The sequence below is a fragment of the Lutjanus erythropterus genome, chromosome 7 (genome assembly GCF_056507025.1).
Source record: "Lutjanus erythropterus isolate fLutEry1 chromosome 7, fLutEry1.hap2, whole genome shotgun sequence".
NCBI lineage: Eukaryota > Metazoa > Chordata > Actinopteri > Lutjaniformes > Lutjanidae > Lutjanus > Lutjanus erythropterus.
In genome coordinates this window covers 12,658,449-12,730,537 of record NC_139323.1, presented here as the reverse complement: position 1 = coordinate 12,730,537, position 72,089 = coordinate 12,658,449, and the positions used below count along the sequence as shown (strand labels likewise).

Here is a 72,089-nt window from a genome sequence, read left to right as displayed (position 1 = left end):
TCTCAGTTATTTTTTAATTGTGCGCTTTCAGCAGTTAACCGATGTGCTGGGGTGAAAAAGAAAGGCCTCTATGCCACATATGGGGTACTTTTCAGGTCACCACCACTTCCCATATTTGCTCAAGCTGCTCAGGAAACATGCACCCCTGTGTGCACCCTGACAAAGCTGAAGAGGGGTGCTGCTGTCGCCTGCCAGCCAGAAGTGGCGAGATACACAGACCGCAGAGGGAGCTGGCAGAGATGGTTAGGTGAGGATCAGTGTGTGTGTGTGTGTGTGTGTGTGTGTGTGTGTGTGTGTGTGTGTGTGTGTGTGTGTGTGTGTGTGTGTGTGTGCGGGCAGAAGGTGGGTAAAGGATGTGCATGTAGGGGGGGTGTTGAGGGGCAACATTTTATCTAAGGTACACTGCACTTCCTCATGTGTTAAGAGTGAACCTTCTGTTCCCCGCAGCTCTGGGTATCAGGTCAGTAACAGGCTAGATTCAGACTCAGGACCCCAGCAGATGGCTGCCATAACCCTGTTGTAAATATAAAAAACACTGAGGAAAATTTCATACTTTGACATGTAACATTTTATAGTATTTTCTCATGACATGTTTATGCTTATTTTATTTAAGAGAGACATCGTGTAATTGTGTGATTTAGCTATACAGGCTAATTTGTTGTCTCTGGCAGGTTGATGGCATTAAAGAATACATACAACAGCACATGAGCACAGACAAAAGAACAATAATTAAAACAATGACATAACCATATATTTTACAATCCCCCCTGGTAGTTGCTCTGGTAAATGAGTTTTGATTCGGTTTGATGAATTCATTGATGTAAAAATAACATTTATCTTGTTTGGGTCTATAGAATTTTAAATAAATCGTTGAACATTTCTTCGATCTTCTTCAGTTTCTTCTTTCTTTTGCTTTTGTGCTAAGAGATGAGAAAATCAATATCACTCTCATTTCTGCAGGATGAATGTAAAGCGATTTAAACAAACAAAAAAAAAAAACTGGCGTACTCAGTTCAAATGTCTTGAGTATGTAATCTGTGCCGACCCAAAAATAATAGCAAAAAAAAAATTTAAATCTAATAGTTTCAATGTTGCAAGCAGCGAGAAACTCGGGTGTTTCAACCGTAGGGTTTCCTTAAGTGTGTTGTGAGTGTGACCCTTATTAAACAAAAACCAGGAACCTGATTAACAAGCAGCTGATGCACATCACCCAGACAACAACACCAAACACCAAATATTATGCCATACTACACCAAATGCTGTGTAGGATTTGAACAGCTGTTCAACAAGCTAGAACGAAACAGTGAATCAGAGACATAAAAACATTATGTGATTGTTTCATGGCAATTATTGTGTGAAAGTTGTGTAGCTCAGCCTAAGTCAAACAGACACACAGACCTGCAGCTCTTTATATATCAATTAAACAGACAGAGAGCAGAGGAGAGAGACAGAGACAGCGATGTGACCTGGTCGCTGTGAGTACCAACATCACTACCTGTGCACTGAGTTACTGGCTGGAGTCACACACCTCTGCCCAGAAATGTCCCGAAACACGGCAAAATAAGAAAACACAGGCAGAGAGCAGAGTGTCTGCATACAGACACCACCACACACTAATAGTGGATCGTAAGTGATGATTGAGGGGGATTATTTTTATTCCAGTCCAGACACTGTTGTATAGAAAAATCCTGCATAGTTTGCCTTTAACATTACAGTTTATTCATTTTATCACTACAGCAAACCAGTCAACCACAGTATTATATTTTGCATTACATTATGTTTTATTTTATTCTATTTTAGATATATAATTTATTCCTATGTTTAAACATCTGCCCCATTTTTTTGTCTTACGCCTTAGATTCTCATTATGAACTTTATTACTTACATGTTTATATTGTATTGGCCTTGTTAGAGGAACAAGAATTTAATTTTGAATGACTGCTCCATTGTAACTGCTGTGCATATGACAAATAAAGAACTTGAAACTTGAAAGCCAGTTGATTTCATCCTCTGGGCACCATGGCCGACTGTACAAAATTTCATGGCAATCCGATATTTTTGTCTGGATGGAAGCCAGACATCGCTTTTAATAGAGCCATGCCCAAAGCATAGCCACAAATATATGACAAGTAAAAGATATGAACATTTATATATAAGAGGCATTCATCTCTGTTCTAAGCTCTTTTGAAACATCGTACCCGTTTTATGAGGAATGAAAGCTGCACGACCCTTGCACATTTAAAAGAATGCGGGAGAGATATGTCAGTGTGTGTACTTCCTCTAAAACAGATTGTAGATGTCAACATCCTCATGCAGTAAAGGTGATCATTAAGCTGACCCAACAGGCTTGATGCCACATTATTTGTGTGAGCACACAACAGGGCACTGTGACAACCTTGCTGCTCTTTTTAACTGCCTCATATTTCTGGATTTGAGCCAATCATTTGAGAGATGGATTAAAGTATAACTTGGAGCAGCTGTCATTTCACTCCCTAATTTAACATCATGATTGTTTCTGACGGTTCTCACGCCCAAGGTGAGTCACAGAGTGAGCTGATTCAGCCTCCAGACCCCATACTGTCATCCCATTTGAAAGAGCTATATGTATGTTTAATTGATTCATTTAATTCCATTAAGAAGCTTTACGATATTACTTTGTAAAAAGTAAGTTTAGAATGAAACAGAATCAGTGATCCTCTCTGGTTTTACACTTTAAAGTAAACTATGTGTTTTAACTTATGTCACCCATGTAGGTTTTCATTAGTGTAGAAATTGTGTTTTTGTTACCTTAGAACGGGCCATTTATGTCTCTCATGGGCCACTGTGTTCCACCACAATCACTGTAATAATCAACTTTGTTTTAACCTATAAAAAGTTGGTTTTAAGGCCTGCCTTAAACTGAATTTGAAAAGAGAAGTTGAGGTAATTTTGCAATAATTCAAAACAAACTTTTCTAGTCAAATAAACTTGATATTAATTCAGTTGTACTTGAGAAAACATGTTCAGTAGGTTAAAATATTTACCTCTTCAGTCTCACTGGCAACATTTGAAACTTGATAATATGAACATTTGATAACAGTTATATCACTCACATTTTGTATAAATTATAAACTATTAATTAATTAATCAATAGAAACCTTCATCACGGTTTGCAGTGTTTTCATTATTGTGAAAACAAGCAACCATGACTGTGTATTAAAGACACACAGCAAGTGTCCAACTTTTTTTCTTCAAAATATATTAAAAAAGAAGCCTCTTAGAAGAGTTTTAACTCTCAAAACAATACATGCTTGGAAGTCTGCTAATATGCCAATCATGCTTCTTTAGGAATTTAATTCAATGAGCTGAGTGCACATTCATTCAACTGTATATAACACTTGTCTATTTACATTAACAAGTTCATGAGAAAAGGTTGGTTGATTCCACTAAATTCCTACAGTGTGGTATTCAACCAACTCCCTCCACAAAACTTTTAGCCGGTCAATAAGACGGATTCCTCCTATGAATCATTTTTCCGAGCCTTTCTGTGTGCCGGAACATTCCACTGGGCAGGAGGATATCGCCTGTCTGATCATCAAATATTTAACTGCTGCTGCAAGGCTGACAAAAGCAAGGTATTGAGTTCATTTTAATCTCCAGTTTCCTTGGATCTGCCGCATAGATCATGACGTTTACCCAGAGTTCACTCCGCCAAACATGCCATTCATTCCATTTCAAACTATTGTTCACTCCTCGGTTAATGTCTGATCTTGACTGTGGAGACATTGTGTATCCTCATGCTGCAATTAAACCCACATTGTGCTTCATCACCAATGATACATCTTATACACTTAATTGCTCTCTGTATCGGAAAGCTGGATAACCTTCCTTATTACAAGAGGCGATACATTTCATGATATGTATCTGTAAAGCTTGACTGTCACGTCTCTCAAACTATCTCACCTCTCCTCTCTCAGTTTAATCTTACAATTATGCTATACGATCCCATGATTACTTAACCTTTGATATCCTTTATTAGCATACTGATCCTGCAGGACTGGATATGTACTGTGCACATTCAAAAAGCAATGAACAGAAAACAACTCTGAGCCTCGACTCTTCACCTCCCTTTGATATTTTAAAGCTTTATTACCAAAGCTTAAAACCTTTATGACACTCCCACCTCTGTTTACACTTGTTATTTTAAGAGAGTCAATTGTCTGGCTTTAAATCAGTTTAACTTTTTCCTTCATGCAGGGTGTCTGGAACATATTTAAGGACTGTAAAAGTTTTCTTCTTTCCAAGATCTTTCTTTAAAGACATCTTGATCTTGGTAAGAGCAGCTGGTTAAATAATGGACCTACTCCTTGACAATTTCTTAAAAATGTTTTATTTCCGAGTGTTGTTCAACATGTGTATGCATACATACGGCAATATACATATGCCGTATGACACAGTAGCTCAGGTGATGAGGTGATGCAGTGGATTGTGGAATTCCAAGCAAGCTGTTTCTCATAGTCCCTAAACCCCCTCACATATGGTGTAAATGAGAGAGGAAATCTGGGAGAACATGCATGACTAGAGGCAGGAAATCAGAGACTGAAGGTCATGAGCAGCTCCCTGCTTCAAACCCAAACTTCATAATAAACTGAACTGCATAATAAACTGAAATTACTTTGTGAAATCATCATTATTTCTTCTCTTGCAAAGATCTTCAGTTGTGCACTAAAGAGTTGGATTCCGAGAGTTTCTTCAAAAAACCCTTTCACACAGGACACACACTGCAGCTTTGCAATTATCCCGGAAGGAGCTGTATGTGTGAACACAAATGTCCACATCTTTTGTCCAGGACTTCACCCTGCCAGCTTCCTAGTCCTGAATCTGGGTGAGCCACATGTGTGAAGAGAGCAGCCCAGCGTCTGGAGTAAACGAGTGGGTGTGTTGATGACACCGTGTGCAGCTGCTCGCTTCTATCGTTGCATTTTCACACAGACTATCTGCTGATCAATATCAGCCTATACGAGTCTGATATTTTTTTTTCCACATTTTAATGTCTTTCTTCTTCATCTGTGATGTAAAAACATCAGCTTACAGTCAGAGAAACTAAAAGTGCATGTCCTGTAAGCAGCGCATCACAAGTGCCTCTCGTGCAGGCGGGCACACTGGAGTCAGCTGATTTCCACATCTATCACTCTTCTCCTCTGTTATTGCAGTATGATCATTTTGAGACTCAGTTTGTATTGATATCAACACAAAATCATCACGGATAATTCCTCCTCATCCTGCCGCACATTCTGCAGCCGCCACCTCTCCTGAACCATGCGAATGACTTCCAACATATGAGAACACATCTGACGCAGACAATCTCCAAATGTGAGCTGTATGTGTGAAAGGGCATATTCGGATGATATCCCGACCTGATTCTCAGGGTGTAGGTTGAAGTGCATATGTGAAAATGGCTAAAAGAAGCTGCAGAACAACAGTGAGAATGAATGAAGACAAGCAAGTACAGCCATACTGGCAGCTCTGTGAGGCCGTACTGAGTCCCAGTGGTGCTTTGACTCAACTAATCTTGTCTTTTCCCCAGTCTGAAACCCAGGTGGCAGCATGAAATCTCTGCATGTTTGGCTGACATCTCTCAGTGGATCTCTGTACACCACCTGACACTCAGCCTTGACAAGACCAAGCTGCTCTTCCTTCCAGGGAAATCATCTCCTGTTCATGACCCCTCCTGTTACATTGTGGCCTCTGTTTTGCCTCTGTATTGGACTACAAGGAACCTAGGTGTGAAACTGGACAACCAGCTGTCCTTCACTGCCAACATCACTGCAACAACCAACTCGTACATATTCATGCTCAACAACATCAGGAGGATACACCCATTACTTACCCAGGAGGGACAACAGGATCTGGTCCAGGCTATTCTCATCTCACACCAAGACTACTGCAGCTCTCTCTCATTGGTCTGCCTGCATATCCCATCAGATATTTACAGCTCATCCAGAATGCAGCACTGGTGTGTCGAAGAGGGAAAACTAGACTAAACAGAGAAACTGTAGGAAGGTAGGTTAGCTTACTGATTAGCAGGCTAGCAGGTCTTGCTCCAGGCCTTGCCAGTGAGCGGCAAGCTCCATCTGGTTTCTTCAGTTCAGTTTAGGTTTGTTTTGGATGCATCTAAAAGTAAAAGATCAGGTTTTCAAGCTAAAGTCTTTGGGCCCTGTCTTATACCCGGTGTCCGGTGGCGCAGGTGACTTTAACACAATGTTATATCTGAGTACAAGACCAGTCTGACCTGGGGAGAAAAAGGTGTATGTGCTTTTGTCAGAGCCTGATGCTGGTTGGATATACCTGTGCATTGTGCATCCCACTAGGTCGGTTCACCTCCCCTCAGCTACACCGTCTCTCTCCCCCACTCCTCAGCCATCGGAGCAGCATAATAATAATGATGATGATAATGAATTATAAAATACAACAAAATTTCAAGGTGCTTCAGTGTAAAACATAACCAGTTACATAACTGCATGACTTTTATGGTTCATACATTGTATTACTTTTTGTAGGCGTTAATGAAAAATAAACTATTTATATATGAAGCTGCTTTGCAGGCGTCCTGCTGTCTATATATTGTGCACTTTCACACTTTCACTTCTTTAACCAGGAGATCTGTCTCCTAGCTTGAAAATCTTTTGTTCCCTCTGGGTAACTCCGCTGTCATGCTGCCACCGCTTGTGCTCCTGGCGGACCTGCTTCTTAAAGGTGATAAAAGCTGATTTGCTGATTGGTTTATTGCATTGTCAGCCTAAACTTACCCATGAATCAATCTTGGCACCGGGGCACAACTGATGGGTGTATTCCGCTGTTCAACCCTGGTGCAAGATGGAAAAGGTGGATTTAGGCGCACCTTCAATAAATTAAGTCTATTGTTCTTTCAACTTGCGCTCTAGATCAGTGTAAGATAGGGCCCTTTGAGTTGTAAGGTGGTGCAGCTGTAGAATATCTTCAGCAGAGTTTTACAAAACCTGGCGTCTCTTTTGGCATCGCAGTGCTGCACACGCCACACACACCTAAATTCATCCCATAATTAGCTGCTTCAGTGGCACATGCACCTCACAGTGATGTTATTTCAACAACCCACAGCTCAACCACACCTCATTATCATTTCTCCATGAAAAACAAATGAAAGGGTTTGGCAGAAAGATAAAGAAAAACAAAAACTGTAACACCGCATCACTCTTAACACTAGCATGTCTAGCATCACCTCAACTACACACTATGCATCTATAAAGTGTGGTGTATTGTATGTGGCATTTCTGCTGGACAAAACTTTTTGTTTCACTGTGGGAGTTTTCGAGGGCACTCAATGGAGCATAAATTACACACTCAGAATTAGGACACTGAAATGTAATGGCTGTGGGTAAATATAGTGCACTACAGAGTAAATAGGGAAGGATTTTGAACACAGCCTGTATTTTGCCAAAAAATACAGAGTTCTGATTGCAATTAGTACATTTCCTCATTATAGCAACATATTCATCGTGATAGCAAGGTACTTTCCTCATAATAACATACTGTAAATGTGAGAAAAAAATTCTCTAATGATTACAGCTGTGTGCTGCTTGAGAAAAAGGTGAGCTGCAGTTCAAAATAAGAGTTCTCTAACACCTGTTCAAGAAGACAGCATGCTTTTGTCGCTCTGTAATGTTCCACACGCAAATGGTTGATTGACACTTGGCACACACACTGACAGCTGGTTTGTGTCATGGCACTGAAGGAACAGCATGGTGCAGCTACACGGGTGAGACTAAGTCCTTCAAGCTGCATAGTTTATGACAACTGCAATTACATGTACCTGTCTGGTATGTGATGTCACATACCAGACATTTATGTAAAGGCCTCTGAGGGGATTCTTCTTGTTTTGTGCTGAGAGCGTCTGTTTATACTGACGCCCTTGTAGCTGAAGCAGACTGCAGCCGTTTGCTAAGGTTTCAAACAAGACCTTAGGCTGTTCCCTTTGTTCCAATGCTGTTTCATAAGTGGATGTTAACAGACACTGACAGATTTTTGTTATCACAGGTTCTTTACCTAACCTCTCGGCACTTAACCACAAACAATACAAACAATGCAAACAATAAGGTCAGCCCTCTCAACATGTTATATGTATAACATCTGCAACACTTTTGGCAGTTGTGGGGCTTTTTCTCGACTGGCTCATCGTGAGGTGAGTTCTGCAGATCTTAGCAACTATTCAGAGGACTTTATGTTCTCCCTAACAAGCAAGTGCACACATGCCTGGTAAGAAATATTGAGCTTTGTTGCTAGTCTGCAAGCTAATTTGAAATACTGGCTTCTCCAACAACAGCGCTATAGTGTTCTCCTATGAAATTTCCGGTCTGTTTTTGTTCGCCCCTGTGTTTTAGCTTTGACCAGCAGCTCTGTAGGTCAACAGGATCAGTCAATCCACAAAAATTTCCCACCCTTTGACACTCACAGTGTATGCCCCAGGGGGCTGAAATTTGGCATACAGGTCAAGTGTGTGTGCTAAGTGGCTAAAAGGGGGCATGGCAATGGGAGTGGCCTAAAAAAAGGTGCATAACTTCCAAACAGGAAGGTTGGTCATGAGCCAAGGGATAGCTGATTAATGGTCCATGTTAACTGGCGAAAGGAGGTGTAGCAGTGGCACTGACCTATAAAAAAATGGATAACGTAAGGTCAAACTAATGAACTGTTTGTCATAGACACTTGTGGGAGGCATCACTGGGCTCGGCAGTTTCTTTTTCCTTACTGATGGTGAGCCTATACTTTAGCCACACCCCCTTAACCCGTTAACTGTTGGTTTTAAACACTTGTGGGAGTCGTTGTTGGACTCAGCCAACACTCTTCAACCACTGATTGTATATTAAATAGGAATTCAACCCATTGAATATACTGTCTAACTCACTATTTTGACTACAACCCTCATTTTTGAATGCTAGGGTCGTACATATTTCTCCCAGTTCTTGAACATGAAAAGAAACTGATTTCACCATGTTTTTTTCATGATTAAATAAAATTAATTTCAAAAACCTCCTTAAGTGGCCTATATCCGATACTCATTATTTCCACCAGGATATTGTACCTTTTGTTTGTGTGTATGTTTTTGAGGGTTACAGCCCCGATCATTAAAATGGGATTTAGGATCAGCTTCATATTTAAAGTCAGTGCCCAGTTTAGGAAATGATTAACAGTGAGATATGATGGTGGACTGGAGTTTGAGGGTCTTTAATTTGCTGGTTTCTGTCATAATTCCAGGAAGACGTCTTGGTTCCTGGAAATTCTGTCTCCAGCATATGATTTAGAGGCTGTTGGTGAATGTTTTCTGTTCATCTGTGGTGTTATTATAAGCGAGTTGTTGGTATTATGAGGTTAAACATCCCTGAAGGCCGACTGCCCTGAGGACACTCTGTTATTTTAGGAATTCATGGTTATATCCGTCTGAAACTCTGCAGGATGTGGTTTTAAATCAGACTCTGTTTGCTTGACTTACTGTTTAATTTAATAAAGTCTGATTTTGAAAAATGCTAAATAATAATAACTGTCATTTTCAAGTATGCACATACTTTTGTGAAAAGGAGATAGGGCTCAATCGAGTTATTGTTGGAGGGAGATGAATCAGGATTTAACCCAAACATTTCTGTTGTTTTCAGTATAAATCCACTTGTTACAAAAACAGCAATTTATTCTCAAGAGGCTGACCTTATTTTAGCGCTCTAATTCTTTGATAATAAAATAAGCCTGAATTTTTTTTTTTTTTTTTGGATAAATGGAATTGTTTTATTCATCTTAATATAACATTTCAAAACTGAAATTGACACTGAAGAACTTGAGACGATGGAAGTCTTTTGCAGCTTTCCCACTGACCACACTGCTGTACACAATGCTGTTATCTCCTTACCTTGTACAGTACGCACCAAACATCCTGTTTCTGCATTCATTATTTTGAGAGTAAGGATATCAGTCTTCCTTCCCTTTCAATCTGAGCTGTTTACAGCTAAATAAACATCCATACGCGCACATTCTCCCTGAGTCTCCCTAACCCTAACCCTGATCATTCAGATAGCTGTGTACCAGACTAACCCTCGGCTGCTCAGTAAACCATCCGCCTTTGCACACTTAACATTGAATTAAAGCAAATAAGTGTATTTCCTAATATTCCTTTAAAATGTGATTACTTGGCAGGAATAAATATAAATATAAACATAATACATATATATGTAGATATAGATATAGATATATATAGGTATATATATAAATAAAATAAAGGAAAACAGTACACATTGGGGCTGTGTGATAAATGACTCCCTGTCTGTGAATGTAGTCTCCCCTTTTGATAAAAATAATTAATATTAAAGCCAATAGAAAGCCCTGTTTGTGTGAAAACTTTCTGTGCAGAGTTTGAATGTCCTCTTTGTGTTCATGTGGGTTCTCGTCGGGTACTCCGGCTTCTTCCCCCAGTCCAAAGACATGCATGCTCATTCTAAATTGTCCATAGGCGTGAATGTGAGTGTGAATAGTTGTCTGTCTCTATGTGTCAGCCCTGCGATGAACTGGCGACTCGTCCAGGGTGTACCCCGCCTCTCGCCCAATGTCAGCTGGGACAGGCTCCAGCCCCTTCAAGGAGGATAAGCGTTTACGGACAATGAATGAATGAAAAAGCCAATAGAAAGCCCTGTTTGTGTGATGACTTTATTATGCGTCTTCCTGTATGACAGCTTACAACAGGTCTTTTGGACTTGCCTGTCATAGCCTGAAAGCAAAGGTGTAACTAATATCATTAATGATGATCGCTCTACAGGTGCCCTAATTAGCCGTGACAGTTAGCTAGCAGGCATAATATATTAAATATATTATTACTGATTACTAATTGCACCTGTGCCTTTCCTGATATGACATGTCTACCAAACTACAGTAATTAAATTATTAGTGATCAGGGCTTCCTGTATGTACACATGCCTGGAGACAGTCCGATTGAGGGTAGGTTCTGGCTTAAAAATGTGGCTGGAAACAATGGAGGTAACAATGGGAATTTGTTGCCACCACTTTTCTGATTTCCTAAAATTGTCCCAAATATAATTTCCATCAGCTTTACAAAGAGTTAACTGCCTTGCGTTTTTTTCACTGGATGAGAAATCAAGTTTTCTTTTGGTGTTTGTTGTCTTTGTCCCGCCTCCTTGACATGAAGCAATGTGACTGCCAGAATGCATCATGGATGAATCAGAACGTTCTCTAATGCAAAGTTCAGTGATATGAAAGATGCAGCTGGCTAGCTCACTGGCTATGGTTAGTACTGTACAAGGGATGCATGATAACATTTGCACGTCATCTGTATCTGCCAGCAATAGATTTAAAATGAAATATCAGTATTAACCCCAAATGAACTGCTGTTAATATCACAGACCAATAGGACACTTTTAGTATGTGAACACAGGTCTGTGGTGTGGAGGTTTTTCAAAGTGTCCAAAACGCATAGTAATATTGCTATTTGAAATGATTTGTCAGCGTTGGCTATATTAGGGGGAGCCAAATTGCATTCCTTCAGTACTGGAAATTGAATTGCCTATTGTCAGACGCCATCCTGATCATTACAATGAATGTGTGAGAAACAGAGAGAAACAGGCACTAGCAAATAAACCTTAGTAAGTCAGAAGACGTTAGAAGTTTGTTTTCTTATTTTTCCCAGTAAGTGTGTACATTTTGAAAAGCATTGTATTTCATGTTTGCATCTGCCAGCTACAGGAGAGAGTTGATGTTCCCACCCCCCTTTCCTCTCATAAACATTTATTTACTTATTTTTATCTCCTTTTTTGTAACATATTTCAATCAGGAGAGACTAAGAGTAAAAGAAAATGGTTTGTTGGCACGTGCATGATATATGAAACATGAACAGTCTTTGGCGGTTAGACCCCGTTGAGTTGAAACAATATGCATGTATATAAATGGGGGTGATGAAGCGGTAGTGAAGAGAACCCCCCGGGGTCTAGACACTGGTGGTGGTGGTGATGAGGTGCAAAGCAGAGACTGGTGAGGTGAAGTGGCTCCGGACTCCTGCTACCTGGACCTGAAGACTAGAGGAGAGGGTGTCAGGGAGGATCGAGGTGAACATCTTCTGCTACCTGGGTCCAATGACTGGTGGAGAGAGGGGTGGAGGAGGGTCGCGCGACTGACTGAATGACAACTGATGGAGCAAAGACAGAGGTGATTTAAAGTTTGGCAGCAGCAAATTCACTGGCTATCGCGACCGTGGCAAAATCTGATTGGATAGTAAAGACGAAGGTGAACGCCCACAAACAGCTGATTAGAGGGAATAGGAAGAGAGAGACAGAGTAAAGGAAAGTTGTGAATGAAGGCAGCGTAATAGAAGGTCTTCCTGAGCTTCATTTGTGGTTAGTCACTATAAAGTCTCACTCACCCCTCCTCTTTTGTTATCCGGGCTTTTTTTGTTGTTGTTGTTGTTCATGATTTTTTTTTTTTTGTGTGTGTGTGTGTGGTTTTTTTTTGGGGGGGGGGGTTGTTTTTTTGGTGTGTGTGAGGGGGTTTACATGTTTGAAAATTCACCCATTTGTGAAACAGGAAATCATAATGAGAACATCAGTCAGATAATCAGAACATGGAACAGTTCTTTATGACCACAATCAAGCTTCTAGTCTGCACTACTTTACACAGGTGTGAGTAGTAGGTCACACACACACACACACACACACACACACACACACACACACACACACACACACATTCATGCCCATGGTGCAGGAAAGTTCTCATGAGAATATTGCCCCCCTCCCCCATGCCATGTATCAACTCAAAATTATGTTAGGATGTTAGGTCACACATGCGTCACACACAGCTAAAACAGTTTGGGGTCAAATTGACCCCACAGGAACACCAATGTGTGCAATATGTGTTCAGCACATTGAAAAAATATCATCATGACTATTTTATGCTTAATCAATTGTACCCATCAAATTATGAAAAGTCATGAATATGAAGCCAAAAAAAAAGTCAACTATTATTTTTTGAATGATAAACATTGAATGGGATCAAATTGACCACAAGGATAATAGGAGGGTTCAGAGTTAACTAAATATTATGACAGGGTGTGCTGTGCTGGACACAAAAGCTGGTGCAATTCATGCTTCTGTCAACACCAGTTAAATTATGAGTGGTTTAAAATTTAAAATCCTCTGGCTATGGATAATTTATCACCGTTTGTGTTCAAGAAAGTGATATATAAACTACGCCGTTGCTGGAATACTTTGAGTCATAAACAGTGTGAAAAGTCAAAACCAGTCCAATGCCTTAATGTGCAGGCAGTAAAAAGGCCTTTTTCGAGGCAGCCATATCGATATGAAATAGTAAAGTAAACACAGGTGTTGCCAGCATGCTTTAGGGGCCTACAGTGTAGCAGCAGTAGTCTATATGCACATACATTCTTTAGCCTGCAGCATAGCTAATATGTACCTCCACCTCCTCAAATGTAACTAGCATGAGGGGCCTCTAACTGCTAACAAAATTAGATTACTGTAACAGTAGCGAGCACAATGATTTCACCATGACAGTCTTGATAAAATACACTTTGGGGGAAAACATGTTGTTACAAACATGAGCAGAAAAGTTATGAGAAGCAGGACTCAACTTAAATCCCCATAAATATGATTTGTCTTGAGTAGAAAGTGAGTAATGAGCTACTGACAAACTGCTGCTCACAGTTGCAAGGACACAGCTGCAGTAAATCTTTTAAAGCAATGACTTTACTGTAACAAATGTCTAAAAGTCTCACTGGTGAGCCGGTTCTTCGTTCGTACTGTCAGTTCTCCTGCAGACGTTTAAGGCACAAAGAGTTGAGTGAGTTACATGAGGGTGTGCTGGAGTCATGTGTGCTTTTTCTGTCAGCATCAGAAACAGAGATTAATTCCAATTCCAGACCCCCGCTGTCACCTGCTGCTCTGCAAGCTTGTGCAACACGTAACCTATAATTACCTTACAAATGATAGGTTAGCGACATCAACAACAGCATTACGTTACTGTATATAGCCAAGTACAGCACACTACAGGGAGCAATTTGCTTTTGGGATTGGAGCTCGGCTGCTATTTACTGTCACAAACATTACATCAAAGCTACTTCAAGGATAAAATCTTGTTTGACAGCAGTCATAAATTAAAGCAGGCTGCTTGCTTTTTGTTTTAGTTTGTTTTATTAGCATATTTTTAGCCTTGAAGGCGAGGGCCACTTAATAAAGCCCTGCACACATATACAGGTGTTTTCAATTGTCCTAACTACACTTGTGCTGAGGTTGAAGTTTGGCAGCCTATGTGACGATGCTAAACAATGGAGAAGGAAAGTGCAACATAAAGCCTGAGCTCCCCTCCTGCCAGTAAAGGAGTCCACATCAGAGCAAAACCAGTGCGATTCTGGTGTTTCTTCCTCCAGAACCTCCAGTCTGTTCCCAGGCTCTCTCATTGATTTCATACCAGTGATGTGATCAGATAATGCATAAAACATAATGATTCTATTTAAACTTACTAACCAGTTGGCACATAGTGAATTAGACTGATGGACGTTGTAACAATACTATACCCACTAAACCCTAAACTGATTTAGAATATAACAGTATGACATTTGACTAAATACAGACTTGCCCATTGGCCAATTCAGCTCCTGTAGTGGGGGGGCCCTGTGTAATAATGGAATAATAATGTGCGCTGGTCACACCCATGCTTTTGCGTCCTTACAGACCAGACCTAGCTTGCGTGATGTGTGAAAACTAAGCTAACTGATGAAGAGCAGATATATGCAGACAACAATGTGAATAATAACTCTACAATACTAACACAACTCCTTTTTAAAAAACACCCCTGGATTTTCATTTTTACTCATTTTCTGCTAAACAGCAGAAGGCTCCATTCCCTGCAGAGTGAATTCGATTATCTATTGCTTCAATTATGAAGCAATAGAAAGCGTGTTTGTCACAACTGTAACTTTACATTTAAGGCAACTCTTCCCTAGGCCCAGAAATATCATATATACAGTTAATAACAACACAACTTTTAGAAAGCACAACCCTGATATATATATATATATATATATATATATATATATATATATATATATGTTTGTCTGTTTAGTCTGCTTGCCTTAGAATCACTTCAAATTTGTTTGATGAATTGTCTTTGACTTCTCTTTTTTTTATATTTAATTGTACTGTTACTTGTTATTACTTGTGCCTCAAGTTGACTGTACTTACTTATTGTATGTCTGTATTGTATTTCTATGCTCAGGACCCCAGGAAGACCAGAGACACTTCTTCTAATAGGGATAAGTATAAACATCATCAAATCATTAACGATTTAGTTAAACCACATCTGCCAGACAGAGTGATAGAGATTTAATAAAGTGGAGTCTTGAAAACTAATAAGGCAGAATAAATGAAAATGTGTGTGTGGGTGTGTGTGAGAGCTTTTAAAAGGCTAAGGCCAGTAAATGGAAATTAGCCAAATGAAACAATATTTTAATAGAGAAGCCACACATTACCATTATTAATAATAATAAAGTCTTGCCTTCCTTTCCTCAAACATTAGGACTTCTGTCTCTAGAGCAGCTCTCATGATGTGTTTACACATAAACGTAACTACTTTGAACAGGGCGTACTGGCTAAATTGAATGTTTGTTTCCTTTTAAAAACCTTGAACAAATAATAGCTGCAGGATCCATCCATTTTCTGTAACCGCTTATTCCTGAAGGGTCGTGGGGGGCTGGAGCCTATCCCAGCTGACATTGGGCGAGAGGCGGGTTTCACCCTAGACAAGTCACCAGTTCATCGCAGGGCTGACACATAGAGACAGACAACCACTCATGCTCACATTCACACCTACGGGCAATGTAGAATCACCAATTAACCTAGCATGCATGTCTTTGGACTGTGGGAGGAAGCCAGAGAACCCGGAGAGAACCCATGCCGACACGGGGAGAACATGCAGACTCCGCACAGAAAGGCCCTGCCCCAACCAGCTGGGGGATCGAACTCAGGACCGTGCTGCCCTACCTGCAGGATCACTCTATTAAAGGGCTATTAAACCAATTTCAAGCTGGCTTCAGGTAATTCACCGCAGAGAAACGGTAAATAACACCCAAATGGTAAGATTCCTCTTCCTCAGTTTTAGTTCCTCTTGATTCACGTCCTCCAGCAGAACTGATCAAAGATCAAGTTTGGATTCAGTATTTTCCATTAAAAAAAGTCGTCCCTTGATGCTCTGAGGTCACCTTGACATACCTGAAGGTTCACTTATGGGCCTGAGGCCTTCGTCTATTTGTCCTCTTGCCAGTTTTATGTTATTATGATGTCATTGTTCACTGTGAAGTACCAATTTACCAAGTACCACAGGCCTCATGACAGGTCCCAATTTGCAGCAATAAAGGTCTACTAATGGATTTCATTCACTGGCAATAAAGGCTGTAATCATAAAAGTAGTAAATTGGCCCAAAGACACGTTTTTTTTTATGTTGTTTTCATGTTAAAGAGTTTCGTAAATAAACTTGTATTAGGACTGACATGCAAGAATGGGCATTGTATGTTAAAAGACATTAAGAAAACTCACCAACAGCATGTTGTCCTTGGAAATTTCAATTCCAGTCCAGAACATCTGTTTTTGTTTGCCCGTTTTACATTAATTAAAGTTAAAATTAATGGCAAATGTTTGGCAAATGGCAGAGCGTCTGTTTATGAAACCATAAATAATCTTTTAAAAGGAGTTGATGTTTATAACGGTTAAACTGGGCAAAATGTTAATAGAGTCTCTCAGACAGTCACTGAACTGAGACTCCAGAGTGTGTATTTTCAGAGCAGTGGGCTTTTGTTTTTGGATAACAGGCTTAGTGTTACATTGACACACAACTTATAAACACTGACTGCCTTTACATAAGCTTTTTTTTTTTTTTTTTTTTAATCTTTGAACTGTTTCTGTTTCACCAGTCTGGATTTTTGGATCCGACATCTTGTTTTATTTTGACATACTGTGATATGTTGTGTTCATGCAACAACCTGCGTAACCGTTTCAAGATTGTGTATTGAAAAGGCATCCAATCTGTTATACCATCTTTGGCTCCAACTTGCTATTTGGACTGTTGTACTCATTTTTGGACACAAGGGTCTTACATATTGCACTCTTAAGTGCATAACTCAATTTATTTGGGTACGACTTTCTCTCGATTTCAGTTTCAGCCCTGTTTTGAGGAATTCTGTTACGGCACTGGACTTTTCCCTCCGTCACCACAGTGCTTTTCCTGCCATGTTTTCCCTGTGCAGGCAGAGAAAACACACATCTGCAGTGTGTCTGGGGAATGACGTGAGTGTCCGGTGAGTGCAGCGATAACCTGAGAGGGTCTCCTTCCTGTACAGCTGTGCTTGACCGGCACAACAACACTTGTGAATGAATTATTCACCAAAGACACGTGTGCGCACACACTCACACACAGTACCGGTGACACAGATACTTGTCTTTTCCTTGATATGGAGTGTAGTCACTGAAGTTGGATATTCCTTTTTTTGGGGGGAAGGAAGGAACCAGCAGTGTTATCATGACAGAGGAAAAACATCCTGAGGGTTAATACTTTCTTGCCCCCCCACCAGCAGCACCTCAGCCACCCCGCTGGCTTTTAATATCCAACAGCTGAGTGACCTCATGAGAAATTTCTGAATGGACAGTCCGGCCGGTACTCTTATCAGGCTCTGCAGATTTCAGCCCCTTGTAGGACTATGAGACACAATAACAGTGAGGCAGCACATCCTGTTTCGCTCAATACATAATGGATAATTGTGCAATCAGTTGTTGTGAGTTTACGGAGAAGAAGTTGCGTAGGAATCATTCAGTTCATGCCCTGATACCAGCTGCAGATAGCTAGCAGTGTTTGGCTGGAGCTGTGCCATTTTATTCATGTCCTCTTACAACACACTAACTAACCTAACAAAGTGGTGCCGATATAAAGTACCATGTGAAATCTGAGGCTCTGTGTTATTAAATTAACTTGTATTCAAATAAGCTCCTGACACTGTTTGCTCATAGTCGATCTATGATAATTCACTTAGAAACGTCTGTTTATCATTATCTCTGAAATGTTATTGAGTCAAGTCATTAATACTAATAACATAATTCCATTACATTCATGTTTTTCATTCCTAAAGTAAACACACTTTCTTATAAACTCAAATTATTGTATCCAATTTATGAGCAATATCTCTGTCATACCAGTCTCTGAAAAGCTCCGTGATGTAATTTATTACACATTTTCATGTTCAGTCTATGCTGATATTCATCTGATATTCATTTATGATATTATGCCCCATATAATGGCTTTATTCTTTTTTTTATTGAAAGATTGGATAGTCAGGGAATATACATGAAGTGTGAACATGTAAGAAAGATTCAATATGTAAAGTGCACAAATCAATCAAACAGATTAAAAAAAAGTTGGCCTAAGGAAGCTAAATTAAATGTGTAACATCTAAACATAAAATACACAATATCAGTGGAGTCAGCAGATAACTTTTCAAAATATGTCAGTGTGTGTTCACTTTTTTTGCTTGTCATGTGAGACATGGTATCCTTGTGGGAACCAAATTCTACCCCTAAAAATTCAAGTTTGGGAGGGATTTCAAGAATTTGGCTTTGAATGTGAAATCACCAATTACAAATGTCCAGTCTTGTTGTAAAAAAAACTTTCTCCATGTCACTCGAAAATACAGGTGAGGAGGAGCAGTGACAAAACAAGCATGACTGCTTATAGCTCAGCTCATTTAGCATCTATGCGAACAGATTTGTAAATGATTATGTTAGTAAACGTTATACAAGATCTTAAAAATGAATTTCTCAGATCTTTTTTGAAATATAGAAGTGGAAGGGGACAGAATCATGCTTTATGCCAGTTAAAATTATCAAAATGAGCCTTCACTAAGCCACGCCTCCATACAACAAATGTCCAATCACAGGTTAGCAGATGTAACCAGGCCTGTCAAGCTTTGCGTTTCTCTACATGTTGAAGTCGGGGTTCATGAGGCTCTAAGGCTGAAGATATACTTGCTGTTTGACCACGCATTTGCGTAGACCAGTGGTCCACAACCTTTTTTGCACCACAGACCAGTTTTATGCACGACAATTTTTCCACGGACCAGCAGCAGGGGTAAATGTGTGAGGGAAGGTCATGCGCATAACAAAACACAATAAAGTGCATTATATATGATTTAATTATGACATTTATAATGTAAATTTAATTATTATTTTATATTACGCACTTTCATTTCTATTATTATTACACTGTAATTTATAAAATATAATACAACTCACCATAACGCAGACTCAGTGGGAGCCCTGAGCTTGTTTCCCTGCAACTAGACGGTCCTATCTGGGGGTGATAGGAGACAGTAAAACCTGAAGCGTGTCCCTTATGTCTAGTCTACTCCATAATCTTGTTTTGGTTGCTGTCACTGCAAAATGTCGCAAAGCAGTTTTGAAGGTTTCATGGCTTCGTTAGATAGCCGGTCGCAACATATTACACAGAGCGGGCTTGGAGCATGTGAATCATCTGTTGCGATGAACCTATAGTTTAAGTAAGACTCTTGGTATTTTCTTTTAAATGCAGCTTTTTTTTGGTGGCAGTTTTGGAGCCTTCTTTCAAAGAAGCTACGTTTGTTTTTTACTAATTTTTGCTTATTTTTGAGGGCTTACCAGTGCATGAAAAAAAAACTGCGACTGAGTCAAGTGCTGGAAAGTGCTGGACGGGACGTGATCATTTTTCAAAATAAAATACCATGCAGACTACATAAATTTAAAAAAAATAAAATAAAAATAAAACTTATTATTCTGTCTGTGTGGCCCGTTACCAAATGATCCACGGCCCAGTACTGGTCCCCAGCCCGGTGGTTGGGGACCCCTGGCATAGACAACTGGCTGCGTAATGAATGACACGGCAGCTTGTCTACGTGTGTTACTGCAAAACACCACTAGAGGGCACAACAGAGAACTCAGACCATGAACTGCCCATAAAAACAAAAGAAAGACGAGTTCTGTTTTTCCATCATCTTCCACTGTGCATCTACATAGTGGTCTTGAGCCTGTTTCCATTTATTTTGACATTTTTCGACGTCAACTTCCAAAACTGAACTTATCTTTCGCCAGCTGTTGTGGCAGGCATGTTTGTTGCTGTGTAGCAACAACGATACTTCGTAAAGATGAGGGTAGTTGCGGACTTATTCTGTTTTGCATTGCTGAGGGAGCAAAGGTGTAAGTGTCTTCTGCTGGAGCAAATAAATGCTGAAAAACAGTCCGCTGAGTCATACTCATTCATGCCCTATCCACACAGCTGTTACATAGGCAAAAAATAACTAATATTTAATCTTTATTTACTTCTCTGCTTTTCTGATTAGTCAAGCTGGCTGTGTTACAGCTAACCCAGTGTTACAACACTCCCTGGTCTCCCCCAACCCTGGAACCTTTTCCTCTCTTTTTCAAAAAATATAGAGCATCTTGATATACTCCACCTCCTGTTGTTAGGTTGTGTGTTTCCTGCAAACAATGGAAGAAGACTAAACTTCATGAGGGTTTTAATATAGGGATACAACACAGCAATGAACTGGCACTGAAAATAATCACAGTGTGTTTTTTTCAGAGTTTACACAGCTGCTTATGTAAATAAAATCTGTGTTCACAAAATATATATGAACAATATAGCAATATTTCAAGTTGTTTGTTTTTCTAATGACTGGTGTGTGTGTGTATCTGACAGTTACAGGTTAAATAATGACATTAATTGAACAACGTGTTGGCAGATGCTACCATAAGGTGTGTGTGTGCGTGTGTGTGTGTGCGTGTGTGTGTGTGTGTGTGTGTGTGTGTGTGTGTGTGTGTGTGTGTGTGTGTTATTACACACCTGCACTTACAGTAAATCTGTCATCTGATTGTTTTTTTTTTTCAGAGAGGAAACTTGTTGGTTAGGAATTATAAGCATGTTTTTAACGGTTCCTTTTCGCCCTTCGAGAGGAGAGGAGAGGCGTGTTCACGGCGTGTTCACGGCTCCCCTCACCCTGAGACGGACGGCTGATGTTAACAGCATCTGTCAACCACCTGAAACACACAAAACAGTGATGGTACGTTTTCTGCCACAGACACCAAGATGGATCACTGATTTGTTTTGTATCTTACTACGTACTGAAGGTTTATTGGCCAGTTTGTGAGAGAGCCTTCTTGGTTACAAATGCAGAACAACTGATTCATATTGTAGGCTGACAATAGTTGTAAAAGTTGTAAAATTACAGACTCAAAAAAATACTCATAAAAGTACCTTAATTACAGTCATATGAGTAGTTCTACTTATTATTTCCACCCCTGCTGCTGATATAATAACTACAGGGAAATATCTGCATAGTTTTGATATAAGCAGTTTCATAACATTTCAGATTTTCCATGTGATGTCTGTGAGAGTACATCAGATGGAGATGATGTTGTATCTGCTTGTGTATTTAACAGTCACGAGTTGAGGTGTGCAACTCTTCCTGAGGGAAAAGTGAATGAGGTGGGCTCAAGTGTTGTGTCCAGTGCAATTCACTGTCACATCCTGTTGTCACACTCAGTGTGCAATTAGCCTTAAGCCTAAACACACATCATGCACTTTGGAGTGTTTACTGTTAAAACAGAATAATGCAATGAGCCCCAAGCAGGGAATTATTGCATTATGTTGTTTAGACAGTAAACTTTTAATTGTAGCCCAGAGGATAGCTTTGCAGTTGTTTGGACTTGTGCGGAAAGATTGTGCTATGCCTCAACTAATTAGAAAAAACAGAAAATAAAATTTGAATAGAAAAACATATCCACAGATTGAGTCGCCTGAAACACCAGCTGAGAGTGCATAAAAAGTAAACAAGTAAATAAAAAAGTTGAAACTGTTATGGATAAACAGAATCAGAGATGGGAAGTAACTAAGTACAAATACTTTGTTACCATCCTCAAGTAAAGTTTTCAGGTATCTGTACTTTGAGTATTTATTGTTCAGACAACCTTTTACTTTTACTCCCTACATTTGAACACAGATTTTCAAAACAGACTCTTTACTTTAGTTTTAATGTATTTGAGGGTGTTTATTGTTTATATTAATTTTGCTTAATTGCACACTGCCTTCAAAACATAAAGACTGTTTTCGACCTAAATGGACGGAACACATGACATACAAGATGTAACAAGACTAAAACAATGTAACAGAATATAACAATACGAAAATGATGTAACAAGACATAACAAAACAAAACTAATGTAAAAGACGAAACAACAGAAAAGACTTGACAAGAAAAAAAAACATTGTTAAAGACGTAACAAGATGAAAACGACATAACAAGACTAAGGGGATTGACTTGCTTTTGGAGCCAACCTCAAATGGCCATTTAAGGAACCGCAGTTGTTGGCACTTCTATGCTGATTGATGATGATCATGATTACAACATTGAATGAACAGATAAACGTGTTTTTTTTTTGTTTTTTTTTTTTGGTTTTTCTTTTACACAACACTGTATGAGAGTTGATTAAAAAAAAGAAAAAATCTGCCTTAGAATTCCTCACCTATTCATCGAATGATAATTAACTACATCAGGCCTCGCTAGTTGCAGATGAATAAAAGATGTTGGTTGGCGGACCTGTGAAAGCGACATACAGTCATATTATAAGTTAGCTAATGTTAGTAAAAAGCTCGCTAGCTAGGTAGTTAACAGTTGATGTAGATTAGTTTGCTAGTTTGCTCACATTTTGCTACCATTAGTTATCAGATGTAACAAGCTAGTTAAAAATTGATGGAACTTAGATTAGCTAGCTAGTTATTTCGTGTTTTAGTAAAACTTAAGACAGGCCAGCTCGCTTTTATAGCTCCCACAACAACATCATTTAACCATCTTCAAAATGATCTTCTTTTCAGACAGGCCTATCACCTTGTGTACCTAATTACAGGAGAAGGAATGGAGACAGTTGGCAGAGGTTCAAGAAAGGGGTGAGACTTCAGGAAGGTCAATTTGTCAAATTCACAAGCCGCAGGTATAATTAAAGATCCCCCAATGCAAGAGCACACACGCATGAACACCTGCATCAAAACAACTTCACTGCCAGGTTACGAGCTGTTGTGTTGGACAAAGAGCTTCCCTGTGACCCAGCAGCATATTTTGCAGGCGACTGGCAGGTCAGACTGACAGGCTGATAGTCACATTGCGTACATTCAGTGCCCAGAGGCTCCAGCAGAACTCCCTATCACCTCCTCCTGCCAGACCTCAGCTCCCCGAACAGACACTACCGACAGCGAAACATAATGAAACACACAGTCAGCCCCAGGCCTCAGGCAACTGCATTAAATCATTCAATATATTCTGCTCTTACTGTATCATTATCATAATTGTTTGTGCTTTAGTTAATACTTTAATTATGTTGTTCTAATGACATAAAATCACCCCAGCTTCTTTTTCTGTTTCACTGCTTTTGTCTGAGAAAATTCAGAAGCTCTTTCGGTTTGAGGCTATCTCTTCCCTCCCTGTCTGTGAACACCAAATGCCACAGGAGTTGATTTGCCACTAAATTGTTGTTGTGTATCACAGAAGTCAATCTTAACTGCCAGCAAGTGAGTGACAGGCTTGTATAAGCAGCCTTTAAAAGCTCAGGGCATATGACAAGAATATAAGATAAGGCTGCTGTTGGTGAAACAAGCATATCTATTTAATCAATGTTTGTGTGTGTGTGTGTGTGAGTGAGATGATGGATTAAAAAATGCAACTAAGCCCCTGTGTTCAATTGTATTTTTTTTCTAGCCAGGTAAGGTATTTGTGAACTGACAGAACGTGGTTATAGGAAATCACAATTTGTTATCTGTGAGTGACACACTGATTTAATCTGACAGTTTAACAAGCCAATCTATCAACTCCAACCTGCAATGATGTGTGCATGTGCATATCTGCGTTCATGAACGTGTCTTAGATTTCAGCTAATCTTTCCTGATGTGATTAACGGTGAGTGGAAAGAGCAAGGCAGATTTTGTCTACACATGATCCCACATCCCATTACCTTGTCTCTTTTCTGCTCACATACCAAATGTTACATACCATCAGGTCTTGGGGTGTAAAAATGCGCCATGGGGTCAGGGTGTGCACATCAAGTGGCGAGATCCTGCTCAGTGCTCTGCCTCGTTCTGATCTCAGACCTCAGCATAGTGTGTGGATACGGATGTTAGAGCTTTACTACCACTCAGTGGTGGGAGTTATAGCTTAAAATGAAACAGGTCAAATGATCTTTCTGTCTCATCCCTGTATGAGGTCATGTGGAGATATTTAGGGTGGAGTTATGCGTTGTTATGCTCCAAAAATGTGTTCATTTTAATACATTTTCAACCGGATGATATTCAACAATATCAACTATATGAAAGTGGATATTGTCACAATATTTGTAAGAACTGAGCTGTCAGTGTTTAGTGGGAATAACATCTCAACCATTCATCCAGTTTTAGCTAGCCAGGCCTATTTCAACCATTTATCCATTGCTTTAAGCTAACTACTTCGACTGTTTTTCAAACTCTTTATCTCCTTACTTTTTGCTATCCTCCATCAACTTACCCATAATTTTAGCCAACAATGTCAACTGTTTATCAGTTACTTTTAGCTGACCTATCAAGTTCAAGAATTCAATCCATCATGGTTTATCCTTTACATTTAGTTATTTCAACTATTTGTTGTTTACTTTCAGCTCTTTTAGCTTCTTTGCTTTGTTTGCTAACTTTTTCCTGCATTCATGGTCAGAGTTGCGAGGTCTGTGTTACAAACCCAGCCCAACAGCCAATAAAACTGGTGCCAGCAGGCAGAGAGCATTGGCAAGACGTATTTGTGTGTGTTTATGTGGGTGTGTGTGTGGTGTGTGCCAGGTCTGTGTTTGTATGTGTATTGTATATTAACAGGTATCGTTAAGTCAATTTGCATGCTAAACAGCTTCACCAAACCAACACTTATAACACGAGTATAGCCCTGTTCTGTGGGAAAAAACTTGGACCTGGCAACCCTGTTAATAATATGGTGTTCAGGAGTTTCAGCTGACTCAAGTTTGTGGATATTTATTTTAATAATGATGTAAAATAACATCCAGTTTGTATTAAAACTAATTAATTTTTCAATTAAACTGGGCTAACTCACAATCTCACAAGCTACCCCTCTGACACCTGGAATTAGTTCAGGAGTAGCGCATGTATGCTCATACTTTGGACATTTCAAATTGTCCACAACATACACTGTGTATTATTTATTTACAGTCCATTGTCCACACTGGCCCTTTAACCTAACCCTCCACCATAACAGCTGTTAACAATCATGCACCAGGTCTTCATGTGGGGAGGGTCTGTCTGTCTGCAGTTATTATGCCTGTTTTTCTGTCTTGTCTGTCTCCATTTGGTGCAGAGCTGGCAGCCTGTTTGGCTGAGTGCTCTGATATATTGAGATGGTTTGTGAATGCCAAGGTATTTCCTGCCAGTGCAGAGCTCTGCCTCCAGCCTGTCTGTCCATTCCTGAGGAAATTAGTGAGTTCCTGCTGTAGAAGATGTGTCTTTCCTTCTTTCCAGTAAATGATAGGGTTTTTTTTATTATATGTGGCATCTTCACACAGTAGATATGTTGTCTGACCTGCTGAATTAAGGGAAAACAGGTGGGGGGCAATAACATGTAATTACACCTTTAATGCAGTAGAGGGCACTGTTGGTCAGCTATCACTAAATAAAAATGATACTGACATCTTTTGAATAATAAGAGTCATCTCTTTATTTTCAGAAATATTCATCCACAGATTTTAAAGCTTCTGTTTCCATCTATTCAAGAGTTACTCAAGCATAGTTCCTCATTTCTGCCATTTATCTCAGTAAAACAATGCTTTGGAAATGTTTAAAAATCCTCCGTCACTGCCTTGAACACACCTACAGACACATAAAACTGTCGTCCTGGCCTCCTCCAGCAGTAATGGGTAAGATTTTCTAAATTTACCCCTCAGCATTACGTGTGGAAATGTGGAAACAACTCCTCAGAGGCTGCGAGTCGTTTCCTCCTGTATGCTATAATTAGCTGGGTTTGTTGCCCTTGATTGCAGACACAATACGCTGTGTTCTCATGCACCATCACCCGCTCACACTGACCAGAACCTTCAAGTTTTAGGCAGAGAGAGTAAACTATGGTTTCAACAAAAGTCATCAACATTAAGTTTAGAAAGATAAACTCCATAAGCATTTACTGTTTCACAACAAAACTGTTGAAGACATCTTTCAAATTGTTTGTGTGAGCATCATGCATGATAAGTCACGGTAATGTGGGGAAAATATCCAGGGGCTGTATTAAGAAGAGTCTACTTTGGAATTACAGAGGCAAACCCTAACTAACCTTACAAATCCTACCTATCTTCATTAATCCTATCTTATTTCATGTTAGAAAATCCTAAATTCTCTGTCTTTCACCAAGCTAATCAACTTTGTAACCTCTGGTTTTTCTCACTGAAACATACTTAAACATATATTAAAACAAAAATGGAGCAAAAACAATGACAGGCACTTAACTTTAAGACAGGGTTCATGTGTCGAGGATGTCAACGATATTTTGGGGAAATTTACAACAACTTGGGAGACAAAATAAAGAGAGTGGGCTAAGATAGCAGACACAGTATCTGCTGTATCTGGTCATTATGTAAAAGCAATAAAAGAGCAGCCATACAGATTAAATGACACCGTTAGCGAACACTACTGTTTGTGACTCTTAGGAAAAGTTAAAGTTAGTCTAATGGTTATCCAAATGTTAGGAGAGTTTATTTCAGATTTTGAGAAGTTAATATCCTTGTGTAATACACTTTTCCTATATTAAGTAGCGACATTGACTTCATCAAAAGTATTTTTTCTATATCAGGTCCTGTCTCTAATTACCATGGTTACCAAACAGTTCAGACAGGATATGCAAGTCAGAAAATAAATTATAAACATTATTAGAATTACTGTTATTGGAAATATATAATAATGCAAGTTGGAAAGTCTGTCATATGGCCACAGTGGATGTGTGGATCTTTTTTTTTTTTTTTAACTCTCAAACCAGCTTTTTTAAATGTGCCCTTTACTTTGTTTGTTGTCACAGTGTTTCAACACTGGCCTTGGCAGAGCTATTGTGGGCACTGTGAGATGAATACAGCAAAGAAAATACCCAAGGTTGGAAAAACATTGTTCCTATAGGATACACACACACACACACACAAAATGACCAAGGCTGGGAAAGTATTGTTTTCTTTGCGTAAGACACAGAGAAAGGAAATGAGAGGTGTACAACACAAAGACACAGACAAACACCCACGTGGATGAGCATGTTTGGGATGAACAAAAACTGACAAGTATGGGACATTTTCTCTGTAAAATGCAGCAACACAGAACAGCTGTCTTAATCTGTGAGTATTTTTATTTTATAAAACTAGTTACATTTATTGCAGATTACGTAATACACTTTCAATAAAATACTGTAAGTTATATGCATAAAGGAACTGTACAAATGTGACTCTAAAAACATTGTTCTTATTCATCTATGAGAACTACCTCCTTACCAGGCATTTAGGGTGCCAACAAAAAAAATTAACAAAAGACAGAAAGAAAAGACAAAGACAAAAAAAAAAACATTTGCTGATTCAATTACCTAAAAATTCCAGTTGCCATTTCCTGCAATACAGGAAGTGGGTAGATTGCGCCTGAGGAAGTAGGCGTGTCCTCGTGTCTCTGCTCCCCAGACCATTTTACTTGCTGTGTAAACATGATAGCATTCCTCCGGCTGTCCAAAGAGAGCTGTGCTTACAAACTTATCATACAACCTTCATATTTCCCAGCTGACTTATTAAGTTATCTCCTGACAAAATATCTCAGCGCCACAGCGGTGACCCGAGCTGCTCTATTGCAAGTGTTGCCATTGTTCCTACGGTGTGAAGCCTGCGGAGGGAAAACAAATAACTGTACAGTGAAAGACTCAGGGTTAAGTTGTTGGGGGAATACGCGGGGTCAGACAGGTGGCGTGCTATAGCGGATCTCTGCGTTGAATTTGTCGGGCGTCTTGGGCAGCGGAGGCTTCTTCAGCAGGTTGTGCTTCATGATCACCTCCTCGTTTGCATATATCGGGGTGTCTGTGTCGTCAGAGTGGTACCCTGACTGGTATCCGCTCGTCTGATTGGATGACTCAGAGGCCAGGGATTCTTTACTCTTACAGCGCAGCAGCTGGCTGAAGACAGGAAACAGGAAGGGGACATACAGTATATTTAGAATTTGATTAGCAGCTAAAACGAATCAAACGCATGCTTATTATAGAAGTAATAATGGGTAAAACAGGTGATATACTGATCAGTGGTGGAGGAAGCATTCAGATCCTTTACTTAAGTAAAAGTACTAAAAGTACCATGCTGTGAAACATCCTGCATTCAAAGCCTTACATAAGTAAAAGTATTATCAGAAAAATGTATGAAAGATGTAAAAAAAAAAAAAAAAAATTGTTCATATCAGTATTTTACTATATCTGATGTTTTTAGATTCATATTACTGCTGCATTGATGTGTATGTTGCATTTTAACACCTTAGATGTTTAATAGATCATGCCATCATATATTTGTAGTGTGGCTGTCCTGTGAGAACCACATATCTCTAAAAAGACAACTTTTCATGAGCTTTCATGAGAAAAACAGCAATGTTTTCAGCTTTATGGTGCATTTTCCAGCTAATCCGAGAGGGTTTTTAAATTCTTTATTTAACTTGTGAAGTGGGAGAACCCATAAAACCCGTAAAAGACCCTTCAGTTTTTTTATTTAAATGCACCAAATTTGGAGATAAATGATTTTAATTGGATAGGAAACGTATGAAATTCTGTAATCTGAAAAAGTAACTAGTAACTAAAGCTGTCAGACAAGTGCAGTGAAGTAAAAAGAACAATATTTACAATACTCAAGTAAAATACAAGTTTCTAAAACCTGTTCCTGTACTTGAGTCAGTGTACTTAGTTACTTTCCACCACTGATGCTGATGAGTAGTGCACACCTGAAGTTGGGCGTAGTTGACAGGTGTCGATTCAAACCCTTCACCTCGTCTGGTGAGAAACACAGACCACTGTCTGTGTGACCCTCCTGTAGAAGTGACAAAAAGTCAAACCGGTGGTTGGTGCCACAGAGAGAAATACATGGACTCATTCATAATCTTACATTTCCTCTTTAGTTTGAAAAGTAGGACTGAAATTATTATTTTCATTATCAGTTAATCTGCTGATTATTTCTTTTACTATTATTGATTTATTCATTTTGTCTTTAATATGTCAGGAAAGAGTGAAAATACCCCTCACAATTTTCAATATCCAAGGATGTTGCTGTTTGTTCACCAGCAGACAAAAACCCACAGACATTTAGTTTACAATCACATAAGAAAAAGCATTTTTGCTGAAAGCGTAAATCGTCAACCAACTAACTGTCTCAGTTTACAAAGATGGACTCATAATTGATTAATTGATTCTAAAAAAATATTCAGTGATTGATCATTTCAGTTCTATTGCTAAGACGGACTTGTTTTACACCAGGTGTCGTCTAATATCAAGCAGGTCTATGTCTTATTTCAGTCTGGATGTCATTTCCACTGAGCTACATGACTAATTAGTAACTCTATAATATTTTTGTTTTCACAAAAAATGTTGTGCTTTATTTAATGAGTTAAAAAAAATCCAAAAGAAAAGACAAAATATGTGTATACAGATGAGAATATTACTATACAGTAAACAGTAGCCAGTTTAATAGGCCTGTCTGTGCAATCAACAAGTTGTAATCCAATCCAGACAAACAGCTTTTAATTATACTCATTTTTATTTTACATTTTGTCAGCGAGGGCTGCAGCTCTGTAGTAATTTCTTTACTTTGTGGTGGTGTTGTATTGAACCACACTCAAGGTGTTTTTTAATATTTCTTAATATTTAATGTACATGTAGAGGGACATTTCAGAACAAAGAAAACATTGCTCATTCTCACAACAGTGAAATCTGTGACTATGTCTGCTTTGTGAATGTGTGTTGATTGTGAAGAGACACTCACCATGACACTGCTGTGCGCCACAGGGATGTCCTCGAACGTCTTCACACTGAGGGGCCGACTGCACCTCTCACTCTGCTGGGGCGCTCTGCACAGAGGACACCACAGATAAGACACTCAGCAAGATTCATTTTAACTTTTAGAAGAGACAGTGAGGAGAGAGGTCGCCATGCTGACCCGAGAGACGGCGGGTTGTCATAGTGGAGCTGAGCCTCCAGGATTTCCCCGGTCTGGGGCCTGCTGTAGGGGCTCCTGGGGTCAGGGCTCACTAGAGATCCTTCTGCCTCACTGCCTGCTGTCAGAGGGATGTAGTCCTTCCCATCCTGAAGAATTAATGAAAGGATCAACTTATACACACTAATTAAGTTAATTAATTCAACACAAATGAGTAGAGAAGAACGAAGAAGAATGAGCTTACAGTGAAAAAAAAACAATGTTGAAAATGATCAAGTAGATATGAAGTGGTAGAGGAGGATCTTTGACTTAACATGTAAAAAATAAGTTCTACAAAAAAAGTATTAGCATTAAAATATACTTTAAGTACCAAAAGAAAAAGAATAAATTTCTCAAACTAATGTATATTGGGTTATAATTATTGATGCATTAATGTGTACATCACTTTAATATTACAGCTGATCAATACTGTAATTTAAAAAAGTCTCAATACCATATCAGACTGTGACAGTATATATCATGATGTTACATTGTTAATTATTTTATTTTATCATACTTTTATTTTATTGTATTTTATTTTATAAAAGGACTTCTACTGACTGCTGTATTGTTTCTGTTTTGCAGCTGGACATACATAATTCAAACATTCATTGTCAAAGACAATTCATGCTATTTTATTTATTTATTTATTTTTTTGCACATGCTTAGGTCATGGCTGGTTACTTTTATTTCATTATATTAAAGTTAAAGTATGAACAAAAAATGCTGTACCCGTCAGATATATTATTTAATTAATAACATTTTTTTTCAAGATGTCATTTTTCTTTGTTTTTTAATATCATGATGAATATCATATTGTGGACTTGTTATTGTGGTATTTTTGTACTGTGAGTTTTGGTAGTGTTAGATCCCTAATAAACAGTATATTTCATAGACTGTATATTACTGCTGGGTGGCTTGTGAGCATCTCTCTTGGGTTCAATAAAGTCTTGTTATAGTAATATCATAATTATTTATTGATTATATTTTGTTATTAATGATTCCAGAAAGTAATAAATATGGTGGAGTCAAAAGTACAATATTTGTCTATGAATTTTAGTTGAATATAAAGTAGCAGAAAATAAATGGAAATACTTAAGTACAAGTACCTACAAATTGGACTAAAGTACAGTACTTGAATGAATAATATAAAATGTATTCCAGTCATTACTTGTCTTTGTGCTGTAATCAGATTTTTTTTTGAAACTTGTTTGTGTCAGACTGTTTTTTTTACAGCTCAGCTTCAGGTTATGACTTCCTAAATTTCCCGAAATGACTTGGCATCACTCAGCGAATGGGTGTGAGCCTGTTACAATGAGTAGTGTGTTATTCTGTTGTACAGAAAACACTGACAGCCATAAAAATAGCTCAGGCGAGCAGGGACTGAAATTATGATATTGCCAAGGAACTAGTACATCTGCCTCCTGTGTGACTGATTTCTTCATGACTGTTGAATGTTGAAGGAAACTTATGTTTTTTTACGTGACCAACAGCTGTCAATATTTTAGAGAGCTTAAATATTTTCTGCTATTGAACCAACTGTGATTAAAATACCTGTAGACCTGAATAATTTATGGATGCAGTAGAGGTTTGTTTTAACCCAAGCTGACCTGTTGAGCGCTGGCCTGTAGCAGGTTGCCCAAATGTTCCACCAGCTCTGTGAATGTCGGCCTGTCTGTGGGACGATCCAGCCAGCAGTCCAACATGGTCTGATATCTATGAACAAGTTAACGGGATCACAGTCAGACACTGGGATAAGTTTCTTTTCTGCGACATGTTCATCATATCAACTTTCTCCTCACATCTCAGTGGTGGCGTATTCTGGAGGTCTCATCCTGGTGCCCTCCTTAAGCCTCCTGCAGAAAGACTCATCGATGCAAACACCCGGATAGGGAGAAGCCCCTGTAGCAGATATGAAAGAGGTCATATTGCAGGTATGCGGTGTGTGTCCAGTGCTTTGTGTGCTGGTGATTACTCAGCTTACCAAGAGAAAAGATCTCCCAGAGAAGGACCCCAAAGGACCAAACATCACTTTGTGTGGTGTACACCCGGTCAAAGATGGTCTCAGGAGCCATCCACTTAAGAGGGAGACGTGCCTGTAGCAAGATGAAGATGGATGTTTCATTGCCTCATAGACATTTTAGTTGTGTGATCGATCGCCTTTGTGTCAGACTGGGGACTCACATCTCCTTTGCGAACATAATCAGGATCTTTGTAGACATCTCTAGCGAGGCCAAAGTCGCAGATCTTCACCACATTGTTCTCTGAAAGCAGGATGTTTCTGGCCGCAAGATCTCTGTGGATACACTACAGAGCAAACAGAAACGGAGGGATTAATATTCACACAGAGGAAGTGATTATCATCTTCAAATATAAGCCACAGTTTAACTTGTCTGCACAGGGGGTACCTGTGGAACAGGTAGAGGAAACAAAACTACTTGGAGTCATATTAGACAACTGACGCGGTCAAAGCAAATAGAGAATAGTGATAGAGTCCAGAATAGAACCACATGACTTACTCTGAACTGTAACAGAAGAGTTAACGTCATCAAAACGCACAAAACCTTAGGCTAATCATTCGTGAGGAACAGAGCACTTCCTGTCTCAAAATCTAATGACAATCTAAGACAGCGTACTGTTCTGTAGAGAGGAATTAAAGTATGGAGTATTTTGCTATCAGAAATTACAAATTTAATAAGTAAAACTATTTTAAAGAGTTTCAAGAAATGTTTAACGACACAAAGAACCAGCCCCTCTTTTTGCTCTATAGTATCTGACTAATGATATTGATGAGGAACTTTACTGGTCATGTATCATTTTATTTTCACTTTATTTTCTCAGTTACATTATATGCTGTTTAAATTGTTTTACATTATGATGTGTGGACCACAGGAAGAGGAGTTGCTATCTGCTACCTTGGTATTGGCTAACGAGGAACCAATAATAAAAAAAAAAATGATAATGATAAACAAAAAATCTGCAATCTTGGATGTTTTTACATATAAACACAGATTTTTAAATAATGGTGGTTTCACCTTGCGAGAGGAGAGGAACTCCATGCCTTTGGCCACCTGGAAGCTGTAGCTTATCAGGTCCTCCATGGTCAGATGGTCATCATCTGAGCTCTCTGTGATCACATAAAGTAATTTACAATCAGATATGTGAGTCCTGAACAACATTACAAGTGTCCATAAGCAGTGAACTGGTGCAAAAGTGAAATCATTCTGAGTCGTCTTCACCACCTTCCTGAGTGTCCTCGTTGATGCCTGAAGCCATGTCTCCAGCTCTGGAGCAGACAGCCGTTCCTGCACAGATGTCCAGCTGGGCGATCTTCCCGAGACCCAGATCCCCTTCGGTCACATCTTCCTCTGCAGACGCCCACCTCTGGCTGTCCACCCGCTTTCTCTGTTGACCGAAACACAGACATCAGTCTAAAAAATGAGAGGAAACTGCAATTTCTGCTTGGTGTTTGTATGTCAATGAGTCCAGCTTCAGCTTACATCCATGTCTGTCCAAACTCATATGATGTATGTACTGAAGGGATTTAATAAAATTTATTATGTGTATTTTTTGGAAAAAATGAAGTTATTACTATATTGACACATATGATTCCAGTGAATAACTCAACAGAGGACTGATGAAGCTGCCGGACATTATGATCTCACAGTGAATTTGTCCATTTCTCCTTATATTATTGGATATTTGTATGAAATTTTGTCTTATTATGTGACAAAATTCTTGAGTTATGGTCAGAAACATGTTTTGTGAGGTCAAAGTGACCTTCACCTTTGACCACCAAAATCTAATCAGTTCATCCTCACGTTTAAGTGGACATTTGTGCCAAGTTGGAAGAAATTTCCTCAAGGTGTTCTTGAAATTCACAAGAATGGGACATGCAGACAACCTGAACACGATGGCTGTCACCAGAACAGAGACATAAATCTTCTAATCATAATAAAATTTTATTTAGGTTGCAGGGTTTGCTTGTATGGATCACAATATTGTCTATGTTAGGTAAAATCTGTGTGACAGAACTGGAGTGCATTGCTGTGAAATAGTTTGAGGGCAATGATGTGACTTTGTGCAGCGGTCTGGGCCTGGTGTAACCACATCAGAGAGTTGGTTGATTGGCTGTATGAGGGTTACACATCATTTACCTTGTAGGGGCTGTACTCTCCACGCTTGCTCTTCAGGTAGCTGGAGAGGTTTCCATGTTTACAGTACTCCACAATCACCATCAGTGGCCCTGCAGAGAGAGGGAAGAGCACAGAGGTGGAGGATCAAAGTAAGAAGGATCAAAGTACTCATAACTTCACATTACAGGATCACAGAGGACATCTAGAGACTGATTTAATGAGAAATGTGAGGCATATTAGAGAGAAAGGAAAAATAAATACCAGCCACCTCAAATAAACACAGATCGGTTCGTGTTTGAAGGCAAAGTGTGCTGTAATTAGGTCAGTGAACGCTTGTTAAGTTCCATCACAAGCTCTCATAAAAAGGAAAATTACAAAAGGGGACAAAGTAAATAGGCTCATCTTCATGTACAGTACAGCTACATGCTTTGTATGATGACTCACCTCCAGGCTTCGTACAGGCTCCCAGCAGGTTGACCACGTTGAGATGATGTCCAATATGAATGAGAATTTTCAGCTCTGACATCAAGGCGCGGTACTCACTCGATGTAGCTCCCTCTGTAACACAGACAGATACACTTAACCTTATATCTTTCTGTGTTTGAAGGTTTTCCTTATGTGTAGTGTCTGCGTGCATGTGTAAGACTGGGAAAAGGGAGGACAAAATATTTACCCTTAAGCATCTTGACTGCAACAGTGGTGCAAGTGGTAGCTTTCTCTATGCCAAAGGCGGCTGCTTCTACCACCTGACCAAACGCTCCTCGTCCCAGTGGGTCACCTTGAATGCAAAACAGCTGTCATGAAGACACTCCTCCAAATACCCCCATCAGTGCTGACATTGTTTTCTCAAATGCAGAACACCTTTATTGACACCACCTGTCATAGGATGTGTTCATTTGAATTTATTTTAAACTGGAATTTACGTAAAAATACTGGCTATCTGTAAGTGGATAAGTTTCTCACCATGCTCTGGCTATGACAATGCTGGTCTGTTAACCACTTTTGGCAAGACTGAAATATCTCAACAATTATTTGGATCGCCATTCAATTGTACTTTTTATGGTCGTAGGTCGGGAGTTTTCGAGTTTTCACAGCATAACTGCAAAGTTTACAGCCTCAGCTTTACTTTGCATTTACTGCTAATTTTGTTAGCATGGTAACACCAAAATTAATATGGTGAACATGATAAACATTATACTAACATCAGCATGTTAGCATATAAGCATACTGACATTAGCATTTAACTAATGTCCTGCCCTTCTAGCCACAATCTCTCTGCACATCACCTGGTACCTGCACAAAACGGTGGAAGTACCCCCAGGGGTACACAATCCTCAGGTTGTGAATGATTGCACTAATCCTATTACATAAACATCTGTTATTGTTTTTTTTTTTCTTTCTGAGACGTCGTCCGTACAAATTGCTTGGAAAAGGGCAGGCATTTTCAAAAAACACTTGACAGGTAATTGGATGAACCATCTGTCTATCAGGTCTAACGTGGGCTAACTTACACCAGTCAGATCAATGAACCATATGACGTAGTAGGAGAGCACTGGGGAGAAAACACCAACAAGCCACAAGAAAATCAATGCTTAAAAAACATACTCTTCGGGTTATCTTCAGGGTGGCTCTTCAGTGGACACTTCACGCTGTTTTCACATCTAAACCACAACCGTAGCTGACAGTAGTCACTCCTAAGACGCTGATTGGCTGCACCACTTTTAGCGCGGACACAAACGGATAACTAACGGATAACTAGCTATCATAACAGATAATGATAGCTACAGTATTTTCAGCTGAAAAAAAAGATTTTCTTGTCAATTTGAACTTCTCAAACACAGATGTAGATGTAGTAAGATTAACCTGTAGCAAAATTAAGAGCTAAGAGCTCAGTGATACGCTGTTAGGCACAGTGGTCATTGTGTTAGATGCTAACATCAGTATGCTAAAATGCTCGCAGTGGCAATATTGATGTGTTTTTGAGTGTTGAGATATTTCACAGACAGATTGACATTTCCATTCCTTGAGCCATGCTGCTAACAGGGCTGTGACCTAAAAAAATCTGATTATAAATCTAAAAAAAGGAAAAATTAAACTAATTTGTAACATAAGGCAATGTGATACTTTATAAACTCTTATAGGGAAACTGTCTTTGCCACCTTGCTGCCTCTTGATTGAATCAGAGCTGTGTCTCACCTAGCTTAAGTCTGTCGCGGGGGAACTCCCATTTGTTGGCATCATACGTGAGCCTTTCACACTGCTCGTCCATGGGCATGTCCTCTGAGTCCAAGATCATGGACAGGTAGCCTGTCTTCAGATCCCCATTATTTGGCTGAAACAGTGAGAGAGAGAACACGTATGAATCAATGAGCCACCAGTTCTTCCCTTTCGCTGCAATTAAACTGTACATCAGCTTTCCAATGCCCCTCCAGTAAAAAGGGGCCCAATCTGTGCTGCGGGTCTACGTGACTTATGGGAGCAGAGAGTGGCCTTGTTGTTCCTGGATACAAAGGACAGCAGCCACCAAGAGCCAGACCAGTCACTTCTAATCAATCATATGCCAGCGCAGTGTGTGGGCTAATGCATGTGTGTGTTTTCATTGTAACGCTTTTTTGTTTTTTTTAAATACAGTGTCGGCTCCCCTGTGTGTAACTGGAGGGAAAATCCAAGGAAGGAAAAGTGTGGCAAAGAGAGGATGAGGAAGTTCTTACTCTCTTTCTTCCACGGATGACAAAGACGATCAGTAACCAGAAAAACATGGCGATGACCACCGATCCAATAGGGACAATCAGTTCCACATTAGTCTTTTCCTCTGCACCTAGAATAAACACAACAATGCGAGTTGCAGGAGTATTCACAAACAACATTATAATAAAATGCATCAAATAACACATCATACAATCAATCTGACAAATGTGGAGCCCATTCTTCAGGGAAAAGCGTGGGACAGTCGAACGTGGAACAGTGGAATGTCGATTATAATTTTGGTGGCATGCCTTGGCAGCGTTGCATAAAGTTCAGACAGGTTTGTCATTGTCTTTGGCGTGTACACATGTGTATGTGTGTGTCTGTGTTTGGACTGGAGGAAGGAGACTGTTGGAATCTGGACTGTAAACAAACTGATATTTTATCTAGTCATAACAAATGGTCAGGAGTCCGTACGAACAACCACTGCCAAAGACAACTTGGAAAAGGCCTATCAGAGCCATAGTAGTGTGTAACTACACGCTGTAATGAACCGTCTCTCTCCGGTACAGTTCAGCTGAGGGACTATAGAAAACTTAATGATAAGACGGGGTCAGATAAGGAGAAGGTTTGTATTTTTTCTTTTCACTGAAGGTAGGGTAGTGCAAAATTGGGGGGGATTTTAAAGGGGGATATTCTAACTTTTTCTCAACCCAGATTCAATCTTCCCTTTTGAAATATACTGGGGTTTTTTTCTTAGATCAAATCTGCTACAAAGAACTTCCATATTGTTTTGATTTCAGAGGTAGCTGTGAATGTGTAGCATTTCCACCTTAATAACTAGAAATTATAACATCAAAAATAAAATAATTTAAATAAAAATAATCTCCTGCTTCTTTTAAGTCAAACATAAGACTACCCGTAACTTTGTCTTGGAAAATGTAAACACAGGCTTATTTTGTCTGTTTTCAAGGAGAATATGACCCAGTCACAGTCATTAAAAATATACTGGTGATGATGGTCAAGATGGTCTTGTTAACTTATGTCGGTCATATAGAGGCACCAGAAATAAACTGAGACTGTTTCATGACCGGTTAAAAAACTCTCTGTAGTAGCTTTAAATGGTTATGTAGCAATGGTGAATTAAGGATTTATTTCTACCAAACCAGAGTTCATGATTGGTGAGTTTTATTTTGTTTCTGTCAAGTAAATAAAGTGTGTTTCACAGAGTTATGGAGGCAATTTAAGATTGTCTTAGTTTGGTAGAAGAGGAAAACTTTCAGATTAATTTAAGAAGTTTAATGAAAATAGGTGTGAGAATATTCCCTTTCTTGACATTTTGTGAGTTAATTTTGTTTATTTTGTCATAGCTTTTAGACATCTCACAGCTTCCTCTTATTATGTGTAACTATAGTTGTCATTTTTTTTTGACGGTCCGTGACAGCTGGTGTGCGATCAAACTTCAATTCTTACCTCGAGTCTGACACCCAACAACACAGCAAGATGAAATTCTCGCTGGGTTGTGTGGCCTTCTACTCTTTGTATTTGCCTCCAGCTAACGTGGTGATGTAATCAGGGTCTAGACTATATGATTTTGGATTTAACCACCCTCACCACCTCAGTGGCTCTCAGAGAGCCCTTTAGTTTTTAACTGCTTGCTCTCTGTATGTTGCTCTGTAAAGAGAAATTTTCCTGTTAGCGGCTCTGTCCTCTGCTCTCCCTTGTTAGTCAGGCTGGCGCCTCAGCTGCGAGCGACTGCAACTGGGTCCGCATTCTGCTGGCGAGCACCAGGTCACGTAGGCCCTGGTTCTAGTTAGAGCATTTGTTTGTTTGTCGCTGTGTCTCTGATCAGGACAGAAAAGGGTGAACAGGAGAGCAGAGGCTGGGGCTGGGGCAGGGCTGGCCTCTCCCTTTGTCCTGCAGTCTCCTCATTGTTATGGATTTAGAAACTCCCAGGAGGATGTGCGCTAACTGGGCCAACTTCCTGTCATGAGGAAGCAAAGTTATTCTTATCTTTGATATCAAAAATGTCGTATGTGTGATGTGAATTGGTGAAACCTTGAGGCCAAATATAAATACATCGTCTTTGTGAGTATTGTGAGTATTGTGAGTATTGCCAAGAAGTTAAGGCTAAAGTGTCCTGCATGAGCTATGAACATTTACAATCAGCATTGGATGGATTGATGAACAGACCAGGGATCTAAGGGGTCTGTTGGAAGTAAATCTACACTAAATCTAGTAAATAACTACAAAGGGACACAAAATGACTGAAAAGAGACACAAAAGACATGGACACAAAAGGTTACCAAAATACACACAACTACAAAGTGACACTAAACACAAAAAAAGCATAACAAAAGTACAGTTGTACAAAAAATAGCAAAATGACCACAAAGAGGCACATGAGGACTCCAAACAAGTGCAAAGAGATGCAAAAACAAGTACAGGGAGACATAAAATGACCAAAGAGAGACAGAAAATGACTATAGACAGATACAAAACAACTACAAAGAGATAGACCAATTACAAAGACACACAACATGATGATCGAGTGACACAAAATGACTGCAAAAAGATATAGAATGATTACAAAAAGACACAACATAGCTATAAAGTGAGACAAAACAACTAGAAAGAGAGACAGAACTAAAAAGAGATGCAAAATGACCACAAAGAGACAGGAAGTATGAAGAGACAAACAGGTGGGAGATGAGGAGCCTAGGGACCCATGGTTTAATGATCCATCTATCAGCAAACAGAAGCTACTCCATTAATGTACACTGCACTGTTTCAATCATAGTTCGCATCATTTACCATTTGTCACCAGTTTAACAGTTACTGACCTTCAGTAGTCAAAAAGGCCTGTGAGGTGTCACAGCCGCGGCTGTTGCAGGCAGTGCAGGTGTACAGACCGCTGTCCTCCTTCTTCACACGCTGAATTGTCAATATTTGGTTGTGCTGGCTCAGAATCACACCTGTAAACAATCCATATCGTTTTTTTAACAGCTGTGTCAACTTATGAAGTGAGTCAGCGTTCGCTGAAAAGCCATGCTAGTCTCACCTGAGCCCTCCACCACAGTGTGGTTGTTTTTGGTCCACACCACTGTCGGGGTTGGTATCCCAGCAGCATCACAGTGGAGAGTGATTGTTGCGCTCACGTTAACTTTTTGATCCGTTAAATTATTAAGTATCCTTGCAGCTTCAAGACCTAAAATCAGAATCAAATGATATTCATTTCAATGACGTGAAAAAAACTTTTACAGTCAGTTTTTGTCCTATCATAGAACATCTGGAAGAATCAGTTTCAGGTTTGAGGCACAGGAAATTATCATGTTTCAAGAATTCAATCAAATGCCCCACCCTTAATACTTGCTTATTGTGTTCCTAACATTCATGCATATTACCTGGCTTAAAGACAAGTCTTAGACACGTCCTCGAGTGTGACAATAATATAACTGACAGCAACTAATGCTGAAAACAGTTCAAATAATCTTATTCTGTGGGCATTTAGCACCACCTGAAAGACTGAAAATATAACAGTAAAATGCCTCTTAAAGGTGCAGCACGCAATTCTGGAGAAACATGGTTGAGTCTCATTCCCTGGTTGTAAAATACCAACACTTTTGGTTGACTTGGACCAAACCAATTGTCACTTATAATGAAATTATGCTTTTTTCATTGTGAATGATGAACTTGTAGTTCCAGAATGTCAGAATACTTTAAACCCAAAAAAGTGAATTAAATAAATAAATTATCCTCACTTTGAAGGGAAATTCGGCGTAGCAGGCAGGTTTTCTCATGAGTCTTTATGTTTTCCACCTGACAGGCGTAGAGACCCTCATCCTGACGGGACGCGTTTGGCAGCTTCAGCTCCAGGGTCATGTTGGTGCCCTGCAGGCTGGACTCCACTCCATGTGACAGAGGTCTCTGCTGCAGCGTCAGGGAGCGGCAGGGCTGCACCGGCACAATCTGCTCCGACTCGGAGATGTTGGTCACACGGAACCAGGCGAGGTTCCCGTAGATCAGCCCGTCCGCCTTACACCGCAGAGTCACATAGTCCTCCTCCAAGGGCTCACTGGATGGAGACACAGTCACCTCAAGGCCGCCTGCAGCGTGTAGACGGACACAAGCGAGAATGAGAACAGCCGAAATGTTATCATGATTACAGAAGAACCCACATGAGATAGAAATGAAGACTTACGGGTCACGTGGAAGAAGATGATGCGTGAATCCTCTCCTACTTTGTTGGCAGCTGTGCATCTGTAGAGCGCGTGGGCCTCGGCTCTCTGAATCTTCAAAGAGCTCATGATTTTCTGCAGAAATGTGTTTGGTTTTTGTTAATAATTGTACTTTTGACAAAAATTTGGATAAAAGGCAAAATCCACTGTTAGCTGATTGGATTCTTAAAGGAGCAATATGTAAGACACTGGAGTTGAAAAATGAGGACTGCAGTCCAAACAGGGAGTTCAATCCATAGACAGTATATTAAACAGGTTGAAACCCTATTTAATTTATGGTCAATGGTTGAAGCGAGCTGTTTCCTCTGACCCCCTCTTCAACAGACTCAAAACTCAGGCAGTTTGCCTGCAAGGACACCGAACCTGCATGAGTACATGATGAGCGCAACATTATACTTACGGCTGAATGCAAGGGGGAATCAGCTGTAATCAAGAGTTATTTACCGTTTGGGCATGATCAGTGTCAATCATAATTCGTTCTACAGCGTGGTGACCAGTGCTGTTGCTGATATCTCTCCAGCCTGTACAGTCTGTCAGCTGTGCCTCAGATTTTGTTGACCCCGACCTGTTGGACAAAAACAAATACTTGAAAACTTTCCCCACAGAAAATGCTGTGTTACATTTCTGCAGAAGTTCCTCTTACTTCTAAATACAGTACATCACAAAATGGAGCACTACGACTTTCACTATTAAAATAATGTGTTTTGTTTTTCATGTGCCTTTTTTTCTGTTTTTGTGACGTTATGCAATTTTCTTTTTAAAAAATCCAAATTAAGTAACACAGGAAATCTCTGTTTTCTCAAATACAAATAGAATTGAATACGTGATAACAAGTGAAAGAAAGTATGCAAGAAGAGCTTCAGCAGGAAGAAGGGTTTTTTTTTTTTGACAGAGCAGGACAGGAACAACAGGAAACATAGCACAGGACTGAGGAAGAGCTCGGATGTGTAGGCAGAAGATAAGGAACCTGCTGACGGTAACAGCAGCCACTCACACATGCCTCCCTCTTTCTATCAACACTTGTCAAATCACTGCATACCTGCAGAGGCTGTTGTGCCGCAGCCAAAACCTCCTGTCTGCATAACGCACGGACAGAGCTGCTGTCTGAAACAGCTGATCCACAGAGGCATACGGCTTGTAGTAAAAAATCTCAGAATGTGTTTACTAATTTTGTACAATCAGACTCTGAATAATTGACGTCCTTCTAAAAATGGACATTGTCAAACGCATGAATCACATCCGCTGATCTGCATCAGGTCAGAGCGCGCTCTCATTGTCTCTTCTCTTGTTTTTGTCAACATCACGAAAGCAGCTATTCCTCTCCTGAATCAACAACCTGTTGACAATGAGCGACTCAAAAACATGTGAACACTGTGTGCAGACACAAGAGGAACTTCTCTCTCTCTCTGCTCTGCTCGAACACACACTGAAGACTTACATGAAAGCCTCTGGACAGTCATCTTTGGACATCCACTGCCACTCGATCTGTGCAGGTGTGGGGAACCCGCGGGCTGTGCACCTCAGGGTGGGGCTGCTGCCATACGGGTGCACATCAGTGTCCACCGCCACCTCGTTCTCAATGATATGAGGAGGAACTGTAAAGAAGACATCGAGAGTCATCTTTATGGTCTCTTGAGGATCAGCATCAGGCAGCTCACAAAGAAATAAAAAGAGAAGGAATAGAGAATACGTGCCATTAACCAGCAGCTGGAAGGAGCGTCTCTGCTCCTCCTTAGTGATCTTATTGGTCAGGATCATCGTGTAATTTCCTGCATCCATGTCTGTGACTCCCCGGATGACAAGGGCATCACTTCTCTGTTTTATTCTGTAATCATCCTTCAGTAGGATGCCGTTTTTTAACCTGGGCAGACAAAGGAGAGTAATGTTACAAAGAAATCTTTAACATAAAGTATCTATATGGATCAACATGTATGTATACTGGATACTGTAGTGTGTATTTAGCCGATAAACTGCTGTGCTACAAGTTTTTCTTCTGCTGTAAACTCACCATTTGATGCTGGGCTCTGGGTAGGCTGAGTACTTGACAGGGATCACAGTAGATGTTTGATCTCCCACATTTACCTCCCAAACCTTCATCCACGGCTCCTTCATGTCGATGAAAGGCTTTTCTGGAAGCACAAGGAAAACTGTCTGTGAAGATTCTCAGTCATCCGGGTCATGGTGTTCGTAGCAAGGGTTGTCATAGGCAACTGAACTTGACAGTGTTCTTGAAGACGTTTCGCCTCTCATCCAAGAAGCTCTATCAAGTCCAGATGACAACCCTTATATATAATATTTTAAAATGAAACACTTTGTTGCCATTTCAGCATAGCTGGTAGGAATTTGTTTTGGTCAACTCACATAAAACAGAAGAAGAACAACACATGAGTGAGACATAAGACACATGACAAAAGTGCTAGAAGGAATATTGTAATCTGGTTGACCAACTTCAATCATTGTGTAATTGTTACTCAGAATCAATACGACTATTCAACCAAGTTTACATAGATTTAAGAGATCACAGAGATTTATGTTGGTTAAAAATCATATCTATGTTTTTAGTTAAATTAACTACAATTTATTAAATAAGGAAAGGTGGTGGTGATACTTTATGTAGCAAACAGGAACCCCAGATCAAACTTTTATGATTCTTAAGGCACTGTGGAGCCTCAAAACAAACAAAATGCTGTAAAAAGTTTTCACATCCATGAACAGTGCTATTCATTACATAATTACATTGGAGTGTAAAAGAAAATAGAAAGCCTTATACCTTTCCTTTAAGCTCCAGTCAGTTGGTATAATAAATTCAACTTTAATTCATTTTAATATTTGTCTTCTTTTTTACAGAAGCTTCACTTTTTCTTGCATATTTTCTTTCACAAATCTTATCACAAATCTTTTTTGACCATTTATCTTATAATTCTGACTTTTTACCTCATAATTTCAACTTTTTCCTCATAATTATGACTTTTTATCATATAACGTCAAGTTTTTGTCTTATAATCAAGACTTTTTAGGTCGTAATTTGGCCATTTTATCTCATAATTTAGATTTTTTTTTTAATCTCATAACTATGATTTACCATGGGTATATTTTTTCTTTCACTGGCAGAAATGGGTTTCCACAGGTTCAGCTAATAATTTTATTGTAAAAATGACCACATCACAAACCTCTGCAGTCTTTAAGAGAGAAAAAACACATAGGTTCTTTATGATTTCATGAATGTAATGAGATGAAATAATTTGTTGTGTCTTAAGAAAGTTTTTTGGCAAACATAGCTTTACTAAACATTTTTTTAAAGATTTTTTTTGGGCTTTTGCCTTTATTGTGATAGGACAGCTGAAGATATGACAGGAAAGGTAGAGAGAGGGGAAGACAAGCAGCAAATGGGCCGCAGGCGGGGGTCAAACCAGGAGCTGCTGCAGAGAACTGACAGCCTCAATACATGGTGCGCACGTTCTACCAACTGAGCTATAGGGATGCCAACATAATTTTTTAATACACCTACCAAACACTTTAAGAAATGCTGAGGCACTTTTCTCCATCAGTCCGCTGGATGCAGTGCAGGTATATTCTCCAGTGTGATCAACCGTCACATTCTCCACTATCAGTGTGTTGGACAGCTCCAGAGAGTTCCACAACTTCTTCTTGTGGGGTGTTGAGTGGGTCGAACCATTCACCGAGGTCTGATGTAAGAGAGACACGTAAGAAAATGCAGTTTGTCTTAAGAACAGACAATTTAGAACATATTTGCTTCAGTCCGCCAAGCTTATTTTTCTCATGTAAGCAGGCAGAACATCAAAAACACGTCTGGTCACCTTTGCACTTTGACCCAAAGGATTCCTGAAAGCAGGAAGTCAGGATTATGTGCAAGGACAAAAGGAAGTGACATCTCTGTCTGTCCTCAGCGGTGTGTAAATCAGGCTGATTGCACGTGAGTTCATGTAAAATATACTAGCATCGTTAACCGTCACAGGGGGAAGGACAGAAAAGCCTCGGACACTGACCAGGGCTTGACCAGAGTGAGTCCAGTTGAATTCGATGCCCACATTGAGCTCGGTGGTGGCAGTGCAGCTGAGAGTGAGCCGCTCCCCCACAGACAGCTTCACTTGCGCGGGGGTCAGGGTGAGCTCATAGATCTTATATCCTGCGGAAAAGGGAGGGGAGACACGGGAGTCAGTCGACGGCCTATTGTTCTCCTGAGACTACAGACTCCCTCTCTGCCCCCACTCTCCCTAACCAGCCCAGCACGCAAAATACTGGATTTCGACATACTGTTTGTTTTGGTATTCATTCAATTCAATACAACACACATACTTCTAGAACTTTGACTTATACAGTGGATAATTTCTAGTGTGAATCTTTTTCTATCTTACCAACAACAGCAACAATGTAGAGGGGTGACTTAAACGTCTCATTTCCAATACGAGTCTGGCAGGACACGACGCCGGCGTAGCTGATCAGGTAACTGGGAACAGTGAAACCCGTCCTGGCGTCCCAGTGAGAATCCTTCCCATCTGGTTGAAGTTCCTTATTTGGATACTTCTGACAGACACACACATTTACTGATTTTGAACACTGAATAAAGGAAAACATCAACACTGACACGTTTTTGCACATGAGCTCCCTTATCTGGCTGAGTAAATAAGATTGCATTACTTCTTAAGCACCACATTAGGTAAAAGAACTCAGTAAACTGATGTGAGGTTATCAGCGACAAGAGTTGTTGATACAAGAGGAGCTGACAACAGTGCATTTTTTCTGTGATACCACACTGAAATTTGTATCAGTTCCATTGTTTTAAGGGGACTATCCACCACTTAAAATTAAGCTCTGTTCCACAATTAAAAATTAATCTTAATAAATCCAAATTAATTAAATTAAATATGGTTTAATCAATATTGAGACGCTTGCTTATCCAAATTAAAATAAATAAATAAAATTCAAGTTCTGTCAGGGGCCTACTAAGAAACTGTGAATTCTTGGATGCCCTATTCCTTAATGTGTTTGGTAGCTAGCTAAAAAGTTGACAAAAAAGACATTTACATTGTTTGCTAGCTAGCTTTAAAGGTAACATAACGCTACATAGTTTGCTAACTATCTAAAAAGTTAGTTAGCCTAGTTTACTCATGATAGCTCAGCAGAGAAGCTCTAGGTTCTCCTCCTTTGAGGAAAACATGTTGGCTGTATAACAGACGCTTAAAGAACGAACGACAGAACAGTGAGGGAAAAAGCCTGTCTGGCAGACTGTTTTAACAGGGTTGAGTCTGGTGCCACAGAATCAAATTAAATTTAGCTTTAGAGCAAAAACTACACAGTAAATGAATACAAGTTTAAAGAGAGGTTTAAATGAGATCTTTTTTAATTCTAGTTTAAAAGTTTGGTTCGACATAATTTAAAGTTAAACCATGATTTAATCGGGTTCAGAAATTAATCCTTGTTATTACAGCTCAGCCTTATTTTAGTTTACTCATTATGGGGAATAAAACTCAGCCTTAAAAACAAGTGAGTAGTGTCTTTATGATCTGAGGAGTTTTTTTAAATCTTAAAAACAACCCTGGTGATGTCACTGAGGTTATTTTGGCTATCAAGGGTCAAATGAAACAATGCAATTGGTTGCACCTTGGGCAATATAGGCTCTCCTGATCATGGAACTTATTTCCGATAAAATATTAAAACTTTAAATTCTCGAAATCTAAATTCTTTATCTGTTGTTTTGCCTATTGCCGTAAAGAATCTGTCCAGCTTGTGCAACACGTGAAACTTCTCCCAGAAATGACACAAAGAGAGCAGAAGGAACTGTTCCTTACAGTGTGAAGCGTCACGTTGAGATCCTCCACTGAGCCTCGGCATGGTATCACCACCCGCTCTCCTTCACGGATGAACACCACCTCATATTCTTTCTCTGACGGCACAAATGGCACCCTGTAATCTAAAATCAAAAACACAAACATAACATTTGTGTTTAAAGAAAGTCAAAGTACAAACAATACAGGGTTATAGCACTCAGGTGGAACTGGTTATCCTGAATTTTGATTGGTCATCTGGTTGTGGTTGCAGCACTAAGGGTCCTTTAATGGCACCAGAAACTTGAGGTATTTCTACAATTTCACTATATTTCTCCTTTAATTATACTGATTACTTTAAGACAGACATTTCTACTCACGTTGCACTGGTTTCACTTTATTTGCTGACTATATTTACTTTAGTGTTTATTTATTAATTTGGATTATATTTACTTATTACAGTATTTTGGGGCTAAAACACTCTTTGTAGTAAAATGAGTCATAACAATGCAATCATTTAGCAAAACTGTACCAAATGAATGTTGCCAGCAGAGGTGGAACCAAGTTATTATTATTCAGGCAGAGATGGGAAGTTACTCAGTCCAAATACTTAGTTACTGTGCTTGAATAAAGTTTTCAGGTGTCTGTACTTTACTTAAGAATTTATTTTTCTGATGTTTCACTTTTGTTTCCATCATTTTAACAAAAATATTGGTACTTTCTACTCCTTACATTTTCAAAACGGGCTTGTTACTTTAGTTTCAAAGCAAGATGAAAGCAACGCAAAAAGCTGTAATGAAATGAAAATGAAGTAAGAAGACATTACAAAATGAAATCAACATGAAAGATTAACAGACAAAAGCTAAATAAAAGATTTGACTTGATTTTGACTACTTTGCTGCTCAGCTAACATTAGCTAAGCATTAGCTAGTGATCAGCCTCGACTTGCTGTTCATTGTGCATTATTATCATTACAAACAAAGTTGGAAGTCACTGTGACTCCAGCTATCATTTCTGACCTGCACATTTTGCAGACTGCAGTTTGTTTCTAGTTGACCGCTGCATACTATTTGTATGTGAGCGAAATTATTTTTCCAACTGAAGCTTGGTAACATAACACTAGTTCATCATGATTCTCTCCTGCAGTTTGCCTGGATGCCGTCTGATTGGTTCAAAGAAAGACCTCTGCTATTTACGGTGCAAATATAACTTGTTGTGATATTTTGGGGTTAAAATGTTGACAGATACCAGTGCAATAATATGACTCATTACAATCCAACCATTTACAGAATATATAATATAATATAATAGGAGGCACAAAACATCAGTGTCTCTGACCTAACAGTGGGTTTGTGAGCTGCAGTGTTGTGTTGTTGATCAGTGATTACTTAATTAATTATGATTTTCCTGACTGTCTGATGCCTATTTGGTGACGTACAGCATCCACCATCATGCCACTGCTATCGCTCCAGCTATACTCCAAAAATAAGGTTAACATGAGTAATACCGTGGACAAACACATGAACCGCTGCTGAAGTCTTGCCATCTTCAACTTTCAGGCCTGTGTAGGAGCACTGATACTGTCCAGTTTCATTGACAGTTGCGTTGGCAATCCTCAGTGTTGTGCAGAAGAGTCCTGATCCACTGCAGTCACTGGTGGAGAAGCGAGTGCTCGTAGGAGGGGTCGTCCATCTCAGGCGCTGCCGACCTCTGCCAGATTGAGAAATGGTGAATTATAGATGAACACTGTGTATGTACGGGTCAATAGATGGGTTGAATCCAGGTATATTTAAACATACCTGCATGTTAGTTCCAGGTTGTCAGATTTGTTCATCCTGTGGATGCCATACATGGTCATTGTCGGTGGATCAGGCATAAAGCGCAGATCAATGGCTGCAGGAATCAACAACACACGTCAATGACAGCAAAGACTGACAACAAACACGATCAACAGTGATGACATCAGTCTGTCAGGCCCTAACAAATAACAGCTGCATAGAGGGGTCAGAGGTCATCGTTGCTTCAAAAACACACACACAGTGGCCCTTAACAAAGTTGGAAAAGAAATCAGATCAAAAGTTAGAAACTGAAGGTACAATACAGAAAAAAGAACAACTGTTTTGTAAATGGCTCTCTGACTACTCAGGGACATTTTTTCCACTGCTGCAGAAAATGGCGGAGCTGTGTCAAAACAGGAAGCAGGGGAAGATGGGCCGGGTCAGGCTCAATAGCTCAGCACAGTGTGGCCTAGGTGGGGTTCCTGTTTCTGAGGATACGCGCTGCCCACCACCTCCCTGTGAGGCCCTAAAGCACATACTGCATTGTATTGTATGGAAAAAACACATTAGGCTGACCCAGTAGGAAATATACAAATTAGCCGCCTAAATTAACATGTATTCACTCTCTTTTTTAACATAATCACATTTATTTGATGTCATGAATATAATCATGATATTTTGATTGGTCTGTTGCTAGAAAATAAATAAAGTTGTGCTGTTTTTTTTTTTTAAAACATGCCTTTTGAATGTGAGACAATCACATCACAATCAATATTTTTTTCAAATTTTGTGCTCCCAGTGTTGTGTCAGTTTCCCCCTGTGGTATCAAAAATGGTACTGAAATATTGATTTCTTAATATTTTTCAAGGTATTGTACCAAAGTTACAAACAGTATCGTGACAACACTATTAAAAAAAAGATAGGAAATACTATCTTATACATCAAAGTATTATTTATAAGTGTTTGTTAGTAAGAACCCCTTATTCTTGATATGGGATTATGAGTGGCTGAAACTAATTATTCTATGTCAAATGTTCTCCTCTTTTCTCAACATATCTCTTTGTGCCTTCACAATGCTTATTCATACTCTTTTCAACTTCTCAGAAACCACAAAGATGATCAGCATGCCCATGTATGTCTGTCCTTTTGGTTACAGCTGAGGACTTCATTAGAAACAGACAGTTTGGTTGCATGTCTCACTATCCACAAATCTTTATAAACTCCTTAAAGTTGTAATATTGATAACAGTATTAAAAAAAAAAACTCCTTGTAGTTATTATTTAACTTAAGTCAATATTTAAGGTAGAAGGTGTGCATCTAATTAATTCTCTTACCAGCAACACAACTGATTTCCAGAATAATCCCAAGTAGTGGAATGACGGAGAGTGTCGGAGCCATCATCCGACAGAAGACATGGACTGAGTCCTCATGAACATCCAAACAACTTCAGCTGTGCAACAATAATCCTACACGCTGACTGCTAATCCATTGACTTCTGATTCTTTAAATTCCACTCCGGTGAAAAGTCTGTGGAAGTCATGAGAGCCAGCAGCAGAGGACGATGATCGGTCAGCAGAGTGCAGAGTGCGGCGGTGTGTGTGTGTGTGTGTGTGTGTGCGTCCATGGAGCTGAAGCTGAGGATGGAGAGACGCGCTTCAGCTGAGCAGCCTGCAGGGGAGGAGCGTCCCTGTCCCTGCTGCTGGAACTAAAACCAAACACATGAGACAGACAGAGACTTCTGGACCTGTTGTTGGTCGGAGAAAAGAGGAATACTAAACTTTGATCAGAGTTTTTGAGGGAAACTTCTTTAGTTGGAAAGTTCAGTTTAACCACAGTGGCTAAGAATCTTAGCTTACACATTATCCTTCGTAAAACTTTTAAGGAAGTGATAAATATTAGGCGTATTAAAGTGAAGCCCTTAAAAAAGGTAAAAAAAAACAAAACAAAACAAAAAAAACAAGTAAAAGTAAAAATAACAATAACGTCTCATGTACTTTACTGCACTTTACTTGGATATTTATTTTTCTAACAACTTTCGACTTACTCCTTACATTTGAACACAAATATCGGAATTTTCTACTCTTTACATTTTAAAAAAACAAACTCATTACTTTAGTTTAAATGCATTTAGTATAAATTTGATGCATTTTACTTCCCAACATCAAGACTCATTTCAACCTAAATGGAAAAATAACGCATACAAAAGATGAGTACTCCGTGTATCCAGCAGTACATATCACATACAAGACAAAATTAAGTAAAAAATGCAACAAGACGAAAAAACAATGTAACAAGATGAAAACAACAGGATGAAAATGACATAGAAAATATATGATGAAAACTACATAAGCAGAAGTGCTAGACAGACGCAAACAAAGTAGCAAAAATGAAAATGACGTAAAAGACGTAAGAAGGTGAAAACGTCATTATGATCTAACAAGACAAAAACAGCATAAAAGATGTAACACGACAAAAATTATGTAACAGGATGAAAATGTCACAAAGGACAAGACAAGCCAATAACAGTATAACAAGTTGAAAATGACGTCACAAGAACAACAAAATGTAAAAAAGATCTAACAAGACAAAAACAAAAAAGGATGCAACAAGTCGTAACAAGCCAGAAACAACACAGTAAGTTGAAAACACTGTAAAAGACTTTGCGCAGAAACAGCTGGTGGAGACAACTTTTCACTTTAATACTCTGAGTTCAGTTCAGAGCCTGGACTTTTTCACTTTTACTTGAGTAAAGAAGTTGAATCAGCATTTCTACTTTTACCAGTCTTTTTTTATTTATCCTTTTAGTATCCATAGGTCTACTTGAGTACAGAATGTGTGGACTTTTGCCACATCTGGCATGGCAGAGAAATAGGGGAGTCTTATTAGTAAGACTGTGTTTGAGCATCAGTAACTTAGTGGTTATTGTGTTAGAGCTCTCAGACTTTGATACATGGTTGTCTGCCACAAGTAAAACTTGTTTAGAAGTCTACTACACAGTCACAGATTATAATACAAAGGATTCAGGTGTTACAACCTACCCCACTACTTAGGGGAGTTTCAATACTAGCTAGGGGTAGATGAGTACCAATGAGAGGTAATTTGCTGAAATACAATCCACACACAGAATCTAATTATTTAACTGTGGAATAAAGAACAGTTTTTGAATCTCATCATTCTAATGAACCGTTACAACTGTCCCCATCTGAAGCAGCCATTACACAGCTGACACAAGTCATGCATGAGGGCATGTAACGCTAATGCAAAGTATCAGATTAAAGGACAAACTGCTACTTCATGTTAAGTCAAATCATTGTATCTACTGTACACTGAACGCCACGCAAAAAATAATCTTGCATAAAATTTTCATTTTCCAGTTCAACCAGTAGGGCCGCATCAAGTAGCATGGAGATTTCCTACTTTCACCTGATATAGTTCTCTAACTGTGTCTGTCTGTTGTTTGCTGCTGGGTATGTTGTGCAGTGTTAGTTTTGTTTTTTACCTTTTGTTGGTGCAGCTGCCTGCTGCCTGATTATAGTGGTGAATGTGACATGAACTGAAAGTCACCATAAAGCTTAAAATAGGTGAGGAGAATTGCAATATCAGGTGATAAACCAAAACAAGTAGATAAAAAATGTTAAAAAGCTCCATAGATCTGAGGGAAACTACAGTTCACCACTGTGAATGACCCCTCTCACAAACATGTAGTCATGCGATCCGTTAATCACTTTTAGTATAATTTTCATTTAAACTTTTGTTTCGTTTGTTTGCATATCTTGTATTTGTTCAGATCATGTCTGATGATGATGTTTTTCACAGGAACTGAAAGTTGCCCTCAACATGATGACTGTGGCGTATCACCTGATGTGGAGGGGGAGCTTTGTGTTTTGATGCTGGCATGGATTCAGCAGGGCTGAGGGGGACGATGGGGTTTTGTTTTATGTTACAGTACACGTTACATCCACATGTTTCCTGGCCTGGTCACTTCTACAGGGACTCCCTGCCTACTAAGCTGCATAACCTCCTCTTAGCCAACACTTCCTGGAGGGCACTCCACACCGAACGCACCTCTGGAAAATATGGAAACAGAAAACGTTTTCCATTTTTTTTTCTATCTTCTTTTGTTTTCAACACGAGGTGATTGCTTTGAACTGTGGCCCACTCAAAGACAAACATAAAAGATGATTTAAAAAAAAAGATTTTGTGAGGAAAGTCTGGGCAAGAAAATGTTTGAAGGATTTTGGAACATAATACTCACCACTGTATGTGAGTCATTTGTAATGTGAGTGATACCTGCTCAACATCCGCAATAAACTTTTAATACAGCAATTGATCAGATTTTTCCAATTACTGATAAAAACAAAGGATAGTCACAAATCACGAAGAAAGATTCAGAAAATAGCTTGGCAAAGTTGCTTTCTGCTCACTGAATTAAAAAACAATGTTGCATTAAAATCACGTTTGAAAACAGCTCCTGTTCAAAGGTCTCCACAAACAAAAAGCTGTGAATTTTCTTGGCACTGTTTGTTTTTATGCTCCGAGATCACAAGAGGGATTTCAAAGGTCAGTGTCCCACAATTCAGTGCAGAAAGAATGGGCACAAAGCATTCATGCACTCAGAGAGACAGGCAGAGAGGGAGAGTCAAGGGGGGGTGAGTGTTTGTGCGTTCACTCTGCATTGTTGTGACTGACGCAGAAAAGAGAGCTCAGTACAGCTTATACACAACACATTTAACATTTACATCACTATAAGTATAATGAGGTTAAAATCAAAAACTAATCAAAAAATATACAATCAACAAATTAAGTAAGCAGCGATGAACAAGCCCTTGCAGCCCTGTGCACATCAGGCATGTGGCGGCCGCTGCCTCTTGTGTGACTGAATTGTGATACACAGGAAGGATTTGGTGGTGCCACAGAACACCCAGTAATTATACATTATATTCCACTATATCAAGTGTAAACATCGCGAAAATGTCACATAAATTAAATTATTATTGTCACAAAATGCTTACTTCCTGTTGCCAGTAGGTGGCGCTATGACCATGACTCCTAATTGGTACATGGATGTCTTCAGGCCAGGACTCTGATCATGTGAACATGTGAAATTTGGGGCAGATTTGACAATGTACACTTAAATTACATCAACTTGGCACAAATATTCACTTGGACTCATAGAGGAATTGATTCAGTTTTGGTGGTCAAAAAGAGGACAGTGAAGTTGATCTTTGTTCTTTTGGATATAAAAGGGGCCCCAGGCAACGACAGCCACCTGAGGAGGGACCTTGTTGTTGTTGTTTAAAGTGTTCAGAAAACATCACATTAGAACATCTACATGCCAAGACAATTGGCCAAACTCCCTCTCTTGATGGAGATCATAAGATACAACTGAAAGCTCATTACCATTTAATGAATAGACCCGGTCATAAGATCATTTATTCAGCTCAGCCCACTGTTTCAAAGGTAAATAATCAGAGAGAGAGATAAGGGAGATTAATTTATTTGCTCTCACACTGAACGTAAAGGTAATATGCAACATTTTCTTTAAAAAACAATGTATGGACACTATAAAATGAATATAAACATGATCCCTTTAAATGATCACTTATGAAAAGTGTGGTGGTGCCTGTATCTGCAGAGACGCTGCATCTGTATTTCCTTATTTTGCTCTCTCTGTATTGACTCAGGGTTTTGAAATCTCTCAATCTCATAGAAATTATGTGTGTGTATGTGTGTATTTGTTAGTCTGCATGCTCAACCAAAATGTGTAATAGCTCCACTGGTCCACAGTGCAAAATGCATTAGTTTACCAATAAGGGCTCTAAAATTGTGAGATGCTTAGATTTTCTTTTGCTGAAAACAAACAAAATGGCTGACAGTCTTCTCCTACTCAGTGGAAAATGCAATAATTTAAGAAAGTATCAAGATATATTGATTATCAAATTTTAAAAAGTGTTGGTGGCACAAAGAGGCAAAATTATCCAATAGCTAAGGAAAAAGAAAAGACTAGAGAAAAGTCAAAATAATTAATGCAAATCTGTGACATATAAGTTTTTTTGGGGGGTTGTATAAAAATATATACCTGTGACTGTTAGCTGACATGCAGCCAAAAAAAAAAAAAGAATTTTAAATCTCAGTGGTCCTTCAGTGTACAGTCAGTAATGCGCACCAACAATTAGGCTGGTCAGTCCAGTAGTATTTGAGATTAGCTGCGGACAAGCCTCAGGTCCATTGGTCACTCATTGGTCATTGGTCATGCATGCAAGTGATTGCTTACACCAGGCAGAGATAATTATAATTTGCTGCAAAGTTTCTGTTGTGTTCAGTGTAGTCTTATCCCCTCAGTGTAAATCCCCTTCCCAACAATCTTAATTATAGATCTCTGGCAAGGTTTCAGTTGTTTTGACAAACTCAGGGCAATGTTGTTTACCAAAATGAATTATTATCAAAATTCAATGCCACTGCCGTACTGTTCAACCAAATCGTTTAACAACTTTTGATCACAAAGGAGTCTAGATGGCACACACTGATTTTGAAGTCAATCTGAATGATTCTGCAGGAGGAATTTGGCTGACTTCCTGTAGGGTTTAGAGTATGGCTCCAAGAGGCCTTTTGATATGCTTGGACATGATACATGTGCCTCCCAAATATCATACATTTTCAACCGCGGGCTGCTTATTTGACATTGTGTAGAGGGTGCTATTGAGCCATTTTTCCAAACCAATAGAATCATGTCCATTGTCCTGGACTCTTATCAAACCTGTGACTGTTGGGGCTAGTTCGAACATGTAGCGTCAAGTTGCATAAACTTCTTGTGTCATGGCAAAACACTGAAGTTTGGCATGCCACCAGGGCAATGCCATTCGACAACAAATCACAATCTTCACAATACAGCATCATCAAGGTCTTCTAGCTTTTCTGACCACATTTGTGTTGGATATGGTCAGCCTACTAGGAGGAATGATGGGATGTCAATATGATTCATTCTGTAGAAGGAGTTTGTTAAAATGCAATGCCTACACATACAAACTGCACAGTATATTAAAAATTGCCAACTTCCTGTTGGGTTTCAGGTATGGCTGAAACTTGAAACTTTTGTGTATGTGTGCACACAATACATGTGACTTCCAGTTTTTGTACATGCAAGTGAAATACACTGGTGGGGCTACTTTGAAAATTTTTTTAGGTGGCACTATTGAACAGTTTTGCCACACCCATGCATGAGACCCATGAAATATGTCATTTTTCACCACAACTAATGTGTGTGCCAAGTTTCATGCACCGTTGAGCACATTAATTAGGACACCGGACGTGCTCAGTTCCCAATGATTAAATAAAGGCAGACAGTAAGCGTTGCACCCAAAAAACAGGAAATAAAACAGATTAAAGGTACAATCTATAGGATTGTTGTAAATGCACCATTCAGGGTTGGCCCCTCTTCCCTCAATGAACAAGAGAGAGGGTGAGAGACACATAGAGTGAATTAGGAGAGTGACTGCAGTTAGCAAGAAGCATGCTATGTTTGATTAGACTGCTGAAGATGTTTAATGGTAGAACCAGTACTTGTCTGAGCTGCTTGTAAACCCACAGGACAGATAGTTGACTGATGAGTCTCATTCTTTGGGTTGAGAGAGGGACAGAGAGCAGCAGTGGTAGAGATGTAGAGAGTGAATGAAGTGACGGAGCGGCGTTAACAAAATCAAAGCAGAGAATCCGAGCAATATAATGTTATTTTCTGATTGTCACACTGTAAAGCACAACTGAACAGGCCCACGCGTCTGCACAACGCTGGATCTTGTGTGAATACAGCCAAAGTGATCCTCAGTCTTCTCTGCCTGTGTGTGTTTATGTGGGTAAAACTCTTTCTGCAGCTCTCACAGCCAGAGAGCAAAGGAGAGATGATGTAACTGTTGGTGTCTACGATTTTATATACAAGTCCTGACTCCAAAATCTGTGCGGTGTACATTGTTTGTTTTAAGGAAAATCCTGCGTAGTATGCCTTTAAATCCAAAAACAATACATGTAAAATGTTGAAAACACAACCTTTATCTCAAGAAATAGTAAATGACTTGTTGATTTTTTTAATGAGTCCATAAAATCTATTCAAATTTTGATAATCATGTTAGTTGAAGCTTCTCAACTGTCACATTGATTGTGGTTATTCTTATATTTGTTTTTTAAAGACTAGAAATCAAAAAGTCTCAGTTTTCAGGGTGCTGCTGGTCACATTTTCTGTACAGCAAATTCAACACAACACAGTTTAACTGCAGTGATTTACAAAAGAATCTCTGTTTCATCTGTGCCATATAAAAATCTTCTCTCTGATATTTTGGATTCCTTTTTCCTTGGATTGTGTGTGATTGTATGTGCTGGTTTGAATCTCCAGCAACACACATCTTATTTTATGGTCTTTCATGGTGTCCAGCCTGACTGCAGTCTTCAGGGGGCCCAATGAGGGTCCAGCTCCTGGCACAGTAAAAAAGAGAAGGACACTGAGGACAGGGGAGGGAGGGAGGGAGGCAGGAAACAGTCCACACTTCCTCAGACAGGATACTGTGCTCCTCTAAGAGGCATCCTGGACTCTAATGCCTCAAAGGCCTTTCACACAAACACACTTCTTTTCCTTTGACATATTAGTGCATTGTCGAGAGGAGGAACACACAGGAGGCGACTTGTGAACCTGTGAGAAGAAAGCTCAGCAGAAACTGAGCATGAGTGAAGCACCAGGGCCACAGGGTCAGACATTATGTTTGCTAACACTGTCCTGAAGATCAAAGTGTGATAAATTGATGCGCATTTTGAATCTAGAGAATTGCTTTGAACAACCACTTACACATAAAACACAATCAGCCAACACATCTGAGAGGAGAACATTGTTAGGTTTTTTATTACACATGCACCTGTAGTTAACAGGATACAGTGCAGATAAAGATTTTACATGCAAAAAACATACAATGTACTTATATAGTACAATACACTCCACCATGTCTTCTACCCAACAGCAGTGCAACTAAAAATGATTTCCATCGTGGATTAATCAGTCAATCATTTTTTTAATTTAATCAATTAATTAATTCTATCACAATCAAAGTATTTTTCAAGTTGTTTCTCTAACAATTATTTTCGTCATTGATCAGACAGTTCCCACTGATTCTACCTTTGAACATCTACAGCAGTAAAATGAAACATACACATTAATGCAGCTGTAATATTAATCCAAAATCCATATAGTAAAACACTGACAAAGAATGGGTCCAGAATGTGTACTTTTACTTTTAAATTACAAATTACACTGAAGAAATTACATTTTGCTGATAAATACTTACATACTTTTACTCAGGTAAAATGCAGTACTTTTACTTGTAGTGGAGTATTTTCACAAAGTGATATTACTTTTACTTAAGTAAAGAAGCAGTAAGGCATCTTAATAAGAGCTCAAATGATTGGGTGATTAATAAATAGATTGATTACTCGGGTAGTTGATTGAAATTGATCAAAACTCCAGTGGTTCCAGCTTCTCAAATGTGAATGATCGCTGATTTTCTTGGTCTTATTTTTCTTATGATATTAGACTAAATATCTTTGGGCTTTGGACTTTTGACATAATACACAGTTAAATTATGTTAACTTGGGCTTTGAGAAACTCTGATGGGCTAACAGGGAATGATAATAATCATGTATAATAAATTGCATTTAACTTTTTAAGGTCAAAGTTATCAATGCAGGTTTAGAGAAGTATGCTGACCATGGACATAAACCCTTTTAGATGAACAACTACTAAGGTATTTCCATAAACAATAGTCTTTATTCATCAAGAGAAAATGTTAATAGTCTGAATATTTCAGAGTGTCACCCTTGCCTGTACAAATGTATTGCTTTTGGCTGGACTGTCCAAGGTTTCATGTTGTCTCGACTTATGTGTTGAGATTCAACTTGTGCTGCCACCTGCTGTATCATTTTCCATCATTGTTTTCTAAGTCTGTGTGGAAAGTTAAACGCTCTTCACATTGACACCGAGTGTAACACATCTCACACAATGAAAGGGCAAATGATTAAAACCATTACGATTAAATAATCACCTGTAATTTCCTGCCTTCACATTTCATCCGGAACTGTTGCTACGTGTGTTTCCCGACGGTCTCTTTTCTATGTCGCACAAAACAATGGGCAGAGCTGAAAGATGATTTGGAGCCCGGTCAACTTTGCTGATGTTTTCTGGGCTTTTCTGGCTATTTGTTTCCTTGCAGCTTTCTGCGCTCACAAAGTCTCAGCTCAGCTGCTGATAAAATATCAAACATGTCGCGTTTACGTGTTATTTCAGGATCTAATTCGGTACGGAAAAACCAAACAAAACCTCGAACGTGACGACTGGCTGCGTGTGTTTGACGTCCCAAAAAGGTAACTGTTGTGTAAGGGATAATGTACAGTGAGCACATCATTACTGCGAATTATTACATAGCTTTGTTAAATACTCCATTCTGATTTGTCAAAAGCATTCTAAGGTCTGTGATTTCTGACTAGCAGACTGTTGCCATGTATAACTGACCGTTGTTATGAAGAACAGACCGTTGCTATGGACACAGTTCTGATCGTAGACTCTGGACGAACAATAAAATCTTTGTTAAATCATTAAAATTAAATTCATATTTTGTGTCATATTATTTATATTTTCAATACCACGCTACAAGTAGGATAATGTACAACGAGCAGGTCACTATTGCGAAATAAAGACCAGATAATCATGTTAAAATTAATATTCTGTGTCACATAAATGTGTGCTTATTTTTTATTTATTTATTTTTTTTTTTTTGCCAAGTAACTATATAATAAATGCTTATTGCATGGTCACCTACCAAATCAATAATTTGACAAAAAATATTAATTTCAAAATGATTTTTATGTCTATGATTGTAACTGCGCCCATAGCAACGGCCTGCTCTTCATAGCAACAGTCTGTTATACATGGCAACGGTCTGCTATAAAGAAACAGCAGACCCTAGGAATATTCCAATTGACCAATCAGAATCGAATATTTACTAAAGCCACATAATAATTACAAAAAATGTTGCAAACATGGTAAGCTATAATATATTGCATTTCTAATTTATGTGTAAGATTTATACGATTGATTTAATATATTTAACTAAACTTGAGCTACTTCTTTCATCTTCCAGGTGGTTCTGGCACTTCTATGCCATCTCTGTTGGCTGGAATGGTCTTCTTTCTGTCTTGTACCTGAACTTTATATGTCAGCATCAGACCTACCCATCATGGTTGGCTGGAGTATTAGACATTCTGACAGGTGTACCAAGCACTGACAGTCAAGGTAGGCTGATGCTTCAGCACTGTGTTAAAGCTTGTGTTTTCCCGTTTGATTGTCACTGGTGCTGGTATTCATCCTAATGTCTGTAGTCCCACAGCTGTCCACTCTGTTGGTGCAGCTGCTGCTCTGCGTCCACTCCCTCAGGAGGCTGCTGGAGTGCCTGTACGTCAGTGTTTTCTCTAATGGAGCCATACATTTGGTGCAGTATGTGTTCGGTCTGGGGTATTACATCGCACTGGGACTAACTGTGCTCTGCTCAGATCGTCTTGGAAGAGGTTAAACTGAAATCAGTCCTTTCTTCATCGACTATTCAATGGTTCTTCTATGTGGTATTGATGTTTGTGATATTCTTCTTAGGGACTGGAACTCTCCTCTCTCAGCTGGACTGGTTTCATGTGGCAGGAAGTGCACTTTTCATTGGGGCCTCACTCGTGCAGCATCAGTCCATGGTCCTGCTGGCCAGGCTTCGCACTGGGAAGTCAGGTAAGCTTGTGCAGTGTTTGTGGCTGTTTCTTATACCTTATGCCTTATATCTTATCTAACATCTTATACCAGTACCTTATTCCAACAAATACAGTGTGACACCACTTAAACTGAAAGAAAAATAACAATGAATTAAATCCCATGGCTTTGTTTTGTTAGTTCTGATTGCTTTTTACTGTTCTAGATCAAAGTAGTTCCAAGCAGCGCTGGTGTTACGAGGTGTCATCTTTGTCCCACTTCCCACCATTCGGGTTTACATCCAGGCAACAGTGCCCCCTTGCTGAGGCTGCAGCCCCGGCTAGTGGCCGATGGTTGCCTAACATCTTAGACACAACAGTTAACCAGAGTTGGACATTAATAAAATAATAATGGGCGCCCCTATAGCTCAGTCGGTAGGGCGTGCGCACCATGTATTGAGGCTGTTAGTCCTCTGCAGCAGCTGCCGGTTCGAATCCCGCCTGTGGCTCATTTGCTGCGTGTCATCCCCTGTCTCTTCACCCCCCTTTCCTGTCATACCTTCAGCTGTCACTGTCAATAAAAGCAAAAATGCCCAAAAAATAACCTTAAAAAAAAAAAAAAAAAAAAAAAAAAAAAATTAATAAAATAATAATAAATAATAATCAGATTAATGAATCCAAATTTAACTGACTAGCATTTCTTTTGCTGACTAGCAAGGACAGCCACGTTGAACTGACCACACGCTGACCAAACTCATTGTGCACATCCCCAATTTATATAAACCTAATGATTAGTGCAGCTTTAATTCAACATAGTTGCACAGTGTGTCAAGAGAGACTTAACTCACAGGTCTATCAGTTGCACAGGGACTGATGTATTTTCTGCTTGTTGTCTTCTGTCTTTCAGGAACAGTGGAGACGCTGGCTCACAGAGTGCCAGTGGAAGGCTGGTTCGAGCTGGTGTCATGCCCTCATTACTTTGCTGAGCTGCTGATCTACGTTTCATTCAGCTTGGTTCATGGGGGCCTGTCTCTCACCTGGTGGCTTGTTGTTCTTTATGTGTTCTTCAACCAGGCTCTTGCAGCACAGCTTTGTCATGACTTTTATATCAACAAATATGAGTCATACCCAAAGCATAGAAAAGCATTTATTCCTTTTGTGCTGTGAACAGGTGTAATTGGCGTCTTCTATTTGGCATTCCTTACTGGGAACTGTAAAGTCAGAGACTCCTGAGAATCTGAAGGTACAGGACTAAAAGTCACCCCTCAGCATCAATTCGTGACAAGGTGCTCTTGACCGAATGAAGCTGTTCAGCAGGTAACAGGAGAACGTTGTTGGCAGCTACCTGGTGTGAATGTGAGGCACGGCTGCATTGCTGCCAAAACATTATTCCACAGCAGAAGCGTCTCCAGGTGAGAGGTGAGCTGTTTCCTACTGACTGATGTGAAGAAATGAGGAATGTCACTGCAGATCACTTGGTTCATCTTTTCCTGTTGTCATAAGATACATTTTTATCACAACAAGTAATTGTTTTTGAAGTTTTAGAGTAAGTTTTGAATGAAATTTCTTTAATAACAAGAAGGTTCCTTCAAAACATTAAAGGAACAGTTCACCACCTTTTACATCGATGTCCAGTTTGTGATGATGGTCAGTGTAGTCAACTGAAACTATAAATTTCTCAGTGTGTGCTCTACTGACTGAGAGAGCTGTTCTTCCTTCATCCAGTGATGTCACAGTGATGTAGTTGGTATTAAGGTATAACTACAGGCTATTTCAGTTTAAATTTCCAGTCTCTGCCTGTGGACAGCCAGGGGTTGAGCAAGATGAGTATTTTTGCCACTTAACACCATATATACATAGACACTGCATTGATCTACATGAAAGTAAGAAAAAAAAGTTTTGTTTTTTTTTCTAGCTTACACCACATAGATCATAAAACCTTCAATATAACATCGCTCATTGAGATCAGTTGAGAAATAATGTTTTAGTGCTTTTAATCAAGAAAAACTGCAGCTCTCCCATTAATATGTATTTGTTCACAGGTCAGTCTTGACCTTTCCACTACAGCGGCAACACAGCAACAAGTTGAAGTGGTCAATGTGACGTCTACGTATTATGTCTATTAAGTTATAGGCTAGGGTGCTGATACATGACAACATAGGCATCAGAAGCTTATGTGCAATGCATCCTGGTACATGTAGGTACTGCCGGCACAGCTCTGTAAACAGGAAATCTCAGCTTTCTTCGCTCAATATAGCACAGAGAGGAATTTATTGCTTCAGTTGCCCTCATTTACAGTCAACACTGATTGGGCATCCACTCAAAAAGCGGTTAATTTTCCTTTTAAGAGAAATCAGAAAAATTAAGGCTTTGACGGAGTATTTTTCTTGTCATAACCATCAAATAAAATGTTTCATATTAGCATGCCAGCTTATTTTTGTACAAGAGAACTGTTAGTAGTATATTGTGTATATTCTGTCACAATAACTACATACAACAATAAAAAAATAATAATATTCTTCTCATGTTAGCAGCAGCAAGATACTGTTGTTGACATTGTGACTGTAACCCTAAACACTGGGATGTTATACTTCAATAAAAGGAAAATTGCACAAGAGTACAATCTGTCTCATTTTTAATTACTTTGTATCTATCTATCTATCTATCTATCTATCTATCTATCTATCTATCTATCTATCTATAAGTGTATATAGCATATGCATTTTTGTATCTAAATATTTAGTGCAAAATAAATCACTACATAAATCACTACAGACCTTTATTGTGGTCAAAGGATCTTGCAATTGCTGAATAAACATTTAGCAGGGTATTTTACATTTTAATTGTTATTAACACATTTAGCGCTCAAGTCTTTTTAATTAGTGTATTTTCTGGGTTGTAGCGTCGAACAAACTGTCATTGATAGTTTTTCTGTCTTTCAAGCATTTAACTCATGCTCAAATATATTTTGCTTGATGTTACTGACAAGACGACTGCCCAATCACTGACCTGCCCTCTGTTACGTCATCCTACATTTTACATCATTCATTTTACGGTCCAATCAGCTCATCCGTTTGGTCCTCAACATGGCAGCAAGATTGTAAAACTTCCGCCCTGAGTTAGCTCGGTCCGTGTGATCGTGACGTGTATTACCGAAGAGTCCCTGAAAATGTGTCGGCTGCTAATATGAAGTTAGACGGTTTTGTTGCTGATGATATTAAGTGATTTTCGGAGGACAAATTAAAACACACACCGTGTTTGTTTAGTGTTTTTGGGAGCAATAATGCCTGTCACGGTCGGCGGAGGAGACGGACGGGCTGACAGAAGTGTGATGTTCGTTTTGTTTCCGTTCGCCGCCGCCGTGTTTTTGTTGTCGGTCGGAGTTGCTGCTGTTCCAGAGGAGCACCGAGCCGCTGTCCAAGAGCAGCCCCCACAAGAGGTAAGAGGTTTAACTTCATTATAACACGTTAAAACTTTTATCGTCGTCGGTAGGAGACAGGTTTTGACACCGGTGCTGCCGCTGCCTCCTAGCACCACCGAGCTAGCTCACATGCTAACTGAGACACTCATCACTCTGTGTTCCGGGTGGGTAAAGTTACTACTTCATATCTAGATATGGCGAACATGGCAAATATTTGAAGGAAAGTTAAGATAAGATGAGCATTTTATGGGTGTTAGAATAAGAGGTGCCACGGTGACATTATGGTATGTTTACATTTCCAACAATGTACTCAAAGCATGCGGCCCGAGTATTTAGCTAGCCAGGATGGACCTGCCACTTTGACTTTTATTTTATTTGATTATTTTCTGCTTTTATTCTTGGTAACAATAACAGAGATTATAGATAGCAAATATAGAAAAAAACAAACAAACAAACAGATAACAAATAAATCGAGGCAAGAAAGTAGAAAACAAAATTTAAAAAAATAAGGAACTATACAAAGATCAATAAAAAATATAAATGCATATAAACAAGACTGCATCTGTAAAATAAGTACAGTCCACTGCTTACAATTTATTCATTCAGACAGCCTCTAAGTATCTTCAAGAACGTAAATTTATTGTAATTAAAAAAAAAAAAAATAGTAGCATTAGTGCTCAATCCTCATTTCTGAACTCTCTATAAATAAGAAGGAAAGTAATATTTTTATTTATTATTTTTACCAAGTACTAGGGATGCATGATGAATATCCGGGCAATAAATTATCAGATGATATAGACATGTTCAGCTGTGTCTCTAGGTGATAAGTAACTGATATATATCAACTATAATAATATCTTGTTTGGCAGATTGTCAACGCATTTGATTTGAATTTCTTGGCAAACTGTTCTGTAAAAGCTAAAATATATTAAATTACTTTTTTTTTCAAGAACTTTGCCAGAAAAAATAAGTAAACATTTGAAGAATTAGAAAATTAGTTTTAATAGTGATGTTAGATTTGGTTCAGTCAGAACTGTGGAATATTAAACCATCGTCTTTGTTCACTTCATATTAGCATTTCTTATCCTCAGATGTGAATTAAATACAGGTTATACTTCTTTTTATAACACAAAAATGCTAAATGATCTGCATCAGCAACAAGAAGCAGGTAATTATCGGTTATTGGAACCAGATTTTAAAAAATCCAGATTGTGCATCCCTACAAAGTACATATATTATTTTTAAGTCTTGAAAAAATATGTCGTCTTAGGCCTCAATTTTGTAATGAAGATATGTTATTAAATTAACTAGCAGTTCATGTAATACATCCTTTTCACCATCTCTCTTAATGTAGGTGGTTGTGGTTCTAGGCATGTAATTCTGATACATTTTTTGCAATTAGATGTAAGAAAGTTTTTTTTTTATTCTAAACTGAGAGTAACTAAGTTGACATTCACTGTGTTATTGTGTTGCTTTACTTTGCAGAAGGCCTCTAGTCCCCATCCTTTAGGCCCAGTAGTTTCTGAAGATGACTCCAGCAAAGGAAACCTGGGGTTCATCCATGCCTTTGTGGCCTCTATCTCTGTCATCATCGTCTCTGAGTTGGGAGACAAGACATTTTTCATCGCAGCCATCATGGCCATGCGTTACAACCGTCTCACAGTGCTGGCAGGTGCTATGCTGGCCCTGGGACTCATGACTTGTCTCTCAGGTAAGCAGAAATGGGTATTTTGGTTCCACACACGTCGTTGTTCTTCCATTTCTTACTGAGAAATAATGAATCTAATTATTGTTATAACCACCCCACAGTGCTGTTCGGTTATGCCACAACCATCATCCCTAGAATCTACACATATTATGTGTCCACTGCTCTGTTTGCCATCTTTGGTGTCCGCATGCTGAGAGAGGGCCTGAGGATGAGTCCAGATGAAGGCCAGGAAGAGCTGGAGGAGGTGCAGGCAGAGATCAAGAAGAAGGATGAAGAGGTGAGCCAACTCTTAACACTGTTATCCCCGACAGATCAAGTAGTACAACTCCAGGGTGACTATAAGTCATTAGGAGTAAGTAAATACACATTTTACTTTAAGCAGTGTTGATAATGTTTGTCTCACTCACTGACTGGGACATAGATCATGTTACATTATCACCAGGAAAACTCACTTTGACTCCATTTACATGCACACTTATAATTTTCCACCATTATTCAGAATATGATAATATTCTGAATTTGAATTTTTACCACAGTTTGCAACACACTTCCACTTTCCCCTGTACGGTCAGCTCTGTGTGCTGTAAACAAACCAACTAGTCAGCAGTTTGCAAGACTGGTGTGAAGCCCACATTTCTGTTTGGAAAGAGCAACACACCTCTTCTAAAACATTCTGATAACTGTTGGATATCATCAGTTTTTAGATATATACAAATTTTACAACTCCAGTCTTTTCAAGAAGGTGGATGAACGATTCAAAGAGGGAGCCTGTTCATACTAGCGGTGGGAATCTCTTTGTTCTGCACGATTTGATTTCATTTCAGAGGGCTACGAGTTGATCAGGAAACAATTATCAGTGTATCAAAAATTTTAAGCCACAGGGTGCTGGTCAGATAGTATCCATCTTTAGCTGTTCCTGTTCAACCATTCTCACTAAAACTTAAGAGGTACCCTAGTTTACAAGTAAACATGATGCCAAAAATGTAAAATTTTTGACTAACTTGAGTCAGAACCTGTTCTTGACTGAATGAAAAGGCAGAGTATGCACAGCTGCATGTAAACAGGAATATTTGTGGAATATTCATTTTAATTAGCCTTGTAAAGAGCTTAGTAGGATTATTGTGTTTTTTTGCATGTAAATGACAAATGTAGTCAGTGTTGCTGCCTCTCAAAAGAAGATGGTGTGTGGGTAGCTCATTTGTAGAGTGTGCTCCATGTACTGAAGCTGTCAGTCCTCTGCAGTGGCCCAGGGTCGATTCAATCACTGCATGTCATCGCCTCCCTCGACCCCATTTCCCGTCAATCTTCAGCTGCACTCTATAACACAAATCAAAAAAAGTTTCATTTCGTTTTAAGTTAACTTTCCCAATGTAATTTACCTTACACCTCCTTACCCCGACCAACTGATCTGCTGTTATAAATGCTTCTCTTTATCTTGGATATTCCGAGCTGTTATGTGTGGCCGCATCTCTGTATTTTATACTGTGAAGTACATGAACACTTGACATTTTCTGTGTGGCTAGTAGCAAGTACTGTATGTTGGGGGGTGAAACATAGTAGAGTTTGAAAATACACCCATATTTCAATATGTACTGTAAACCATTTCAATCTCTGCTGTCTGTGCAGCTGCAGAGGTCCAAGCTGGCTAATGGGACTCCAGATGTGGAGGCTGGATCAGGGACCACCATTCCTCAGGGAAAATGGCACAGCTTCATCTCACCCATCTTCATCCAAGCCCTCACCCTCACCTTCCTGGCAGAGTGGGGGGACCGCTCACAGTTGACCACTATTATCCTGGCTGCCCGAGAGGTTTGTTACAGTTATACTCTAAAGGCACATTTCTGTGTGTTTTAATGCTTTACAGTATATTTAAGGTCTGAACTTCCACCTTGGGTGGCCCCGGTGCAAAACAAATCCTGTTTATATTTCTAAGACGCACCAACAACAAATGCCCCTCACTGCTGTGTTGATACACTGTTGAGCAAATACTCAGGAAAAGTAGCGTATAATTTCCTATAGCATCAGTGTGAAAGACACTTTTTTTAATTCCCAGGATCCATTTGGAGTTGCAGTGGGTGGCACACTTGGACACTGTTTGTGTACAGGACTAGCTGTGATAGGAGGGAGAATGATCGCCCAGAAAATATCTGTGAGAACAGGTGAGATGGTGTTTGAATGTTTTTCTTGCTCTTTTCAGATCATTTTAAAAATCAGATTTCTTCAGTCTAGTTTCACAATTACAGTATATTCTCATTATATCTGCTGGAGAATTCACTTTGAAACCCAGTGGGTGTCAGTCTTGAATTTCTCAGATCACAGATCACATTGAGAGAAAAAAATAAATAAGTGAGTTGGTTGTACCTGCTTAAATAGTTTGTAGTGTTAAATAAAAAGACTGATTAAGTTGGTTGATGTTAGTCAGGGCATTTTCAGACTTGATGAACACATTTGCCAGCACAGATATGAATTTGAAATGTTTCATATCTGACCTTGGTGCCTGAAATCTGCAGTGGATTGTTCTCCAGTGCTAACAGGTTTCTATCTAATGACACTTGAGACTGAAACAAAATGTCTTAGTGTGTTTTGAATCCATGGCTAGTTTGTACAGGTGGGAATTTATTGGGGGTTGGAATGTTTTGGCACCTTTCGATTCTGATTCAGAGAACTACGATGCAACAGTGTGGCTGTTGTTCTGGTCCTTTTTCTCTTTAACTTCAACTTCATAGAAGCCAAATATTTCCATTTTCCACATTTTTACATCTGTTACGTTTCACCATCCAGGACTGTAAGGACCATACAACACAGTCTTCCAGAATTATTACAGGTTACAGGCTTCTAATGGGTGCTAGAAGACACTTGAATTTTAAAGTTTGATGTTTGGATTTTTGAGCTTTAGAAACACCCTAAAACTGTATATCAAAAATGAGTAAACCCATTGAAGTGAAAGTGAATAATGGTCATTATATTTTAATGTTTTCAATTAAAACCATTCAATTTTCAACCAACCAAGTCAAATCATTGAAATCTAGATTTTTAGTATCTAAACGTCAAAGATTCAAGCTTATCTAAAGATGAAAAGTAAATTATCTAAACTAAAGATTATACATTATGCAGCAAAGCAGTGAAGAAATAAAATAAGTCAGAGTGAGCATAATTGCTGAAGATGACTCTTGAATCTGCATAGTTACACAATAACATCTGATTCATCATGATGAATAAATGAACTGGGACCTAATCATTTTTATCATATATATTTATATAAATATGTAATTTACCACAGCTGTAAAGTGCTTGAAAAGCTTCAAAAGACACCTCGAATTAAACTTTGGAAAAGGTGTAGGAACCCTGAAGTGAACTATATACACTATACTAGTGTATAATGAACTATTAAGGTGCTGGTTAACTCTTAACTTTCACTTGCCATTTTGCCAGTGTACAAAAAAAGTTCATTTTAGACCCTGGAACTGATAAGGTTTTATATAGAGAGAGATTTTAGTGGAACCGACTGTAGGCTGAGAGCGAGCTGTAGAAACTGTCTGTCATCACCTAAAATGGATGAAAGGGGAGGATATTTGTACAGCATTTGTTTCCTCAGCAAAGAAAAAATCTGCTAAGCCTGCCAGAGTGGTAACAATGTTATTACAACAGGATATTTACCCTCGCTAACAGACATGTTGAATACATGTAATTGATGATCAAAGGACTGTGATGCATAAAGGGGAGGTTTGACGTTGGTGTTTTGCAATGAGCAACACACACAACACTGAAAAAGGGAAATGATAAGCTCTGAGGCGTATGATTTAAATGGATCAAATGATTTGGAAACCATTATTATGAAACATTATTGACATAAGTGACATGCTTCCAGCCACTCTGTTTCTTCAGGCATGTCACTCTACTGCCTCCACTTTGAATTATTATCCATTCATGCTCACATAACTTGTCCCACTCATCAGATGCAGACTCTTATTTTTCTCTTGTTTAGTTTTCAGGAACAAATTTAAAAGACAGGACTTAAGAAAGCTTTACTGAATGAGGAACTTGTTAAATCCTCTCCTTTATCAGGAAAACAAAGTGCATATACTATACTTAGACGGGTTGTTTGTCTCATAATCCACCCTATAATTAAAACCCTCTTTTTCTCATTTTGCTTCCACAGTTACAATCATTGGAGGGATCGTTTTTCTGGCGTTTGCCTTCTCTGCCCTGTTCATCAAGCCAGAAGCTGGATTTTAATTGGGCAAGAGACTTTTCAGGTTAACTCTGTACATACGTGTAAAATTTGGTTGAGTTGCTGTAGAGAGACGTGTAGTTTTGACTCTGTGTGACATCCTAAACAGAGGGCTGAAGTCCCGTCTTCATCTCCCAGCTAACCTCTGATCCTCTACGGTCTGTAACTTGGTGGGTTTTCTCTTTTACATTATTTTATTTGCATTAAACAACATTTCCCAAGAGTCTTAACCTGTGGTACACACATCAAAGCCGCATGGGAGGTGTAGTTATCAAATGCTAAATAATCAATGTTTTATCTTTCATGAAGTGCAGAAGTTAGATGCACCTTTTCACAATGTGTGATGAAATAAAAGCCTCAAGGAGAAGTGAAGACTGAGGTACAGAGGCTGGCTGGGAGAGAAGGAGCAGGACTGAAGCTCTCTAAGAGCTGGACTCTCATCACAAGGTGTGTGAGAGAGAAATAAGACTGGATTGTTACTGATCGCTGCCCTCCGACCCATCTCTAAAAGGTTCTGTGGCTCAGAAACAGAGCCGGACGTGCAGTACTTCCCTCCCTCTCAGCAGTCTCAGTTACACACCGAGTCCATTTCACAATCTTTGCCTTTTTGTTTTTAAATTTTGAACCCTTATTTTTGTCTTATTTGATGTATTGAGTCCAGGTGCATTCAGGTGAAAAGTAAGCATAGATAGAGCTGCCAGTTTCCTCTTACAGGAGTTGGCTGGTGGTTTGCTGCCACTTTTTGCAGTAAAGGAATAGTTAGGATTTTTTGAAGTGGGGTTAGATGAGGTAATTAAGCATAGCCTTGTCAGTGTATTACCTACAGTACATGGTGGTCACCAGCCAAACCAGTCTCCATATGCAAAATCAGTAATTTTACTTTGCAAAACAGAGGAGTTGCTGGCCCACTGCTGCCTCAGTTGGTTAGTTTATTTGTGTTATTATGTGACTTTGTTGAATCCAAACCAAACAATCAAACTAAGGATGCCCCTGTCACTCAGTTGGTAGAGGATGCGCACCATGTACTGAGTGGGACAGTCCTCTGCAGCAGCTGCTGGTTCAACTTCCGCCTGCAGCGCTTCGTTGTGTGTCACCCCCCTTTACCCTCTTTCCTCTTTAGTTGTTCTGTCCAATAAAGGCAAAAGCCGTCCAAAAAATAAACTTAAAGAAAAAAAAAAACAGTCAAACTAACAGATAGAGGCAGTGGTAGACTTGCAACTCACGTGTTCTGCAAGGTAAAATGACTGGTTCGGAGAGAGTGGTATTTGTCTTATGTAACGGCTGTTTCACATTGCTAAAGGCCATCTGACGGCAAGTTAAACGTTACATTGCGTAGCCTCCTCCTGCACAGCACTCCTGCTACTTCTCCAAATTACACGCATGTCTACTGCCATTTCCTGAAGGTAATACACTGTTTATGGACAAGTACCCCATACAGCCCAACTTCAAATAATCCAGAATATCCCTTTAAAATCACACAAATGTGGGCCTACTTCTTAATTTCCTGCTGTGAGGAAAAAAAACACTGAAAACTGTACCAACAGCACATAATTAAGAAACTGATTAAAGTTGAGATACTGATTTAGGCAGAGACACCAATGAAACATTTCCCTCACTTAATCCTCTGTTTCACACAGGAGCTGTCTTTTAGAGAGACAGAGACCTGAACCACTAGAATACCTCTGCGTCCAGGTGTCTGTGTAGGTACAGTACCCAGGGAGCTACACTACAGCTTCATAACACCTTATGTGCACCTCTCCAAACTGCTAATCACATACTGGAGCTTCCGATTGGGGTATTTCATTTTTCCCGCTTTCTAGTTTCAAGTGTCGACAGGGAACAAAACATGGATCAGGTTGAAGAAAGGCCAGTTAACTCTTCCTCTGTGCTTAAAGCCATTTCCAGTATGAATCTCACTGTCTCTGTTGTTGCTGCCCCGAATTACAAAATCTATGACTACATCAGGTACTGAATAGATGAGTCACCACCATGTAATTCATCCTACAC

The 72,089-nt window shown here is 39.2% G+C and overlaps 3 protein-coding genes across 3 annotated transcripts; 2 read left to right on the top strand and 1 right to left on the bottom strand.

The window, feature by feature from the left end:
- Positions 1 to 27,467: 27,467 nt before the first annotated feature.
- kdr (kinase insert domain receptor (a type III receptor tyrosine kinase)) lies at positions 27,468 to 50,626 on the bottom strand. Its single transcript, XM_084722777.1, has 30 exons — positions 50,297 to 50,626; positions 48,984 to 49,077; positions 48,692 to 48,894; positions 47,209 to 47,330; positions 45,775 to 45,943; positions 45,406 to 45,545; positions 44,907 to 45,084; positions 43,407 to 43,527; positions 43,093 to 43,259; positions 42,837 to 42,993; positions 41,843 to 41,963; positions 41,362 to 41,473; positions 40,922 to 41,266; positions 40,222 to 40,368; positions 40,004 to 40,135; positions 37,187 to 37,293; positions 36,672 to 36,807; positions 35,149 to 35,253; positions 34,920 to 35,033; positions 34,497 to 34,585; positions 33,582 to 33,744; positions 33,375 to 33,466; positions 32,524 to 32,646; positions 32,324 to 32,435; positions 32,142 to 32,241; positions 31,950 to 32,055; positions 30,304 to 30,449; positions 30,130 to 30,214; positions 29,096 to 29,181; positions 27,468 to 28,289 (listed from the first exon to the last, which is right to left on the bottom strand). Exons 1-30 carry the CDS (start codon positions 50,361 to 50,363, stop codon positions 28,073 to 28,075), a joined length of 4,056 nt encoding a protein of 1,351 aa, XP_084578903.1. The 5' UTR covers positions 50,364 to 50,626; the 3' UTR covers positions 27,468 to 28,072.
- Positions 50,627 to 59,139: 8,513 nt separating this feature from the next.
- On the top strand, positions 59,140 to 62,591 carry srd5a3 (steroid 5 alpha-reductase 3). Its single transcript, XM_084722168.1, has 5 exons — positions 59,140 to 59,357; positions 60,134 to 60,285; positions 60,372 to 60,557; positions 60,640 to 60,765; positions 61,630 to 62,591. The coding sequence occupies exons 1-5, from the start codon at positions 59,140 to 59,142 to the stop codon at positions 61,887 to 61,889; spliced, it is 942 nt and encodes a 313-aa protein (XP_084578294.1). The 3' UTR covers positions 61,890 to 62,591.
- A 1,228-nt stretch (positions 62,592 to 63,819) lies between these two features.
- tmem165 (transmembrane protein 165) lies at positions 63,820 to 70,862 on the top strand. Its single transcript, XM_084722776.1, has 6 exons — positions 63,820 to 64,161; positions 65,629 to 65,854; positions 65,953 to 66,128; positions 67,478 to 67,660; positions 67,905 to 68,010; positions 70,011 to 70,862. Exons 1-6 carry the CDS (start codon positions 64,006 to 64,008, stop codon positions 70,085 to 70,087), a joined length of 924 nt encoding a protein of 307 aa, XP_084578902.1. The 5' UTR covers positions 63,820 to 64,005; the 3' UTR covers positions 70,088 to 70,862.
- Positions 70,863 to 72,089: the final 1,227 nt, after the last annotated feature.

What these genes read in the sequence shown, in the direction of transcription:
- srd5a3 (XM_084722168.1), top strand. Translation starts at nt 59,140, where the DNA reads ATGATTTGGAGCCCGGTCAACTTTGCTGATGTTTTCTGGGCTTTTCTG. An exon ending in ACCAAGCACTGACAGTCAAG is followed by an intron (nt 60,286 to 60,371) that starts GTAGGCTGATGC and finishes TAATGTCTGTAG; the next exon opens with TCCCACAGCTGTCCACTCTG. An exon ending in CTCAGATCGTCTTGGAAGAG is followed by an intron (nt 60,558 to 60,639) that starts GTTAAACTGAAA and finishes TATTCTTCTTAG; the next exon opens with GGACTGGAACTCTCCTCTCT.
- kdr (XM_084722777.1), bottom strand. Translation starts at nt 50,363, where the DNA reads ATGATGGCTCCGACACTCTCCGTCATTCCACTACTTGGGATTATTCTG. An exon ending in AACCTGGAACTAACATGCAG is followed by an intron (nt 48,895 to 48,983) that starts GTATGTTTAAAT and finishes TCAATCTGGCAG; the next exon opens with AGGTCGGCAGCGCCTGAGAT. An exon ending in CAACGAGGACACTCAGGAAG is followed by an intron (nt 33,467 to 33,581) that starts GTGGTGAAGACG and finishes ATGTGATCACAG; the next exon opens with AGAGCTCAGATGATGACCAT.
- tmem165 (XM_084722776.1), top strand. Translation starts at nt 64,006, where the DNA reads ATGCCTGTCACGGTCGGCGGAGGAGACGGACGGGCTGACAGAAGTGTG. An exon ending in AAGAGCAGCCCCCACAAGAG is followed by an intron (nt 64,162 to 65,628) that starts GTAAGAGGTTTA and finishes TTTACTTTGCAG; the next exon opens with AAGGCCTCTAGTCCCCATCC. An exon ending in GAAAATATCTGTGAGAACAG is followed by an intron (nt 68,011 to 70,010) that starts GTGAGATGGTGT and finishes TTGCTTCCACAG; the next exon opens with TTACAATCATTGGAGGGATC.